Raw genomic sequence first — 70909 nt, 5'->3', positions numbered from 1 at the left:
GGATACAGTTCTGATGGTGGCAGTACTGTCACTGTCTAGCACTGGTGGGGACTGGTCCGTCACTGTATTACACTGGGGTACAGTACAGGTGGGGACGTGTCTGTCACTGTGTAACACTGGGGTACGGCACTGGTGGGGATGGATCTGTCTCTGTATAACACTGGAGTACGGTGTTGGTGGGGACGGTCCTGTCACTGTATAACACTGGAGTATAGTAGTGGTGGCAGGTATGTACCTGTATGAAAATGGGGTACAGCATTAGTTGGGACGGGCCTGTCACTGTACAACACTGGAATACAGTACTGGTGGGGACGGGTCTGTCACTGTGTAACACTGGGGTAGAGTACTGGTGGGGACAGGTCTGTCACTGTATAACACTGGGGTACAGTACTGGTGGGGACAGGTCTGTCAGTGTATAACACTGGGGTACAGTACTGGTGGGGACGGGTCTGTCACTGTATAACGCTGGGGTACAGTACTGGTGGGGACAGGTCTGTCACTGTATAACACTGGGGTACAGTACTGGTGGGGACGGGTCTGTCACTGGGGTACAGTACTGGTGGGGACAGGTCCGTCACTGTATTACACTGGGGTGCTGTACTGGTGGAGACGGGTCTGTCACTGTATAACACTGGGCTACAGCACTGGTGGGGACAGGTCTGTCACTGTATAACACTGGTGGGGACAGGTTTGTCACTGTATAACACTGGGGGACAGTTCTGGTAGGGGCAAGACTGTCACTGTATAACACTGGGGTACAGTACTGGTGGGGATGTGTCTGTCACTGTATAACACTGGGGTACTGTACTGGTGGGGACGGGTCTGTCACTGTATAACACTGGGGTACAGTACTGGTGGGGACATGTCTGTCACTGTATAACACTGGGGTACAGTACTGGTGGGGACGGGTCTGTCACTGTATAACACTGGGGTACAGTACTGGTGAGGTCAGGTCTGTCACTGCATAACACAGGTACAGAACTGGTGAGGATGCGCCTGTCACTGTATAACACTGGGGTACAGCACAGGTGGGGACGCGTCTGTCAGTGGATAACACTGGGGTACATTACTGGAGGGGAGGGGTCTGTCACTGTAAAACACTGGAGTACAGGACTGGTTGGGACAGGTCTGTCAGTGTATAACACTGGGGTACAGTACTCGGGATGGGTCTGTCACTGTATAACACTGGGGTACAGTGCTGGTGGGGGCGCGTCTGTCACTGTATAACGCTTGGGTACAGTTTTGGTGGGGACGGGCCAGTCACTGTATAACAGTGGGGTACAGTGCTGGTGGGGACGGGTCTGTCACTGTGTAACCCTTGGATACAGCACTGTTGGGGACGGGTCCGTCACTGTATAACACAGGGGTACAGTACTGCTGGGATTGGGTGTGCCGCTGTATAACGCTGGGGCACAGTACTGGAGGGGACGGGTCTGTCACTGTATAACACAGGGGTACAGCACTGGTGGGGACGGGCCTGTCACTGTACAACATTGGGGCACAGTACTGGTGGGGATGGGACTGTCACTCTAATAACACGGGGACAGTACTGGTGGGGACATGTCTGTCAGTGTATAACACTGGTTCCAGTACTCGTGGGAACGGGTCTGTCACTGCATAATGCTGGAGTATAGTACTGATGGGGAGAGGCCTGTCACTGTATAACACTGGTGTACAACCCTGCTGGGAGCAGGTCTGTCATTGTATAACACGGGGGTACAGTTCTAGTGGCAGGTCTGTCCCTGTGTAACATTGGGGTACAGCACTGGTGGGGACAGGTCTGTCACTGTGTAACACTGGTGGGGACAGGTCTGTCACTGTATAACACTGGGGGACAGTTCTGGTGGGGGCAATACTGTCACTGTATAACACTGGGGTACACTACTGGTGGGGATAGGTCTGTCTCTGCGTATAACACTGGGGTACAGTACTCGGGATGGGTCTGTCAATGAATAACACTGGGGTACAGCACTGGTAGGGAGCGGTCTGTCACTGTATAATGCTGGGGTACAGTACTGGTGGGGAAGGGTCGGTCACTGTATAACACTGGAGTACATTACTAGTGGGGATGGGTCGGTCACTGTATAACACAGGTACGGTACTGGTGGGGACGGGTCTATCACTGTATAACACGGGGACAGTACTGGTGGAGACGGGTCTGTCACTATATAACACTGGGGTACTGTACTGGTGGGGACGGGTCTGTCACTGTAAAACACTGGGGTACAGTACTGGTGGAGACGGGTCTGTCACTGTATAACACTGGGGCACAGTACTGGAGGGGACGGGTCTGTCACTGCATAACACTGGGGTACAGTACTTGTGGGGACGGGTCTGTCACTGTATAACACTCGGGTATTGTACTGGTGGGGAAGGGTCGGTCACTGTATAACACTGGGATACAGTACTGGAGGGGACGTGTCTGTCACTGTATAACACAGGGGGACAGTACTGGTGGGGACAGGTCTGTCTCTGTGTAACACGGGCACAGTACTGGTGGGTACAGGTCTGTTTCTGTGTAGCACTGGGGTACAGTACTGGTGGGGACAGGTCTGTCTCTGTGTAACACTGTCTCTGTGTAACACTGGGGTACAGTATTGGTAGGGACAGGCCTGTCGCTGTATAACACTGGGGTACAGTATTGGTGTGGACCGGTCTGTCTCTGTGTAAAACTGGGGTACGGTATTGGTAGGGACAGGTCTGTCTCTGTGTAACACTGGGGTACAGTATTGGTGTGGACAGGTCTGTCTCTGTGTAACACTGGGGTACAGTACTGGTGTGGACAGGTCTGTCTCTGTGTAACACTGGGGTACAGTATTGGTAGGGACAGGTCTGTCTCTGTGTAACACTGGGGTACAGTACTGGTGTGGACAGGTCTGTCTCTGTGTAACACTGGGGTACAGTATTGGTAGGGACAGGCCTGTCACTGTATAACCAGCGGACAGTACCGGTGGGTGTTGGTCACTGTATGACACTCGATACCGTGCTTACTCATGCTTTATTGCCACCTTCCCTGGCCATTCCTGCCACCCTCAGTTGCTTAATTAACGTTCACCCTGAGTTAGCATTGCAGGGAAGCAAGTATCACCTGCTCAACAACTTCCCATCATTTGGAATTTGTTCTGAGTTTGTCGTGGTTGTTCTTGGTTGGAGGATTTTCACCCATCATTGGGGTTTCGGGGAAATCTTCTTAAATAGAAACGCAGCGGCAAAGATCACACTAGTCTTGTTTCATCACACATCGCCTCTCTCTCGCTGCATTGAAACCACAGATTTTAAACATGGCCACACCTCCTTCAGTGCAGAGGAATGTCACCAGTTGAGTTGAGCTTGTCTCTTGACCTCGCCATTCTGTCTCATCAAGTCCGATCTGCTGGAACTCCCTTCTTTCTGAGCGTGGCGATTGATTTACCTGGCATCATTTCTTACCGTGCCTGCAGGAAGGGCTGAGCCCCAGCTCTGTGATCGCACCATGTTCCAGTATTTAGTAGGGCCCTTGGGCCGCTCTGAGGGAGCCACAAAGATCAGAATAGTTTCCACTCAAATTGTTCACACTTCTCATGGCAGTGTTGGGTTTTTGGGCTTGTTCAACACCAGCTGTTTCCCACTGCACCGAATGCAGGCTGCGCCAGAAATGAAACAGAAATGAAAGTGATTGAAATACTCAGTGGGTAGGCAGCATCTGTGGAGACAGCAACAGAGTTAATGTTTCAGGTCAGTGACCTTTCATCTGAACTCCACGCTTTACCTGCCTTCACTGTGTTTGATGGGAGGGAGCTTTACTCTGTATCTAACCCCGTGCTGTACCTGTCCTGGGAATGTTTGATGGGGATGGTGTAGAGGAAGCTTTACTCTGTATCTAACCCCGAACTGTACCTGTCCTGGGAGTGTTTGATGGGGACAGTGTAGAGGGAGCTTTACTCTGTATCTAACACCGTGCTGTACCTGTCCTGGGAGTGTTTGATGGGGACGGTGTAGAGGGAGCTTTACTCTGTATCTAACCCCGTGCTGTACCTGTCCTGGGAGTGTTTGATGGGGACAGTGTAGAGGGAGCTTTACTCTGTATCTAACCCCGTGCTGTACCTGTCCTGGGAGTGTTTGATGGGGGCAGTGTAGAGGGAGCATTACTCTGTATCTAACCCCGTGCTGTACCTGCCCTGGGAATGTTTGATGGGGACAGTGTAGAGGAAGCTTTACTCTGTATCTAACCCCGTGCTGTACTTGTCCTGGGAATGTTTGATGGGGGCAGTGTAGAGGGAGCTTTACTCTGTATCTAACCCCGTGCTGTACCTGTCCTGGGAGTGTTTGATGGGGACAGTGTAGAGGGAGCTTTACTCTGTATCTAACCCCGAGCTGTACCTGTCCTGGGAGTGTTTGATGGGGGCAGTGTAGAGGAAGCTTTACCCTGTATCTAACCCCGAGCTGTACCTGTCCTGGGAGTGTTTGATGGGGACAGTGTAGAGGGAGCTTTACTCTGTATCTAACCCCGAGCTGTACCTGTCCTGGGAGTGTTTGATGGGGGCAGTGTAGAGGGAGCTTTACTCTGTATCTAACCCCGTGTTGTACCTGCCCTGGGAGTGTTTGATGGGGGCAGTGTAGAGGGAGCTTTACTCTGTATCTAACCCCGTGCTGTACCTGTCCTGGGAGTGTCTCATCACGTGCTATCTGAGTGAGCACTGCCAATTCAGGTACCTTGTGTGAACAGCGTTCCTCAAACCAAAACCACAGAAGATTTCCCCCAAATGCTCCCAGTTTGGTATCTCTGTTTCCCCACAGTGGCCATTCTCACCCCTCTCTGAGTTACAAGTGTTTTTTGTGGAAGTTGGGTCAGTTTTTGAGCCTGCCTCAGCCCAGCAGACCTAAAAGAGCAGACAGAGTTGCATTTTCATCGTGCCTTTCACAACCTCGGCGGGGTATCCCACAGAGCTTAGCAGCCAGTGAGTGTTGTCACATCCGTCTTCACCCAAGAGAATGAGGATGAAGGTATCGAACTCGGGGAGAGAGACTGCGAGGTTCTTGAGCAATTTGATATAGGGAGTGACAAGGTATTGGAGGTGTTGGCAGGCTTAAAAGTGGACAAATCTACAGGTCCGGATGATTTATGCCCCAGACTGCTGAGGGAGGCAAGGGAGGAGATCGCAGGGGCTCTGATCCAAATTTTTAATACCTCTCTGGCCACGGGGGAGGTGCCAGAGGACTGGAGAACAGCTAATGTGGTTCTGATATTTAAGAAGGGTTGTAGAGATAAGCCAGGGAACTACAGGCCAGTGAGTGTCACGTCAGTGGTAGGGAAACTATTGGAGAAAATACTGAAGGAGAGTATCTATCTCCACTTGGAGAAGCAAGGTTTGATCAGGGATAGTCAGCATGGCTTTGCCAGAGGGAGGTCATGCCTAAAAATTTGATTGAATTTTTTGAGGAGGTGACCAGGTGTGTAGATGAAGGTGGTGCAGGTGATGTAGTCTATATGGATTTCAGCAAAGCCTTTGACATGGGAGACTTATAAAGAAGGCAAATGCACATGGGATACAGGGTAATTTGATAAGGTTGATTCAAAATTGGCTTAGTTGTAGGAGATAAGAGGGTGATGGCAGAAGGATATTTTAGTGACTGGAAGCCATTGTCCAGTGGCGTACCTCAGGGATCTGTGCTCGGTCCCCTATTATTTGTCATTTATATAAACAACATAGATGATTATGTGGGGGGTAGGATTAGTAAGTTTGCGGATGACACAAAGAATGGCCGGGTGGTTAACATTGAGATTGAGTGCCTTGGGCTACAGGAAGATTTGGACGGGATGGTCAAGTGGGCAGATCAGTGGCAGATGGAATTTAACCCTGAAAAGTGTGAGGTGATATACTTTGGAAGGAGTAATTTGACATGGAAGTATTCTATGAATGGCATGACACTAGGAAGTTCTGAGGAACAAAGGGACCTTGGCGTGTGTGTCCATCGATCTCTGAAGGCAGAGGGGCATGTTAGTGAGGTGGTGAAAAAGGCATATGGGATACTTGCCTTTATCAATCGAGGCATAGATTACAAAAGTAGGGAGGTCATGTTGGAGTTGTATAGAACCTTGGTGAGGCCACAGCTGGAGTACTGTGTGCAGTTCTGGTCGCCACATTATAGGGAGGATGTGATTGCACTGGAGGGGGTGCAGAGGAGATTCACCGGGATGTTGCCTGGGATGAAACATTTAAGTTATGAAGAGAGGTTGGGTAGACTTGGGTTGTTTTCGTTGGAGCAGAGAAGACAGAGAGGCGACCTGATCGAGGTGTACAAGATTATGAGGGGCATGGACAGGGTGGATAGGGAGCAGCTGTTCCCCTTAGTTGAAGGGTCAGTCACAAGGGGACATAAGTTCAAGGTGAGGGGCAGGAGGTTTAGGGGAGATGTGAGGAAAAACTTTCTTACCCAGAGGGTGGTGACGGTCTGGAATGCACTGCCTGGGAGGGTGGTGGAGGCGGGTTGCCTCACATCCTTTAAAAAGTACCTGGATGAGCACTTGGCTCGTCATAACTTTCAAGGCTATGGGCCAAGTGCTGGTAAATGGGATTAGGTGGGTAGGCCAAGTGTTTCTCACGTGTCGGTGCAGACTCGATGGACCGAAGGGCCCCTTCTGCGCTCTGTGATTTTACTGTCGGCCAATGTGCGCACAGTAAGATCCCACGGCAACCTGGTAAACGATGAGATTATCAGTTTTAGTCAGCATGGTGTGGGTGGGATGGGGGTTTTTTTTCCTAGTGATGCTGTGTGAAGAATAATGTTGCCCCAGGACACCAGCGAGAGCTCCCCACTCCCCCACAACCGCCCCCGCTCTCCTTCCAGTTGTGGCCATGGGATCTTTCTGCCCACCCACGGAGTCTCCAGTTTAACATCTCGTATGAGAAGCAGCACTCCAACGGTGCCACTCTCGGACTGCCAGCCTTGTACCTGCGAGGGATTATTGTACTGTACCTAGTGGGTGTGCTACAGGTGAGGGGTTATTATACTGTACACTGGTACAGGCGAGGTGTTACCGTACTGTACATGGTGTGGTGCTGGCGAGGGATTATTGTACTGTACATGGTGTGGGAAAGGTGAGAGGTTATTGTACTGTGTGCTGTGTGGTACAGGTGAGGTTATTGTACTGTACACTTGTACAGGCAAGGAGTTATTGTACTGTACGCTGTGATACAGGCGAGGGGTTATTGTACTGCAGTTGGTGTGGTACAGGCGAGGGGTTATTGTACTGTGCATAGCATGGTACAGGCGAGGAGTTATTGTGCTGTACATACTGCATGTGGTAGAATCAAAGGGTTATTGTACATACTTGGTGTGGTAGAATCTAGGGGTTATTGTGTTGTACTTACTGGGTATGGTACAGGCGGGTCGTTGTACTGTGCAGTGTGGTACTGGTGAGGATTATTGTACTGTATGTGGTGTGTTACAGGCAAGGGATTAGTTTACTGTGCGCAGTGTGGTACAGGCGAGAGGTTATTGTACTGTACACTGATACAGGCGAGGGCTAATTATACTATACACGGTGTGACACAGGTGGAGGGTAATTATACTGCACACAATGTGGTGCAGGTGAAGGGTTATTGTACTGTACACTGGTACAAGCGTGGGGTAATTGTACTGTACATGGTGTGGTACAGGTAAGGGGTTATCATCCTTGCTCGATGGTACAGGTGAGGTGTTATTGTACTGCACATGGTGTTTATAGGCTAAGGATTATTGCACTCTACACAGTGTGGTACAGGTGAGGGGTTATTGTACTGCACACTGGGTGTGGTACTGGCAAGGGTTTATTGTACTGCACACTGGGTGTGGTACAGGTGAGGGGTTTATTGTACTGTGCACTGGGTGTGGTACAGGTGAGGGTTTATTGTACTGTACACTGGGTGTGGTACAGACGCGGGGTTTTTGTACTGTGCATGGTGTGGTACAGGTGAGGGGTTATTGTACTGCACACGGGGTGTGGTACAGACGCAGGGTTTTTGTACTGTGCATGGTGTGGTACAGGTGAGGGGTTATTGTACTGCACACGGGGTGTGGTACAGGTGAGGGTTTATTGTACTGTACACTGGGTGTCGTACAGATGCGGGGTTTTTGTATTGTGCATGATGTGGTACAGGTAAGGGATTATTGTGCTGCACACTGGGTGTGGTACAGATGAGGGTTTATTGTACTGTACACTGGGTGTGGTACAGACACGGGGTTTTTGTACTGTGCCTGGTGTGGTACAGGTGAGGGGTTATTGTACTCTACACGGGGTGTGGTACAGACGAGGGTTTATTGTACCGCACACTGGGTGTGGTACAGATGAGGGTTTATTGTACTGTACACTGGATGTGGTACAGATGCGGGGTTTTTGTACTGTGCATGGTGTGGTACAGGTGAGGGGTTATTGTTATGGTGTAGCAGGTGATATGTGCCAGGTGGACCAAATTCACAAGGGAAACTTGGCCATGCTATTACAACGGTTTTGCAATTTATATTTATTACGAGAAGATTTGTGCATTGACTTCAGAAGTATTGAGTCCACTAACAACTTTAGTGATTTTAAAAATTAAATTAAAACAATTAACATAAGAAAAAAAACAATAAACACACACAAGATTATAGTTACTTGACATTATAAAAAAAATTCCAGAATTCCTAATTAACCTGACTCCCAACTACACGCGCCTTTTAAGGCAACAGTCCAAAATAGATTTTAAATTTAAATAAGCAACCCGGCAAGGTTACCACAGCACCCACTCGACAGTGGAATTCCAAAGGCTTTTAACACAACTTTAGTTACTGGACAGAGCAGACACCTGCAAAAGTGACTGGAGCCTTTTCCCCAAGGCTGCTTTACATAGTGTATCGTTGGTCACCCCCACATAGCCTTCCATCCTTCTTTAAATATATTTCTGCCTCTTTAATGTGTAAAATCCCATTGTTCGACATGTCTTCAGAAATTTACTTTTCCCATAATATAAAAATCTTTCATGTCAATATGGTCAGTACCTTTGGGAAAAATAAACATACTGCTTGGCCCTGCTTACCTTATTAATTGTAAACATCATACTATCCCATTGAAAATCAAACAACTCTCCACTTATTTTAAGGTGTGAATGAAATTTGCATTTTAACTGTGGAACCCTCATCCTCGCTTGTCCATCTCCATTTCAAAAGTCGGCTTTACACCTAACTCTCTTGATAATTTCTACCTTGCAGTCTATCTGACTCTAATTCAATTAAATCATGCCACACAGACAGAACCATCCATGCTCACACCCATAAGCCTACAATAATATTATAGAAAATATTACAGTTTCATGACATTATTGTACATGCACAGTGTGGTACAGGTGACGGGTTATTGTAGTGTACACTGGTACATGTGAGGAGTTTCTCTACTGTAAACGGGGTATGGTACAGCTGAGGGGTTAGTGTCCTATCCACAGTGTGGTACAGGCATGTTGTACTGTTCACTGGGTGTGGTAGAGATGAGGTGTTGTATGTACACGGTCTGGTACAGGCAAGGGGTTATTGCACTGTTCACTGGTACAGATGCAGGAATATTGTGTTGTATATTGGGTGTGGTATAGACAAAGGAGTTATCATACTATACACACTGGGTGTGATATAGACAAGGTGTACTGTACACTGTTACAGGTGAGGGATTATTGTGCTGTACGCTGGATGTAGTACAGGTGAGGGGCTATTGTACAGTACAGAATGTGTTACAGGTGAGGGGTTATTGTACTGTCGACAGTATGGTACAGGCGTGGGGTTATTGTACTATTCATTGGGTATGGTACAGTGGAGGGTTTATTGTATTGTATACTGCGTGTGGTACAGGCAAGGTGTTATTGTGCACTGGGTGTGATATAGGCAAGCGGTTATTGAACACTGGGTGTGATATAGGCAAGTGGTTATTGTACACTGGGTGTGATATAGGTAAGCGGTTATTGTACACTGGGTGTGATACAGGCGAGGATTTATTGTCCTGTGCACAGTGTGGTACAGGCGAGGGATTATTGTACTGTACACTGGTAAAGGCGAAGGGTTATTGGACTGTACACTGGCATAGGCGAGGGGTTGTACATTACACTGGCATAGGCAAGTGGTTTTTGTACTGTACACTGATACAGGCCAGGGGCTTTTGTACTGTACTCTGGTACAGGCGAGGGGTTTTTGTACTGTACTCTGGTACAGGCAAGGGGTTTTTGTACTGTACCCTGGTACAGGCGAGGGTGTTTGTACTGTACCCTGGTACAGGTGAGGGGTTATTGCACTGTACACTGGCATAGGCGAGGGGTTATTGCATGTTCACTGGGTATGGTACAGTGGAGGGTTTATTGTACTGTATACTGGGTGTGGTACAGGCAAGGGGTTATTGTACATTGGGTGTGGTACAGGCAAGGGGTTATTGTACACTGGCTGTGATACAGGCATGGGGCTGTTGTACGGTACACTGGGTGTGGTACAGACGAGGATTTAATGTACTGTGCACATGTTCGTGACCTTGTGCAATGCAGGAATTGTAGTGTACACTGGTACATGTGAGGACCTTCTCTACTGTAAACGGGGAATGGTACAGGTGAAGGGTTAGTGTACTGTTCACTGGGTGTGGTAGAGATGAGGTGTACTGTACACGGTGTGGTACAGGCGAGGGGTTATTGCCCTGTACACTGGTACAGGCGCAGGAATATTGTGATGCAGACGAAGGAGTTATCATACTATACATACTGGGTGTGGTACAGATGAGGTGTACTGTACACTGTTACAGGTGAGGGATTATTGTGCTGTACGCTGGATGTAGTACAGGTGTGGTGTTGTACAGTACAGAATGTGGTACAGGTGAGGGGTTATTGTACTGTCAACAGTGCGGTACAGGCGTGGGGTTATTGTATTGTTCACTGGGTATGGTACAGTGGAGGGTTTATTGTACTGTATACTGCGTGTGGTGCAGGCAAGGGGTTATTGTGCACTGGGTGTGAAATAGGCAAGCAGTTATTGTACACTGGATGTGGTACAGGTGAGGAATTATTGTATTGTACACGGTGTGTTGCAGGCGAGGGGTTATTGTACTGTACACTGGCAGAGACGAGGGGTTATTGGACTGTACACTGGTACAGGGGAAGGGTTATTGGACTGTACATTGGCATAGGCGAGGGATTGTACAGTACACTGGCATAGGTCAGGGGTTTTTGTACTGTACATTGGTACAGGCGAGGGTTTTTTGTACACTGGGTGTGGTACAGGCAAGGGGTTATTGTACAGTGGGTGTGGTACAGGCAAGGGGTTATTGTACAGTGCGTGTGGTACAGGCAAGGGGTTATTGTACACTGGGTGTGGTACAGGCATGGGACTGTTGTACGGTAAACTGGGCGTGGCACAGGCGAGGGGTTTTTGTACTGTACACTGGTACAGGCGAGGGGTTTTTGTACTGTACACTGGTATAGGCGAGGGGTTTTTGTACTGTACACTGGTACAGGCGAGGGGTTTTTGTACTGTACACAGATACAGGGGAAGGGTAATTGCATCATGCACTGGTACAGGTGAGGGGTTATTGCACTTTACACTGGTACAGGCGAGAGGTTATTGCACATACACTGTGGCGTAGGCGAGGGATTATTGTACTGTACGCTGGTACAAGTGAGAGGTTATTGTACTGTACACTGGTGCAGGTGAAGGGTTATTGCAATGTACACTGGTGCAGGCGAGGGGTTATTGTACTGTACAGTGGTGCAGGCGAGGGGTTATTGTACTGTACAGTGGTGCAGGCGAGGGGTTATTGCACTGTACACTGGTGCAGGCGAGGGGTTATTGTACTGTACATTGGTATAGGCCTGGGGTTATTGTACTGTACAAGGTGTGTACAGGTGAGGGCTTATTGTTCTGTGCACTGGGTGTGGTACAGGTGAGAGCTTATTGTGATGTGCACTGGGTGTTGTACAGGTGAGAGCTTATTGTTCTGTGCACTGGGTGTGGTACAGGTGAGAGCTTATTGTGATGTGCACTGGGTGTTGGACAGGTTTTGTTACTTGTGCTCTCGTCGTCAGTTTGCCTTTAATAACAGGCTTGCACTTCTCACTGGTCTGGTATTCATTCTTCTTGAAGTACTTTCAGAACAAACAACAGAGTTATTTTTGGAGTCACTTGGTGTTTCCTGCATTGCACAAGGTCACGAACAGACATTTCATCTCAGAGGAAGGTTGTGTGAAACATGTGACAGATCGGACTGATTACCCACATTTGGGCTTCACCACTTTGACTGTTTAATCCCTGCACTTCGTCTTGTTTAGTCCTCCGGATGTGTGTTTGCCAGCCTAACCAGTGAGATCAAAAAAAATGATTCACTTGCAAAGTATCTTGGACAAATTCCTCGAGATAAAAAGAGTTTTAAAAGTGACTTGCACTCAATTTTCTCAGCCACTGTCAGTTGAAGTAAGCCCACATCTGATCCTGATAAGATCGTTCGAACTTTTGCAAGTGAGCCTGGGCCACTCTTGGCCCAGAGTCAACGAGTCGTGGATAATGCACCCTGAAAATGGTGCTGCTGTGACCCAAATGACCTGCGCAAGCTGATCCTGTTAAGTAACTGAGCAGGCAACATGCGCAGAAAATTTAAATAGGCAGAAGACTTGAACAATACTGAGGGAGCGCTGCACTGTGCGAGGGTCAGTGCTGAGGGAGCGCCGTACTGTCGGAGGGTCAGTGCTGAGAGAGCGCCGCACTGTTGGAGGGTCAGTGCTGAGGGAGCGCTGCACTGTGCGAGGGTCAGTGCTGAGGGAGCGCCGCACTGTCGGAGGGTCAGTGCTGAGGGAGCGCTGCACTGTGGGAGGGTCAGTGCTGAGGGAGCGCCGCACTGTAGGAGGGTCAGTGCTGAGGGAGCGCCGCACTGTGGGTGGGTCAGTGCTGAGGGAGCGCCGCAGTGTCAGAGGGTCAGCGCTGAGGGAGCACCGCACTGTCGGAGGGTCAGTGCTGAGGGAGTGCCGCAGTGTCAGAGGGTCAGTGCTGAGGGAGCGCCACACTGTCGGAGGGTCAGTGCTGAGGGAGCGCCGCACTGTGGGAGGGTCAGTGCTGAGGGAGCGCCGCACTGTGGGAGGGTCAGTGCTGAGGGAGTGCCGCACTGTGGGAGGGTCAGTGCTGAGGGAGCGCTGCACTGTGGGAGTGTCAGTACTGAGGGAGTGCTGCACTGTTGGAGGGTCAGTGCTGAGGGAGTGCCGCACTGTGGGAGGGTCAGTGCTGAGGGAGCGCCGCACTGTGGGAGGGTCAGTGCTGAGGGAACGCTGCACTGTGGGAGTGTCAGTACTGAGGGAGCGCCGCCCTGTCGGAGGGTCAGTACTGATGGAGTCATCATTTTGAGGCACCCATCTGCCAGTGCTATGACACCAGTTTATAAAGGCTGAGTTATTTAAAATCCCAGAGGGAAACTTTAAACCACTGTCATAACCTATAGTTTCAATTGGTATGTTTTGAGTTGCAGCTCTAAATTCAGGAATAAGACCACCAGTTCGCGAGAGGTTTTTATATTAAACTAAATGAAACATTTATTAATTTGCAACAAATTAAACACATACACTGGCTACAAATTACTACTGTCATAGCTTTTAACAAAATCCTAAATTAATCTCCACTAAGGCAACAGCACCCACAGACTTAACCAGACACCAGGCCAAGCATTTTCACCTTGCAAATTCAAAACGAGGTCCCTTTCAATTTGGTTCTTTTGCAGACAGTCGTAGACTAACAGGCTTAGATCTTACATGCCTCTGACCTGCACACACAAACTCTTCTCAGGTCATACCTTTTGAATGCAGATTCTCATTGTACCACCAGCCCCTTTGAACTCCGCCTCTTCTAACAATAAAACCTCTTTCATAGTACCAATTTTATTAGTAATATAAACATTGCTTGGTGTCTCCTAGATAGGTGCGAGATTTCGCTCCCACTCTTGAATACTCTATTAAACAAAATGCAAATGTACCCTCTACCTCTGTTTCCATCTGAAAACTACTATACATCAAAGCACCCAGGCAAGCTGGCTTTAATCCAGTTAACACACACACAGACTAAACCTATCATTTAAAAAAAAACATTTACAATAACATCATATACATTAATATCTCTTCCTGACTGCCAGAATGGGTGGATGTAAAAGGCCTCTCAACCTTTCGAAAGAGAGTTGGCGGGGGTGGGGGGAGGGAGGGGAACCAATTCTCAACCAACTTTACGAATAGCAGATCATCGTCCCATTGTACCTGATCGGTGTGTGTGTGGGATCTTACTGTGCATATATTGGCCTTGGTCGGTTCTACATTGCATTTTCAGAAAAGATACGTCATTGGCTGTGAAGTGCTTAGCTAGTGAAAGATGCTGCAGAAATGCAGACTATTGCGAACATACGAAATAGGGGCAGGAGTAGGCCATTCAGCCCTTCGAGCCTGCTCTGCCATTCAATGAGATCATGGCTGATCTGTTTGTGTTTTGATTTCCGCATTCCCATCTAACCCCGATAACTCTTTGATTCCCTTGCCTAACAGGAATTTATCTACCTCCGCCTTAAAAATACTCAATGACCCCGCCTCCACCGCCTTCGGAGGCAGAGAGTTCCAAACTCGTACAACCCTCTGGGAGAAAAAAACTCTGTTCATCTCTGTCCTAAAAGGGCGACCCCTAATTTTAAAACAGTGACCCCCTAGCTTTGGACTCACCCAACAAGAGGAAACATCCTTTCTACGTCCACCTTGCCAAGACCATTCAGGACCTTATACACTTCCATCAAGTCACCCCTCACTCTTCTAAACTCCAGTAGAAACAAGCCCAGTCTGTCCAACCTTTCCTCATCAGACAACCCGCTCATTCCAGCTATCAGTCTCCTCTGAACTGCCTCCAACGCGTTTACATCCTTCCTTAAATAAGGAGACCAAAACTGCAAACAGCATTTGAGATGTAGCCCCGCCAATGCCTCATATAACTGAAACATAACATCCTTACTTTTATGTTCAATTCCTTTTGTAGTAACTCTTTCGAGTTATCAACAGATCGCATGTAACTCTTTCGAGTACAGTCACAGTTCTTGGTTTCCGGGAGTGGGACATGAACCCACAACCTTCTGATTCAAAGGCGAGGGTGCTATGAACTGAGCCACAGCTGACACCAGGATAGCATTCCATTAGCCTTCTTAATTACTTGCCGTCCCTGCATACTAACTTTTTGTGACTCACGCACGAGAACACCCAGATCCCTCTGCACCTGGGAATTCTGCAGTCGCTCTCCGTTTAAGTCACACTCTTCCTTTTTTTATTCTTCCTGCCAAAGTGAACAAATCCAGGTTTTCCCACATTATGGTCCATCTGCCAGACTTTTGTCAACTTATCTGCAACCTCCTTATGTCTTCTTCACATACTTTCCGACCTATCTTTGTGTCATCTGCAAATTTAGCTACCATGCCTTCGCTCTCCTCATCTAAGTCATGATGTAAATTGTAAACAGTTGAGGCCCCAGCACAGACCCTTGCGGGACTCAACTCGTCACATCCTGCCAATCAGACAAAACCCATTTATGCATACTCTCTGTTTTCTGCCAGCCAGCCGGACAATCTTCAATCCAGGCTAATATGTTACTCTCTACACCATGAGCTTTTCATTTACGCAATATCCTTTTGGTCATTGTTTTCTTAATCCTGCGAGTTCAAGATTGGTGCGTAAATTTTAAGTTTGTGCTATTAAGCTCCTCTGATCGTCCAAGTCTAAGCTGATATTCATCCTATCCCTCACCAGCTCCTGTTCGCACATTCCTCCCCTACTCTCTGGCAATCCCTCTTCAATCTAACTGTGGCGTCACCCACCTCTCCTGTGACCTCTGTCCGCCCCATAAACCTGCATCCTGAGCCTCGTCCCACCCCACACTCCCCATTTCCCCTGACTCCGTTTCTTTGTACCTCCTCCGCTTTCCTGCCATTGGTTGCTGTGCGTCTGGCTACCTCCGCCCCCCACAACGACAGTCAGCCGTTCCCTCCACCTCCATCTCTTCCCAACCTCTCTGTCAGAGCTTTTTGGCCACCTCTTCCTAATCTCTTGAAGCCTCTGTGAAGGGCCACTATCTGTTCTCCATTTTAACACAGTTGTCACCGTGACCTGCCACGGAAAGGGAGTGGTGTGGTTTCTGAGTATTGATGAAAAAAGGAGACTATTTTTGTCTCGAAGTTTTTCATCTTGCACTCATCAGGACAATTCGCAATAAAATACCAGTGCCAGGGGAAACAACCGATTTATACACTATGAGAAGAGAGTGCTGATTGGTTGGGCAGTGGTCTCTGATTGGTGGAAGCAGTGCCATGGGGAATGCACCAGTTGATGGTGACTGACAGTTAACTTCCGACCATTGTTTGACTGATGAGTGCAAGACAAAAAGCTTCGACAAGAAAAAGTCCTTTTCCCAGCAATTCTCAAGTTCTGTGCTACCAAACGACTAGGTGCTGTCGTCTTTTAAAATTCTTTAATGGGATCTGGGGCGTCGCTGGCTATGCCAGCGTCTTTATCACCCATCCTAATTGCCCCCTTGAGAAGATGGTGGGTGAGCCGCCACCTTGAACCACTGCAGTCCCGTGTGGTGTAGGTACACCCACGGCGCTGTTAGGGAGGGAGTTTCTGACCCAGCGACAGTGAAGGAACGGCCGATATATTTCCAAGTCGGGATGGTGAGTGGCTCGGAGGGGAACTTGCCGGTGGTGGGTGTTCCCCGTGTGTCTGCTGCCCTCGTCCTTCTAGGTGGTAGAGGTGGTGGGTTTGGGCGGCGCTGTCAAAGGAGCCTTGGCGAGTTGCTGCAGTGCATCTTGTAGATGGTACACACACTGCTGCCCGGGTGCCTTGTCGATAATTTGAACGAAGGGGCAAGCAATTAAGAGTAAACCAGGTTAGATTGTTCCCCCGAGGCCTGTTTCATCTCTGCCGCATCACCCTTGTGGGCTTCCTCTGTTCCTCGCACTTACATAGATACGAACCTATGAATTAGGGGCAGGAGTAGGCCACTCGGCCCCTTGAGCCTGCTCTGCCATTCAGTAAGATCATGGCTGATCTGACTGTAACCTCGACCCCACATTCCTGCCTGAGCTCCCCCCCCCCGATAACCTTTCACCCCCTTGTTAATCAAGAGCCTATCTAGCCCTGCCTTAAAAATATTCAATGACCTGACCTCCACCTCTTTCTGAGGAACAGAGTTCCAAAGATTCTCGGCTCGAGAGGAAAAAAATCTCAGATCCAGCTTAACTAGGAGACCCCTTATTTTTAAAAAGCCTCCCCTAATTCTAGCCTTTCCCACAAGGGGAAACATCTTTTCAGCATCGACCCCATTAAGCCCCCTCAGGATCTGATATGTTTCAATAAGATCACCTCTCATTCTTCTAAACTCCACCAGGCCTAGGTCCATCTTGCTCAGCCTTTCCTCATAAGGCAAACCCCCAACCCAGTCAGATGACCCTTCCCTGAGCTGCTAACCCATTTGTGTCCTTTCTGGAAAAAAGAGACCAAAAGTGTACACGGTTGGGACACTGTCTGCTCACTGCATTCTTCCCTCATGCTCTTTATCATTTCCAATTGCCCCGTCAGAGCGCCGCACTGTGCGAGGGTCAGTGCTGAGGGAGCGCCGCACTGTCGGAGGGTCAGTGCTGAGGGAGCGCCGCACTGTCGGAGGGTCAGTGCTGAGGGAGTGCCGCACTGTCGGAGGGTCAGTGCTGAGGGAGCGCCGCACTGTCGGAGGGTCAATGCCGAGGGAGCGCTGCACTGTCGGAGGGTCAGTGCTGAGGGAGCGCCGCACTGTGGGAGGGTCAGTGCTGAGGGAGCGCCGCACTGTGGGAGGGTCAGTGCTGAGGGAGCGCCGCACTGTCGGAGGGTCAGTGCTGAGGGAGTGCCGCACTGTCGGAGGGTCAGTGCTGAGGGAGCGCCGCACTGTCGGAGGGTCGGTGCTGAGGGAGCGCCGCACTGTGCGAGGGTCAGTGCTGAGGGAGCACCGCACAGTGCGAGGGTCAGTGCTGAGGGAGCGCCGCAGTGTCGGAGGGTCAGTGCTGAGGGAGTCCAGCACTGTGGGAGGGTCAGTGCTGAAGGAGTCCCGCACTGTCGGAGGGACAGTAATAATGGAGTTGCCATCTCTCCGTTGAGCCTTTTGCTTCTGGCCTTCAATATGATTAAGTCTCCCAAGGCTTTCAGAAGGAGAAGAGAGAGGCGGGGAGGCTTAGGAAGAGAATTACAGAGCTTAGGGCCCCAGGCAGCTGAAGGCACGGCCACCAATGGTGGAGCGATGGGAATTGGGGGATGCTCGAGAGGCCGGAATTGGAGGAGGGCAGAGATCTCAGAGAGTTGGAGGAGGTTACAGAGATTGGGAGGGGTGTAGGGGCTGGAGGGGGTTACAGAGATAGGGAGGGTTGTAGGGGCTGGAGGAGGTTACAGAGATAGGGAGGGTTGTAGGGGCTGGAGGAGGTTACAGAGATAGGGAGGGGTGTCGGGGCTGGAGGAGGTTACAGAGATAGGGAGGGTTGTAGGGGCTGGAGGAGGTTACAGAGATAGGGAGGGGTGTCGGGGCTGGAGGAGGTTACAGAGATAGGGAGGGTTGTAGGGGCTGGAGGAGGTTACAGAGATAGGGAGGGGTGTCGGGGCTGGAGGAGGTTACAGAGATAGGGAGGGTTGTAGGGGCTGGAGGAGGTTACAGAGATAGGGAGGGTTGTAGGGGCTGGAGGAGGTTACAGAGATAGGGAGGGGTGTCGGGGCTGGAGGAGGTTACAGAGATAGGGAGGGGTGTAGGGGCTGGAGGAGGTTACAGAGATAGGGAGGGGTGTAGGGGCTGGAGGAGGTTACAGAGATAGGGAGGGGTGTCGGGGCTGGAGGAGGTTACAGAGATAGGGAGGGTTGTAGGGTCTGGAGGAGGTTACAGAGATAGGGAGGGTTGTAGGGGCTGGAGGAGGTTACAGAGATAGGGAGGGGTGTCGGGGCTGGAGGAGGTTACAGAGATAGGGAGGGGTGTAGGGGCTGGAGGAGGTTACAGAGATAGGGAGGGGTGTAGGGGCTGGAGGAGGTTACAGAGAGCAGGAAGGGAGAAGGGGCGGAGAGGCCTTTGAACAGGAGGATGAGAATTTTTAAGCCGAGGTGTAGCCAGACCCAGGAGGCAGGTGAGCACGGTGGGCCAGGTGAGTGAACGGGACACGATTCGAGTTGAGATGCAGGCAGCGGAATCTGAACTGGTTAATATTCCGTGGCTTGGATGGGATAAAGTGCAGGGGTGTTTTTGCAATGGGGGCCAGCATTTATCTTAAAGACGGACTCTGTTATCGCACTGCCGCTGGTGGCGGCTGTCAGTGCAGTGAGTGAGCGGCCCGGGGCGCATTGAGACAACACTGCCTGACCGGCCGCCTTTCCTGTCGTTTTATTCGCAGGCGCAACGCGGCGAGCGTCTCAGCCTGAATGAAGCGGAGCTCGGCGTCCTCCCCGGCTCTGAGCAATGGCTTCGGTCTCCCCAGCCTCACCATCAGCGGAGTGCCTCCCCCCACTGCCGGCGGCCAGGAGCAGCAGCCGTACCAACGGGCACCGCAGGCGCAAAGCCCTGGCGAGATGCCCAGAGCCACGGGAACTGTCCGCGTCTACCTGCCCAACAAGCAACGCACCGTGGTAAGTCATGCCCACGTGAAGGGCGGGAGCTCGGTGAGGACTGGGTGTCTCGACCCCTGGGGGGGTGGGGGGGGTGCAGGGGTGAATCTGAGCTGCCAGTTGGCGGGCGCCTCTCGCTAGCTGGGGTTATGGCTTTCCTGCACTGTAGAGAGGGTGCAAGGATTTACCAAGGATGTTGCCAGGAATGGAGAATTTTAACTTTCTGTTTTGTGGGTTGTGGGTGTCGCTGGCCGGGCCCAGCATTCGTTGCCCATCCCTAATTGCCCCCTTGAGAAGGTGGTGGGTGAGCCGCCTTCTTGAGCCGCTGCAGTCCCCGTGTGGTGTGGGTACACCCAAGGCGCTGTTAAGGTGGGAGTTCTAGGATTTTGACCCAGCGACAGTGAAGGAACGGCCGATATATTTCCAAGTCGGGACGATGAGTGGCTCGGAGGGGTACTTGCAGGTGGTGGGTGTTCCCCATGTGTCTGCTGCCCTTGTCCTTCTAGGTGGTAGAGGTGGTGGGTTTGGGCGGCGCTGTCGAAGGAGCCTTGGCGAGTTGCTGCAGTGCATCTTGTAGCTGGCACACACACTGCTGCCCCTGTGCGTCGGTGGTGGAGGGAGTGAATGTTTGCGGATGAGGTGCCCATCGAGCGGGGCTGCTTTGACCTGGATGGTGTCGAGCTTCTTGAGTCAACAGTCTACATGGAAAGGTTGGAGAGGCCTGGATTGTTTCCTCTGGAACACAGGAGGTGAGGGGAGATTATAATGGCGGTGTATAAAATTGAGGAGCCTACATAGAGTGGATAGGAAGCAACTGTTCCCTTTGGCATGGGGTCCATAACTAAGGAGCATAGATTGAGGGTAAGTGGGGGAGGTTTAGACCGGGTTCGAGTGGGCCGGGTGGAGGGGTGTGGTGTGGTGGGGGTGTGGGGTGAAAGGGTGGCACAGGCAGCAACCCTCATTGCATCCAAGCGAACAATCGGAGAAACATTGGAAGCACTGGAACCAAGGGCTGGACCGTGGGATTAGGCTGGATGGATCCTCTTTGGGTGGCACTGATACAATGGGCCAAAGAGCCTCTTGCCATGCTGTAATTGCCCATAAAACTGCCAACTGCTTGCGAGGGGATGGGACCGAGGAGAATCTCAGTGGCTAGTGGGGGAGGGAGTCCCTCAGTCCTTGCATAATGGGGTGGTGGGGGGGCTACAGGAGGTCGTGGGGGGGTTCAGAACACCATGAAGGGAGCTGAAATAAACCGGAATTTAAAACATGGAAGCATGGAATTATGAGGGGACTTTGTGGTGCAGAGTCAGAGATGGGCAGATCAAGGACAACATGGGTCAGATATGGAATTAATGTTCCCTCCACCTTGTCCCCATCAAACACTCCCAGGACAGGTACAGCACGGGGTTAGAAACAGAGTAAAGCTCCCTCTACACTGTCCCCATCAAACACTCCCAGGACAGGTACAGCACGGGGTTAGATACAGAGTAAAGCTCCCTCTACACCGTCCCCATCAAACACTCCCAGGACAGGTACAGCACGGGGTTAGATACAGAGTAAAGCTCCCTCTACACTGTCCCCATCAAACACTCCCAGGACAGGTACAGCACGGGATTAGATACAGAGTAAAGCTCCCTCTACACTGTCCCCATCAAACACTCCCAGGACAGGTACAGCACGGGGTTAGATACAGAGTAAAGCTCCCTCTACACTGTCCCCATCAAACATTCCCAGGATAGGTACAGCACGGGATTAGATACAGAGTAAAGCTCCCTCTACACTGTCCCCATCAAATACTCCCAGGACAGGTACAGCACGGGGTTAGATACAGAGTAAAGCTCCCTCTACACTGTCCCCATCAAACACTCCCAGGACAGGTACAGCACGGGGTTAGATACAGAGTAAAGCTCCCTCTACACCGTCCCCATCAAACACTTCCAGGACAGGTACAGCACGGGGTTAGACACAGAGTAAAGCTCCCTCTACACTGTCCCCATCAAACACTCCCAGGACAGATACAGCACGGGGTTAGATACAGGGTAAGGCTCCCTCAGTACTACTTGTTGAGGGTATCATTGGGTGATGCTGTGTCTGACGTTCCAGACAGTTGCTCTCCTATTATATAATAATTACACCAGACATGTTCTGTGATTTTTCGCAGGTAAATGTGCGTGCGGGGATGACAGTGAACGACAGCTTAGACAAAGCCCTGAAAGTCCGAGGATTGTCCCAGAAATGCTGTGCGGTCTACAGATTCATTGATGGGTGAGATCTTCACAGCAGTGTTTCTGTCTGAGGGGAAAGTGTGAAGCCAGTGACTGGGGAGTATATACAGACAGCAGAGTGTTCACAGGGGGCTGTACATAGGGCTCCGTGTGGATGTACAGTGCTACTTAGAGCAGAAAGGTACACAGAGCCTGTGCACAGGGGCCAGCATGAGCTCATGGGTAAGCAGAACGCCAGTGCTAACTCTGCGAGACAGTGGGGCAGGGCAGCGTGTGTTATACAGAGGAATAGTGCAGTGTGGGGCGTGTGCTATACAGAGAGACAGCGCAGTGTGAGGCTTGTGTTCTACAGAGAGACAGTGCAGTGTGAGGTTTGTATTAAACAGAGAGACAGCGCAGTGTGAGGCTTGTGCTATACAGAGAGACAGTGCAGTGTGAGGCTTGTATTAAACAGAGAGACAGCACATTGTGAGGCTTGTGCTATACAGAGAGAGCTCAGTGTGAGGCTTGTGCTATACAGAGAGAGCGCTGTGTGAGGCTTGTATTAAACAGAGAGACAGCGCAGTGTGAGGCTTGTATTAAACAGAGAGACAGCGCAGTGTGAGGCTTGTGTTATACAGAGAGACAGCGCAGTGTGAGGCTTGTGTTATACAGAGAGACAGCGCAGTGTGAGGCTTGTGTTATACAGAGAGACAGCGCAGTGTGAGGCTTGTATTAAACAGAGAGACAGCGCAGTGTGAGGCGTGTGTTACACAGAGAGACAGCGCAGTGTGAGGCTTGTGTTATACAGAGAGACAGCGCAGTGTGAGGCTTGTGTTATACAGAGAGACAGCGCAGTGTGAGGCTTGTGCTATACAGAGAGACAGCGCAGTGTGAGGCTTGTGTTATACAGAGAGACAGCGCAGTGTGAGGTGTGTGCTATACAGAGAGACAGCACAGTGTGAGGCTTGTGTTATACAGAGAGACAGCGCAGTGTGAGGCTTGTGTTATACAGAGAGCGCAGTGTGAGGCTTGTGTTATACAGAGAGACTGCAATGTGAGGTGTGTATTATGCAGAGAGACGGCGCAGTGTGAGGCTTGTGTTATACAGGGAGAGCGCTGTGTAAGGCATGTGTTCGACAGGGAGAGCACAGTGCGAGGCGTGTGTTCTACAGGGAAAGCGCAGTGTGAGGCGTGTGTTAAGCAGGGAGAGCGCAGTGTGAGGCATGTATTATATGGGGAGAGTGCAGTGTGAGGCTTGCATTATATAGTGTGGGGATTGTGTTATACAGAGAGACAGCGTAGTGTGAGGATTGTGTTATACAGAGAGACAGCGCAGTGTGAGGATTGTGTTATACAGAGAGACAGCATAGTGTGAGGATTGTGTTATACAGAGAGACAGCATAGTGTGAGGATTGTGTTATACAGAGAGACAGCGCAGTGTGAGGATTGTGTTATACAGAGAGACAGCGCAGTGTGAGGATTGTGTTATACAGAGAGACAGCATAGTGTGGGGATTGTGTTATACAGAGAGACGGCGCAGTGTGAGGCTTGTGTTATACAGAGAGACGGCGCAGTGTGAGGCTTTTGTTATACAGAGAGACAGTGCAGTGTGAGGAGTCTATTATAGTGAGACTGTGCAGTGTGAGGCGTCTGGTAAGTAGTGGGTAAGGAATTTACTAATTTAATTGCTTATAGTTTCAGGTCTTTTTGTGGGTTACAGTTTGTATATTCTGCAGTAACGAGGATCAGGAAAGAAGGGCCTTAGAGTAATTGACTTAAAATGTTTGATTTAAAGGGATAAGTCATGGCAGGAGAGCTCAAAGCCATGGTGTGCTCCTTGTGCTCCATGTGGGAAGCCAGGGACTTTTTCCAGTGCCCGGGACCAGCATGTGTGCAGGAAGTGTGTCCAGCTGCAGCTCCTGGAAGCTCGGATTTCAGAGCTGGAACAGCGGCTGGGGACACTGTGGAGCATCCGCGAGTCTGAGAGCATCGATAGACATTTAGAGAGGTAGTCACACCACAGATGAAGGGACTTGAGGAAGGAAGGGAATGGGTGACCACCAGGCAGTCCAAGAGAAACAGGCAGGTAGTTCAGGAGTCCCCTGGGGTCCCGCTCGCAAATCGGTATTCCATTTTGGAGGCTGATGAGGGCACTGGTTCCTCCAGGGAGTGCGGACAGAGCCAAGCTTCTGGCACCATAAGCAGCCTGTCTGTACAGGAGGGGAGGAAGGGAGGAAGAGCAATAGTAATAGGGGATTCTATAGTCAGGGGAACAGATAGGCGCTACTGTGGCTGTCAGCGTGACTCCAGGATGGTGTGTTGCCTCCCTGGTGCCAGGTTCCGGGATGTCACTGAACGGCTGCAGGGCATCCTGAAGGGGGAGGGGGATAAGGCAGAAGTCATGGTACATGTTGGTACCAATGACATAGGTAAAAAGAGGGATGAGGTCTTGCATCAAGAATTCAGGGAGTTAGGCAGTAGACTAAAAAGCAAGACCCCTCAGGTTGTAATCTCTGGATTACTCCCAGTGCCACGTGCTAGCGAGCTCAGAAATAGGAGAATAGTGCAGATGAATACGTGGCTTAAGAGTTGGTGCAGGAGGGAGGGTTTTAGATTGCTGGATCACTGGGACGGTTTCTGGGGAAGGTGGGACCTGTACAAGCGGGATGGTCTACATCTGAACCAGAGCGGGACTAACATCCTTGCGGGTGGGTTTGCTCGTGCTGTTGGGAGGAGTTTAAACTAATTCGGCAGTTGGAGGGGACACAGAATGTTAGCAAATTGGGACACATCATAATATAGTAAAACAATCAAGTCAGAGGGAGTACAGCTGCAATAAGCTTCAAGGGAGTAAGGCAAGGTTGGATGGCCTCTACTTTAATGCCAGGAGTATTACAGGTAAAACGGATGAGTTAAGGGTGAGGATTGACACGTGGAATTGTGATATAGTAGCCATCACTGAGACGTGGTTGAGGGAAGGGCAGGATTGGCAGCTCAACATTCCGGGATATAGAATTTTCAGGCGAGACAGGGGAGGGGGTAAAAGAGGAGGAGGCGTTACAGGTCTGTTACTGCAGTAAGGAGAGATGATATCTTGGAGGGGGCATCGAATGAAGCTTTGTGGGTAGAGCTTAGGAATAAAAAAGGGTCAACCACATTATTAGGTGTTTATTATAGACCCCCAGATAGTCAGCGGGAAATTGAGGAGCAAATATGTGCACAATTTGTGGAGGCGTGTAAAAACAATAACAATAGGGTAATTATATTAGGTGATTTCAACTTTCCCAACATTAATTAGGATAGACATAGTGTTAAGGGTTGAGATGGAGTGGATTTCTTGAAATGTGTACAGGAGAACTTTTTAGGTCAATATGTAGAGGGTCCAACAAGGGACAGCGCATTGCTGGGCCTAATTCTGGGGAATGAAGCCGGACAGGTGGTTGAGGTGGTGGTGGGCGAGCATTTTAGTGATAGCGACCACAACATGGTACAGTTTAAGTTTGTTATGGACAAAGAAATCGACAAGTTGCAAAAAAATGTTTTGGATTGGGGGAGAGTGGATTTTAGTAAAATAAGGCAGGATCTGGCCAAGGTAGACTGGGAACAGCTACTTGTGGGGAAATCTACAGAGGAGCAGTGGGGGGTGTTCAGTAAGGAAATGGGGAGGGTACAGGCTCAACATGTTCCCTCTAGGGTGATAGGAAGGAGTAACAAGCCCAGAGAACCATGGATGACCAGAGATATTCAGGTTACGATGAGAAGGAAAAGAGAGGCTTTTAGCAGGTACAAGGGAAGCAAATCAGCGGAGGCATTAGTGGAGTACAGAAAGTGCAGGATGGAGCTTAAGAAAGCAATTAGGAGAGCAAAGAGGGGATATGAGAAAGCTCTGGCTGGTAAAAGTAGGGAAACTCCCAAGATATTCTATAAGTATATCAATGGGAAGAGGATAACCAGGGAAAGAGTAGGGCCCATAAGGGACCAAGGGGGCAATCTATGGGTGGAGCCAATGGATATCGCTAGAGTGTTGAATGAATGCTTCATGTCCGTCTTCACCCAAGAGAATGAGGATGAAGGTATCGAACTCGGGGAGAGAGCCTGTGAGGTTCTTAAGCAAATTGATAGAGGGAGTGACAAGGCATTGGAGGTGTTGACAGGCTTAAAAGTGGACAAATCTTCAGGTCCGGATGATTTGTGTCCCAGAATGCTGAGGGAGGCAAGGGAGGAGATCGCAGGCTCTGACTCAAATTTTTAATACCTCTCTGGCCACGGGGGAGGTGCCAGAGAACTGGAGAACAGCTAATGTGGTTCCGCTATTTAAGAAGGGTTATAGAGATAAGCCAGGGAACTACAGGCCAGTGATTCTCAAGTCAGTGGTAGGGAAACTATTGGAGAAATTTCTGAAGGAGAGTATCTATCTCCACTTGGAGAGGCAAGGTTTGATCAAGGATAGTCAGCATGGCTTTGTCAGAGGGAGGTCATGCCTAACAAATTTGATTGAATTTTTTGAGGAGGTGACTAGGTGTGTAGATGGGGGTAGTGCAGTTGATGTAGTTTAAATGGATTTCAGCAAAGCCTTTGACAAGGTCCCACATGGGAGACTTATAAAGAAGGCAAAGGCACATGGGATACAGGGTAATTTGATAAGGTGGATTCAAAATTGGCTTAGTTGTAGGAGGCAAAGGGTGATGACAAGGATGCTTTAGTAACTGGAAGCCAGTGTCCAGTGGCGTACCACAGGGATCTGTGCTCGGTCCCCTATTATTTGTCATTTATATAAACGACATAGATGACTATGTGGGGTGTGGGGGTGTAGGATTAGTAAGTTTGCGGATGACACAAAGATTGGCCGGGTGGTTAACAGTGAGGTTGAGTGTCTTGGGCTACAGGAAGATATGGACGGGATGGCCAAATGGGCAGATAAGTGGCAGATGGAATTTAACCCTGAAAAGTGTGAGGTGATATACTTTGGAAGGAGTAATTTGACAAGGAAGTATTCTATGAATGGCAGTAGGAAGTTCTGAGGAACAAAGGGACCTTGGTGTGTGTGTCCATAGATCTCTGAAGGCGGAGGGGCAAGTTAGTGAGGTGGTGAAAAGGCATATGGGACACTTTCCTTTATCAGTCGAGGCATAGATTACAAAAGTAGGGAGGTCATGTTGGAGTTGTATAGAACCTTGGTGAGGCCACAGCTGGAGTAGTGTGTGCAGTTCTGGTCACCACATTATAGGAAGGATGTGATTACACTGGAGGGGGTGCAGAGGAGATTCACCAGGATGTTGCCTGGGATGAAACATTTAAGTTATGAAGAGAGGTTGGGTAGACTTGGGTTGTTTTCGTTGGAGCAGAGAAGACAGAGAGGCGACCTGATCGAGGTGTACAAGATTATGAGGGGCATGGACAGGGTGGATAGGGAGCAGCTGTTCCCCTTAGTTGAAGGGTCAGTCACAAGGGGACATAAGTTCAAGGTGAGGGGCAGGAGGTTTAAGGGGGATGTGAGGAAAAACTTTCTTACCCAGAGGGTGGTGACGGTCTGGAATGCATTGCCTGGGAGGGTGGTGGAGGTGGGTTGCCTCACATCCTTTAAAAAGTACCTGGATGAGCACTTGGCACGGTATAACATTCAAGGCTATGGGCCAAGTGCTTGTAAATGGGATTAGATAGGTAGGTCAGGTGTTTCTCATGTGTCGGTGCAGACTTGATGGGCCAAATGGCTTCTTCTGCACTGTGATTCTGTTATATGACGAGACAGCGCAGTGTGTGGCTTGTGTTATACAGAGAGACAGCGCAGTGTGAGGCTTGTGTTATACAGAGAGACAGCGTAGTGTGAGGCTTGTGTTATACAGAGAGACAGCGCAGTGTGAGGCTTATGTTATACAGAGGACAGCGCAGTGTGAGGCTTATGTTATACAGAGAGACAGTGCAGTGTGAGCCTTGTGTTATACGGAGAGACAGCGCAGTGTGAGGCGTGTGTTATACAGAGAGACAGCGCAGTATGAGGCGTGTGTTATACAGAGAGACAGCGCAGTGTGAGGCGTGTGTTAAACAGAGAGACAGCGCAGTGTGAGGCGTGTGTTATACAGAGAGCACAGTGTGATGTGTGTGTTATACAGAGAGCACAGTGTGAGGTGTGTGTTGTATAGTGACACAGTGCAGTGTGGTGCATGTGTTATACAGAGATACAGCGCAGTGTGCCTTGTGTGTTATACAGAGGGACGGCGCAGTGTGAGGTGTGTGTTGCACAGTGAGACAGCGCTGTGTGAATTGTGTGTGACACAGAGAGACAGCGCAGTGTGCACTGTGTGTTTTACAGAGAGTGAGTGTTGTGCCAGAAGTGTGTTATACAGGGCGCAGTGTGAGGCTTGTGTTATACAGAGAGACAGCGCAGCGTGAGGCTTGTTTTCTACAGAGAGATGATGCAGTGTGAAACGTGTGTTACGCAGAGAGACGGCGCAGTGTAAGGCTTATGTTATACAGAGAGCGCAGTGTGAGTTGTGTGTTATATTGATAGACAGGGCAGTGTGTGTTATACAGATCAACAACGCAGTGTGAGGTGCGTGTTATACAGGGACAACGCAGTGTGCCACGTGTGTTATGCAGAGGGATGGCGCAGTGTGAGGTGTGTGTTGTACCGTGAGACAGCGCAGTGTGAACTGTGTGTTATACAGAGAAAGCGTTGTGTTAGAAGTGTGTTGTATAGAGAGAGCAGTGTGAGACGTGTGTTATACAGAGAGCGCAGTATGTGGCGTGTGTTATACAGAGAGCACAGTGTGAGGCGTGTGTTATACAGAGAGCGCAGTGTGAGGCGTGTGTTATACAGAGAGCGCAGTGTGAGGCGTGTGTTATACAGAGAGCGCAGTGTGAGGCGTGTGTTATACAGAGAGCGCAGTATGAGGCGTGTGTTATACAGAGAGCGCAGTGTGAGGCGTGTGTTATACAGAGAGCGCAGTGTGTGGCGTGTGTTATACAGAGAGCGCAGTATGCGGCGTGTGTTATACAGAGAGCGCAGTGTGAGGCGTGTGTTATACAGAGAGCGCAGTATGCGGCGTGTGTTATACAGAGAGCGCAGTATGCGGCGTATGTTATACAGAGAGCGCAGTGTGAGGTGCGCGTTATACGGAGAGACTGTGCAGTATGAGTTGTGTAATATAGTGAGGCATGTGTTTTACAGAGAGACAGCGCAGTATGAGATGTGTGTTTTACAGAGAGACAGCGCAGTGTGAGGTGTGTGTTATGCAGCGAGAGCGCAGTATGAGGTGTGTGTTTTACAGAGAGACAGCGCAGTGTGAGGCGTGTGTTATGCAGCGAGAGCGCAGTATGAGGTGTGTGTTATACAGATCAACAGTGCAGTGTGAGGTGTGTGTTGAAAGGTCCGAGGAACACTCTGGTACAACATTTCAACACTCGGAGTCCAGATGCAATGTTCAAGTGGTTCCTTTATTACACAGGCAGGGAGCAAACGCTGAGCAGTCCAGGCGCTTCTCCACCGAGCTTCAAATAAGCACAGTTACTACCAGTTACAATTTAATGGTATTAGTTAGACAAAGGCCATAGCACAATGACCCTCTGGTGGGCTGATAATTGTGTTCTTGTACAGTAATTACCGTGCAGAGATTGGGTATTTCCCTTTTGGGAGATAGCAAAGAATGTATGTTTGTTCTATACAAATGGTTTACAGGGGCTGACTGGATGTAGTTCGAGGCCATCAGACGGTGTGAAATGGCCTTCCCCATTGCTTGATCGAGTCATCCCGTGTCCCCCGCCCGTGTATGTCTCCCATTTCCTCATTGCAAATTTACAGCTGAGCCCTTTGTACAAGTTTTTAGCTTTCATGTAAGGCTGTGATTGTGTATGCTTTGGCGCCCTAGCTGCTGGTCCTGGCTAGCACTCTAAAATAAATCCAAATTTTCGGCATCTTCAGTGTTATACAGAGAGACAGCAGAGTGTGAAGTGTCTGATATACAGAGACACAGCGCAGTGTGAGGTGTGTGTTATATAGATAGAGTGCAGTGTGAGGTGTGTGTTATACAGAGACTGTGCTGTATGAGTTGTGATACATAGGCATGTGTTTTATAGATAGACAGCGCAGTGTGAGGCTTGTGTTATACAGGGCGCAGTGTGAGGCTTGTGTTATACAGAGAGCGCAGTATGAGGCGTGAGTTAGAGAGCGCAGTGTGAGGTGTGTGTTATATAGGGAGAGTGTGGTGTGTCTTGTACGGAGACAGCACGGTGTGGGGTTTGTGTTATACAGAGCGCAGTGTGAGGTGTGTGTTAAACAGACAACGCAGTGTGAGGCTTCTGTTATACAGAGGACAGCACAGTGTGAGGCTTCTGTTATACAGAGGACAGCGCAGTGTGAGGCTTCTGTTATACAGAGGACAGCGCAGTGTGAAGCGTGTGTTATGCAGAGAGAGGGCGCAGTGCGAGGTGTGTGTTATACAGAGCACAGTGCGAGGCGTGTGTTATACAGAGCACAGTGCGAGGTGTGTGTTATACAGAGCACAGTGCGAGGTGTGTGTTATACAGAGCACAGTGCGAGGTGTGTGTTATACAGAGCGCAGTGCGAGGTGTGTGTTATACAGAGCACAGTGTGAGGTGTGTGTTATACAGAGCGCAGTGCGAGGTGTGTGTTATACAGAGCGCAGTGCGAGGTGTGTGTTATACAGAGCGCAGTGCGAGGTGTGTGTTATACAGAGCGCAGTGCGAGGTGTGTGTTATACAGAGCGCAGTGTGAGGTGTGTGTTATACAGTGACAGCGCAGTGAGGCATGTGTTATATAGAGATACGGCACAGTGTGAGGTGTGTGTTGTACAGAGAGACTGAATTATGAGTTGTGTTATATAATGAGGCATGTGTTATACAGAGAGAGAGCGCAGTGTGAGGTGTCTGTTATACAGAGACAGCGCAGTGTGAGGCGTGTGTTATGCAGAGATACAGTGCAGTGTGAGGCCTGTGTTACATAGAGATGGTGCAGTGTATGGTGTGTGTTATATAGAGAAACTACAGTGTGAGGTGTGTGTTGCATAATGACACAGTGCAGTGTGCCAACTGTGTTATACAGAGGGATGGCGCAATGTGCCACGTGTGTTATACAGAGAGACAGCGTCATGTGAGGTGTGTGTTATACAGAGACGGCGCAGTGTGAGGTGTGTTAGATAGCGCAGTGTGCGCTGTGTGTTATACAGAATGCAGTGTGAGGTGTGTGTTATACAGAGACGGCACAGTGTGAGGTGTATGTTAGACAGAGCGCAATGTGTGGTGTGTGTTACACAGAGTGCAGTGTGAGGTGTGTGTTATACAGAGACAGCGCAGTGTGAGGCGTGTGTTATATAGAGATAACGGCACAGTGTGAGGTGTGTGTTATACAGAGAGACAACACAGTGTGAGGTGTGTGTTGCATCATGACACAGCGCAGTGTGCCGTGTGTGTTATACAGAGGGACGGCGCAGTGTGCCCTATGTGTTGTACAGAGAGACAGCACAGTGTGAACTGTGTGTAATACAAAGAGACAGCATCGTGTCAGAAGTGTGTTATACAGAGCGCAGTGTGAGGCGTGCGTTATACAGAGAGAAAGCGCATTGTAAGGCGTGTGTTACACAGAGAGACAGCGCAATGTGAGGAGTGTGTTATATGGAGAGAGAGCACAGTGTGAGGTGCACATTATACAGAGAGACTGTGCAATATGAGTTGGGTTATATAGTGAGGTGTGTGTTTTACAGAGAGACAGCGCAGTGTGAGGTGTGTGTTATACAGGGACTGCGCAGCGTGAGGTTTGTGCTATACAGTGAGACAGCGCAGTGTGAGATATGCGTTATACAGAGGGATGGAACAATGTGAGACGTGTTTTATACAGAGAGCACAGCGTGAGATGTGTTATACAGAGAGACAGCGCAGTGTGAGATGCGTGTTATACGGAGAGACAGCGCAGTGGGGGGTGCGTGTTATACGGAGAGACAGCGTAGTGGGAGGTGCATGTTATATGGAGAGACAGCGCAGCGGGAAGTATATGAATCACAATGGAGTCCGTGCTATCTGTGCGTTCTCCTTGTAACTGCTGACATCTGTGTATCTTCTCTCTCCCTCCAGCCACAAGAAGCTGACGGACTGGGCGACAGATATCACACCCCTGGTGGGTGAAGAGCTGATGGTCGAGGTGCTCGATGAAGTCCCCTTGTCTATGCACAACTTTGTAAGTCCTGAGCTGTAGATCATCCGATTCATCCGCAGCTCATTATCGATCATTAATCGTCCAGTTAATTGATGGCGAAGCTACTGTCCTTACCCAGCATGGGCGTGCAGGTCACCCCAGCCCCACATTGTGATTCAGGGCACTAGGGATGAGGACAAGAGTGAAGGAAAGTGGAGAACAAGTGCCCGGAGTAAGCTGCATTTTTCCATCCCGTTCGCTCACTCGGACGTCGCAAAGCGCCTCACAGCCAGTGAAGTTTGTTTGAAGTGTGCACACTGCTATAATGTAGGGAATGTAGTCCACAGCAAGATCCCACAATCCGCAAGATGATAATGACCCAGATCACCTGTTTTTTTTAATGGTGTTGATTGACGGGTAAATAATGGCACCAGACAATCTCCCACCTGCACTCCCTCCACTCTTCTTCCAAAAGTGACTTTGTATTTTTGATGTCCACATGAGAGGGCAGACAGGGTCACTCCGACAGTGCGGCGCTCCCTCAGCACTGACCCTCCCACAGTGCGGCGCTCCCTCAGCACCGACCCTCCGACAGTGCGGCGCTCCCTCAGCACCGACCCTCCGACAGTGCGGCGCTCCCTCAGCACCGACCCTCCGACATTGCGGCGCTCCCTCAGCACCGACCCTCCGACAGTGCGGCGCTCCCTCAGCACCAACCCTCCGACAGTGCGGCGCTCCCTCAGCACTGACCCTCCCACAGTGCGACGCTCCCTCAGCACTGACCCTCCCACAGTGCGGCGCTCCCTCAGCACTGACCCTCCGACAGTGCGGCACTCCCTCAGCACTGACCCTCCGACAGTGCGGCGCTCCCTCAGAACTGACCCTCCGACAGTGCGGCGCTCCCTCAGCACTGACCCTCCGACAGTGCGGCGCTCCCTCAGCACCGACCCTCCGATAGTGCGGCGCTCCCTCAGCACTGACCCTCCCACAGTGCGGCGCTCCCTCAGCACTGACCCTCCGACAGCGCGGCGCTCCCTCAGCACTGACCCTCCGACAGCGCGGCGCTCCCTCAGCACTGACCCTCTGACATGCACCAAGTGTGGGTATATAGTGCATCTTTATGTATAGTGTGTGTGTTGTGTATATGTGTGTATATATAGTATATACGTGTATGGTGCGCGTGTAAATTTGCTGTGCACACGTGCACAATATATATAGTTTATGTGTGTACATAGTGCATTTGTGTATATATAGTGCCTGCATTTGTAAATAGGCAAGGGAATCAAAAGTTATCAGGGGTAGATGGGTATGTGGAATTCGAAACACAAACAGATCAGCCATGATCTTATTAAATTGAGATCAGGCACAAGGGGCCGAGTGGCTTATTTTTCCTAATTCGTGTGTTTGTATGTATAGTATGTATGTGCATATATACAGCATGTCTGTGTACATACAGTGCGTCTTGTATACATATAGTGCATCTAGTGTGTATATGTATATACATTGCAATTGTGTGTTTATATTCAGTGCATGTGTGATATGTCATGTGTATATCTGGAGTGCACATATGTGTGTGTGTAGTGCGCATGTATATGTAATATGCATGTATATATAGTGCGTGTGTGTATATAGAGTGCATGCATGTAAATATACAGTGCATATGTGCATATATACTGTGTATGTGTAGTGTGTGTATAGTGCAAGTATGGATATAGTGTGGATATGATCCATGTGTATATAGTGCATTTGTGTGTATATAGTGCATTTGTGTGTATATGGTGTGTGTATACAGTGTGTATATGGTGTGTGTATACAGTGTGTATAAGGTGTATATGGTGTGTGTGTATATGGTGTGTGTGTATAAGGTGTATATGGTGTGTGTGTGTGTGTGTGTATACGGTGTATATAGTGTGTTTGTATATGGTGTGTGTGTATATGGTGTGTGTGTGTATGGTGGGTGTGTGTATGTGGTGTGTGTGTATATGGTGTGTAAATGGTGTGTGTATACAGTGTGTATATGGTGTGTGTATACAGTGTGTATATGGTGTGTGTATACAGTGTGTATATGGTGTGTGTATATGGTGTGTGTGTGAATACGGTGTATAAGGTGTGTGTGTATACAGTGTATATGGTGTGTGTGTGTATATGGTGTATATGGTGTGTGTGTGTATATGGTGTGTGTGTGTGTACGGTGTTTATGGTGTGGGTGTGTGTATACGGTGTGTGGATGTATACGGTGTATACGTTGTGTGTGTGTATACAGTGTATACGGTGTGTGTGTATATGATGTGTGTATGTACGGTGTATCTGGTGTGTGTGTGTGTACGGTGTATCTGGTGTGTGTGTACAGTGTATCTGGTGTGTGTACGGTGTATATGGTGTGTGTGTGCACGGTGTATCTGGTGTGTGTGTATATGATGTGTGTATGTACGGTGTATCTGGTGTGTGTGTGTACAGTGTATCTGGTGTGTGTGTGTACAGTGTATCTGGTGTGTGTGTACGGTGTATCTGGTGTGTGTGTACGGTGTATCTGGTGTGTGTGTACGGTGTATCTGGTGTGTGTGCACGGTGTATCTGGTGTGTGTACGGTGTATCTGGTGTGTGTACGGTGTATCTGGTGTGTGTGTGTGCACGGTGTATCTGGTGTGTGTGTGCACGGTGTATCTGGTGTGTGTGTGCACGGTGTATCTGGTGTGTGTGTGCACGGTGTATCTGGTGTGTGTGTGCACGGTGTATCTGGTGTGTGTGTGTACGGTGTATCTGGTGTGTGTGTACGGTGTATCTGGTGTGTGTGTACGGTGTATCTGGTGTGTGTGTACGGTGTATCTGGTGTGTGTACGGTGTATCTGGTGTGTGTGTGTGCACGGTGTATCTGGTGTGGGTGTGTGCACGGTGTATCTGGTGTGTGTGTGCACGGTGTATCTGGTGTGTGTGTGTATACGGTGTATCTGGTGTGTGTGTATACGGTGTATCTGGTGTGTGTGTGTACGGTGTATCTGGTGTGTGTGTGTACGGTGTATCTGGTGTGGGTGTGTACGGTGTATCTGGTGTGGGTGTGCACGGTGTATCTGGTGTGGGTGTGTACGGTGTATCTGGTGTGTGTGTACGGTGTATCTGGTGTGTGTGTACGGTGTATCTGGTGTGTGTGTACGGTGTATCTGGTGTGTGTACGGTGTATCTGGTGTGTGTGTGTGCACGGTGTATCTGGTGTGGGTGTGTACAGTGTATCTGGTGTGTGTGTGTACGGTGTATCTGGTGTGGGTGTGTATGGTGTATCTGGTGTGGGTGTAGTCTGTCTGTAGTGTGCACGTGCCTGTATGTGGTGCGTATATATAGTGGGCGTGCATCTATGTGTACAGTATAGCGCGTATGTTTGTGTGTGTATATAGTGTGAGTACACTCTGTCCACACTGCTGATTTGCAGTGTGACATGAGGTATCAGGGACGGGTGCTGGTGCCAGTTTGATCCAGTCCAGACCAGTGCTGGTACCAGTTTGATCCAGTCCAGACCAGTGCTGGTGCCAGTTTGATCCAGTCCAGACCAGTGCTGGTGCCAGTTTGATCCAGTCCAGACCAGTGCTGGTGCCAGTTTGATCCAGTCCAGACCAGTGCTGGTGCCAGTTTGATCCAGTCCAGACCAGTGCTGGTGCCAGTTTGATCCAGTCCAGACCAGTGCTGGTACCAGTTTGATCCAGTCCAGACCAGTGCTGGTGCCAGTTTGATCCAGTCCAGACCAGTGCTGGTGCCAGTTTGATCCAGTCCAGACCAGTGCTGGTACCAGTTTGATCCAGTCCAGCCCGGAGCGGTAGTGGGTCCGGTGGGGCCCAGCCCGGAGCGGTAGTGGGTCCGGTGGGGCCCAGCCCGGAGCGGTAGTGGGTCCGGTGGGGCCCAGCCCGGAGCGGTAGTGGGTCCGGTGGGGCCCAGCCCGGAGCGGTAGTGGGTCCGGTGGGGCCCAGCCCGGAGCGGTAGTGGGTCCGGTGGGGCCCAGCCCGGAGCGGTAGTGGGTCCGGTGGGGCCCAGCCCGGAGCGGTAGTGGGTCCGGTGGGGCCTGGAGCGGTAGTGGGTCCGGTGGGGCCCAGCCCGGAGCGGTAGTGGGTCCGGTGGGGCCTGGAGCGGTAGTGGGTCCGGTGGGGCCCAGCCCGGAGCGGTAGTGGGTCCGGTGGGGCCCAGCCCGGAGCGGTAGTGGGTCCGGTGGGGCCCAGCCCGGAGCGGTAGTGGGTCTGGTGGGGCCCAGCCCGGACCAGTGCAGTAATCCGCTGCTGGTTGTTTGCGTTCTGCAGGTTCGGAAGACGTTCTTCAACCTGGCTTTCTGCGATTTCTGCCTAAAGTTTTTGTTCCACGGCTTCCGCTGTCAGACCTGCGGGCACAAGTTCCATGAACACTGCAGCAGTAAAGTACCAACGGTGTGCCTGGACCTGGGCAAATAGTGAGTACAGAGGGATGGACAGCGGGGAGAGGCGGGAGAGAGGGAGGGTGCGGGTGAGAGAGGGAGGGTGCGGGGGAGAGAGGGAGGGTGCGGGGGAGAGAGGGAGGGTGCGGGGGAGAGAGGGAGGGTGCGGGGGAGAGAGGGAGGGTGCGGGAGGAGAGAGGGAGGGTGCGGGAGGAGAGAGGGAGGGTGCGGGAGGAGAGAGGGAGGGTGCGGGAGGAGAGAGGGAGGGTGCGGGGGAGAGAGGGAGGGAGCGGGGGAGGGAGGGAGGGTGCTGGGGAGGGAGGGTGCGGGGGGGGGAGGGAGGGTGCGGGGGAGGGAGGGAGGGTGCAGGGGGAGAGAGGGAGGGTGCAGGGGGAGAGAGGGAGGGTGTGGGGAAAGAGGGAGGGTGCGGGGGAGGGAGGGTGCGGGGGAGAGGGAGGGTGAAGGGGGAGAGGGAGGTGCGGAGGAGAGAAGGAGGGTGCGGGGGGGAGAGGGAGGGTGCGGGGAAAGAGGGAGGGTGCGGGGGAGGGAGGGTGCGGGGGAGGGAGGGAGGGTGCAGGGGGAGAGAGGGAGGGTGCAGGGGGAGAGAGGGAGGGTGCAGGGGGAGAGAGGGAGGGTGCAGGGGGAGAGAGGGAGGGTGCAGGGGGAGAGAGGGAGGGTGCAGGGGGAGAGAGGGAGGGTGTGGGGAAAGAGGGAGGGTGCAGGGGGAGAGAGGGAGGGTGTGGGAAAGAGGGAGGGTGCGGGGGAGGGAGGGTGCGGGGGAGAGGGAGGGTGCAGGGGGAGAGGGAGGTGCGGAGGAGAGAAGGAGGGTGCGGGGGGGAGAGGGAGGGTGCGGGGAAAGAGGGAGGGTGCGGGGGAGGGAGGGTGCGGGGGGAGATGGAGGGTGATGGGGGAAGGGAATGACTGGGGGAGGATCGGAGGGAGTGGAATGAGCACGGGGGGGTGGGGGATCAGAGGGGGAGGGGAGTGAGTACGGAGGGAGGGATCGGGGTGAGTGAGCACAGAGGGAGGCGTCGGCGGGGAGTGAGCACAGAGGGAGGGGTCAGTGGGGAGTGAGCACAGAGGGAGGGTTCAGTGATATGGGGGAGAGTGAGCGCAGGGGGAGGGGGCGGTGATATGGGGGAGAGTGAGGGCAGAGGGAGGGGGCGGTGATATGGGGGAGAGTGAGCGCAGGGGGAGGGGGCGGTGATATGGGGGAGAGTGAGCGCAGAGGGAGGGAGCGGTGATATGTGGGAGAGTGAGAGCAGAGGGAGGGGGCGGTGATATGCGGGAGAGTGAGAGCAGAGGGAGGGGGCGGTGATATGCGGGAGAGTGAGCGCAGAGGGAGGGGGCGGTGATATGGGGGAGAGTGAGCGCAGAGGGAGGGAGCGGTGATATGGGGGAGGGTGAGCGCAGAGGGAGGGGGCGGTGATATGGGGGAGAGTGAGCGCAGAGGGAGGGGGCGATGATATGTGGGAGAGTGAGCCCAGGGGGAGGGAGCGGTGATATGCGGGAGAGTGAGCGCAGAGGGAGGGAGCGATGATATGTGGGAGAGTGAGCCCAGGGGGAGGGAGCGGTGATATGCGGGAGAGTGAGCGCAGAGGGAGGGAGCGGTGATATGTGGGAGAGTGAGGGCAGAGGGAGGGAGCGGTGATATGTGGGAGAGTGAGGGCAGAGGGACAGAGCGGTGATATGTGGGAGAGTGAGGGCAGAGGGAGGAAGCGGTGATATGGGGGAGAGTGAGAGCAGAGGGAGGGGGCGGTGATATGTGGGAGAGTGAGCGCAGAGGGAGGGAGCGGTGATATGCGGGAGAGTGAGCGCAGAGGGAGGGGGCGGTGATATGGGGGAGAGTGAGGGGGCGGTGATATGGGGGAGAGTTAGAGCAGAGGGAGGGAGCGGTGATATGGGGGAGAGTGAGCGCAGAGGGAGGGAGCGGTGATATGGGGGAGAGTTAGAGCAGAGGGAGGGAGCGGTGATATGGGGGAGAGTGAGCGCAGAGGGAGGGAGCGGTGATATGGGGGAGAGTGAGGGCAGAGGGAGGGAGCGGTGATATGGGGGAGGGTGAGAGCAGAGGGAGGGGGTGGGGAGGGAAGTTGGAGCTTTGCGGTAACAGTGCGAGTGCTGGGCTGGGGGACCCGGTCTCCCTGGCATCATCTGATTCTTTCCTCTCGTCTCGCAGTCCAGCATCTCCTGATCTCTACGATGAGACGTCGCTGTCGCCGATGCCCTTATCCCTGACCGACCAACTGCTGACCCCTCAGTCCTCAAGGTGAGACTGTGTGTGATGTGCTGCCAAAGAGTCTCTCGCCCACACCCCCTGCCCCCCTCGGCCTTGACCCTCGGACGGTGTGGCGCTCCCTCGGTCCCGACCCTCGGACGACTCGCCGCTCCCTCGGTCCTGACCCTCGGACGGCGCGGCGCTCCCTCGGTCCCGACCCTCGGACGGCGTGGCGCTCCCTCGGTCCTGACCCTCGGACGGCGCGGCGCTCCCTCGGTCCCGACCCTCGGACGGCGCGGCGCTCCCTCGGTCCCGACCCTCGGACGGCGCGGCGCTCCCTCGGTCCTGACCCTCGGACGGCGCGGCGCTCCCTCGGTCCCGACCCTCGGACGGCGCGGCGCTCCCTCGGTCCCGACCCTCGGACGGCGCGGCGCTCCCTCGGCCCTGACCCTCGGACGGCGCGGCGCTCCCTCGGCCCTGACCCTCGGACGGCGCGGCGCTCCCTCGGTCCTGACCCTCAGACGGCGCGGCCCTCCCTCAGCACTGACACCAGTGAGAGTGTCAAACCTGGATTCCCCTGAGTATTGAATTGTGCCTTTCTGCTGCTGGGCACGATGTTGAAGTAGTTTTGCTTCGTATTGCAGGCTGGCACCACCCGCTTTCACCTTCCCAAGTCACTGCCCACCCGTTGAAGGGCAGCTGCAGAGACAACGATCGACCTCGACACCCAACGTTCATATGTCCAGCACCACAGCACCGGTCAATATGAGCATCATAGAGGTGAGGAATTCACACCCTACGCTGGTGACACACCAAAGCTTCACAAGCACCGCTCTGGATGAAATATGGGAGCTCAAGTACAAGCAGATCCCCCTGTTACTGAGCATTGGTGTTCAGGGGGGACTTTGAGATTCAGTGTTACTGAGTATTGGGGTTCAGGGGGTGGTGAGATTCTGTGTTACTGAGTATTGGGGTTCAGGGGGCGGTGAGACTCTGTGTTACTGAGTATTGGGGTTCAGGGTGGCAGTGAGATTCTGTGTTGCTAAGTATTGGGGTTCAGGGGGACAGTGAGATTCTGTGTTACTGAGTATTGGGGTTCAGGGGGCAGTGAGATTCTGTGTTACTAAGTATTGGGGTTCAGGGCGATGGTGAGATTCTGTGTTACTGAGTTTCGGGGTTCAGGGGGACAGTGAGATTCTGTGTTACTGAGTATTGGGGTTCAGGGGGCGGTGAGATTCTGTGTTACTAAGTATTGGGGTTCAGGGCGATGGTGAGATTCTGTGTTACTGAGTTTCGGGGTTCAGGGGGACAGTGAGATTCTGTGTTACTGAGTATTGGGGTTCAGGGGGTCAGTGAGATTCTGCGTTACTGAGTATTGGGGTTCAGGGGGATGGTGAGATTCTGCGTTACTGAGTATTGGGGTTCAGGGGGACAGTGAGATTCTGTGTTACTGCGTATTGGAGTTCAGGGGGATGGTGAGATTCTGTGTTACTGAGTATTGGGGTTCAGGGGGCAGTGAGGTTCTGTGTTACTGAGTTGTCTAGCTGAGGACAAGCTATATATACGAAATACCTTTGTGTCAACGTGTCTGTTCTTTCCTGACCTGTTTCGCTGTGGCTGACATTCTGACGTTCCCTTTGCAGGATGCCCTGAAGTCGCAGCCCGCTGTCGGTGAGTTTCTCCTGCGTCCCTATTCCATTCTCGGAGGTTCTCCCACAAGCTGTAGCTCTGGACTGCGCCAGATCGCAGAGGGAGCGGATAGAGAGCCGTGCAGGCCACTATGTTCCAGAATATTGGGGTCGGGCGGTGAAGGGGAGGGGGTTGGGCCGGGTGGGGGTTGGCCGGTGATGACGGAACACGCCGGGTCAAGTTGCGGGGCGGGCCGTAAAGTGGAGGGGCGGGTGTGGGAGTTGTTGTGAGTGGCGGTGGACTTGGGACTGGGGTGGGGGGGGGAGAGAGAGAGAGGGGTACCGCTGCCCCCATGTGACGCTGTGTACCCACTTTGATCCCCCCCAGGGCTCCGCAAGCAGTCGCCCAGCCCCCCGCACTCTGCCTCGCCGCACGGACCCTCTACCCCGCAGCCCAAGTCGCCCGTGACGCCGAACCGGGAGCGGAAGCTGTCTTCCTCGTCGGACGACCGCAGGAAAGTGGTGACCAGAGGGACGGGCACTCAGGTCATGGGCGGGCTGGGGTACCAGGACCCCGAGCTGTACCCAACGCTCCAGGTAGGCACCCGCCCGTTATTTATGCTGACCTTCCTTAATAACTGTAAAGAGTAATGAGCCAGGAAGTCGACGATGGCAGAGCGACGTGCAATCTGGGTGTGGGGGGCGGTGGGGGGTGAGGGGGGAGTAGAGCAGGAAGAGGCTGAATGGGTCGATTCCTGCTCCTGTCTCCTATGTCTGTGGGCTGAAGTCCAGCTTTAGTGTGCGTAATGCAGGCTAGCACAGCTCAGTGTGCGTAATGCAGGCTGGCACAGCTCAGTGTGCGTAATGCAGGCTGGCACAGCTCAGTGTGCGTAATGCAGGCTGGCACAGCTCAGTGTGCGTAATGCAGGCTGGCACAGCTCAGTGTGCGTAATGCAGGCTAGCACAGCTCAGTGTGCGTAATGCAGGCTGGCACAGCTCAGTGTGCGTAATGCAGGCTAGCACAGCTCAGTGTGCGTAATGCAGGCTAGCGCAGTTCAGTGTGTAATGCAGGCTAGTACAGCTCAGTGTGTGTAATGCAGGCTAGTACAGCTCAGTGTGTGTAATGCAGGCTAGTACAGCTCAGTGTGCGTAATGCAGGATAACGCAGCTCAGTGTGCGTAATGCAGGCTAGCACAGCTCAGTGTGCGTAATGCAAGCTGGCACAGCTCAGTGTGCGTAATGCAGGCTGGCACAGCTCAGTGTGCGTAATGCAGGCTGGCACAGCTCAGTGTGCGTAATGCAGGCTAACACAGCTCAGTGTGCGTAATGCAGGCTAACACAGCTCAGTGTGTGTAATGCAGGCTAGCACAGCTCAGAGTGCGTAATGCAGGCTAACACAGCTCAGTGTGCGTAATGCAGGCTAACGCAGCTCTGTGCGTAATGCAGGCTAGCACAGCTCAGTGTGCGAAATGCAGGCTAACGCAGCTCAGTGTGCGTAATGCAGACTAGTACAGCTCAGTGTGCGAAATGCAGGCTAACGCAGCTCAGTGTGCGTAATGCAGACTAGTACAGCTCAGTGTGTGTAATGCAGGCTAGCACAGCTCAGTGTGCGTAATGCAGGCTAGCGCAGCTCAGTGTGCGTAATGCAGGCTAGTACAGCTCAGTGTGCGTAATGCAGGCTAACGCAGCTCAGTGTGCGTAATGCAGGCTAACGCAGCTCAGTGTGCGTAATGCAGGCTAACGCAGCTCAGTGTGCATAATGCAGGCTAACGCAGCTCAGTGTGCGTAATGCAGGCTAACGCAGCTCAGTGTGCGTAATGCAGGCTAGTACAGCTCAGTGTGCGTAATGCAAGCTAACGCAGCTCAGTGTGTGTAATGCAGGCTAGCACAGCTCAGTGTGCGTAATGCAGGCTAGTACAGCTCAGTGTGTGTAATGCAGGCTAGCACAGCTCAGTGTGCGTAATGCAGGCTAACGCAGCTCAGTGTGCGTAATGCAGGCTAGCACAGCTCAGTGTGCGTAATGCAAGCTAGTACAGCTCAGTGTACATAATGCAGGCTAGTACAGCTCAGTGTGCATAATGCAGGCTAACGTAGCTCAGTGTGTGTAATGCAGGCTAGCGCAGCTCAGTGTGCGTAATGCAGGCTAACGCAGCTCAGTGTGTGTAATGCAGGCTAGCACAGCTCAGTGTGCGTAATGCAGGCTAACGCAGCTCAGTGTGCGTAATGCAGGCTAGCACAGCTCAGTGTGCGTAATGCAAGCTAGTGCAGCTCAGTGTGCATAATGCAGGCTAGTACAGCTCAGTGTGCGTAATGCAGGCTAACGTAGCTCAGTGTGTGTAATGCAGGCTAGTACAGCTCAGTGTGTGTAATGCAGGCTAGCGCAGCTCAGTGTGCGTAATGCAGGCTAGCGCAGCTCAGTGTGCATAATGCAGGCTAACGCAGCTCAGTGTGCGTAATGCAGGCTAGCACAGCTCAGTGTGCGTAATGCAGGCTAGCGCAGCTCAGTGTGCGTAATGCAGGCTAGTACAGCTCAGTGTGCATAATGCAGGCTAGTACAGCTCAGTGTGCGTAATGCAGGCTAGTACAGCTCAGTGTGCGTAATGCAGGCTAGCGCAGCTCAGTGTGCGTAATGCAGGCTAGCACAGCTCAGGGTGCGCTGTGTAGGTTAACACGGCTCAGGGTGCGCTGTGTAGGTTAACACAGCTCAGGTTGCGCTGTGTAGGCGGGTTCAGCTCAGTGTGCGCTGTGTAGGTTAACACGGCTCAGGGTGCGCTGTGTAGGTTAACACAGCTCAGGGTGCGCTGTGTAGGTTAACACAGCTCAGGGTGCGCTGTGTAGGCGGGCACAGCTCAGTGTGCGCTGTGTAGGTTAACACGGCTCAGGGTGCACTGTGTAGGCAGGCACAGCTCAGGGTGCGCTGTGTAGGCGGGCACAGCTCAGTGTGCGCTGTGTAGGCGGGCACAGCTCAGTGTGCGCTGTGTAGGCTAACACAGCTCAGGGTGCGCTGTGTAGGCTAACACAGCTCAGGGTGCGCTGTGTAGGCTAACACAGCTCAGGGTGCGCTGTGTAGGCTAACACAGCTCAGGGTGTGCCGTGTAGGCTAACACAGCTCAGGGTGCGCTGTGTAGGCGGGCACAGCTCAGTGTGCGCTGTGTAGGTTAACACGGCTCAGGGTGCGCTGTGTAGGCTAACACAGCTCAGGGTGCGCTGTGTAGGTTAACACGGCTCAGGGTGCGCTGTGTAGGCTAACACGGCTCAGGGTGCGCTGTGTAGGTTAACACAGCTCAGGGTGCGCTGTGTAGGCTAACACGGCTCAGGGTGCGCTGTGTAGGCTAACACGGCTCAGGGTGCGCTGTGTAGGCTAACACGGCTCAGGGTGCGCTGTGTAGGCGGGCACAGCCCAGGGTGAGTCACGTGGGCAGATTGCCCCCGGGTGTGCCACGCAGGCTTAACGCGGCAACTCTGTGTAGAAAGTGAACGGGTGGGAGTGCTTCGCCATTAAGCAGAGGTCATCTGTTGATTTGGGCAGAGTGATCAACTCTTCCGCAGGGAGAGATTAACTCGGTTTGCTCGGTTTTCAAGCGAATGCGGCCACACCGAGATTCCAGCATCTACTGGGAAATCCACAGGAGTGAGATAAACGTCCTGAAGAGGATCGGAGCTGGTTCATTCGGCACTGTGTACAAAGCAAAGTGGCACGGTAAGCATGGGGAACAGTGACGGTACAGCAACATAGTTAGCACAGCTCGCTGTCTCTCTCTCTCTCACTCTCGCTCTGTCCCGCTCTCGCTCTGTCCCGCTCTCGCTCTCCCCCTCTCTCTCCCCCGCCCACACTCTGTGTCCCTGTCTCTCTCTCTCGCCATTCTCCCTGTCTCCTGTCTGTCTGTCTCTGTGTCTCTCTCCACTGATTCCTGTGTATGTGTGTGTGTCTCTCTCTCCACTCTGTCCCTTGTGCATTCTGTCTCTCTTTCTTTCTCCCCCTCTCTTTCTCTCTCTCTCTTTCTCTCTCTCCATCTCTCTCTCTCACTCTCATGTCTCTGTCTCTCTCATGTCTCTGTCTCTGTCTCTCTCATGTCTCTGTCTCTTTCTCTCTGTCTCTCTCTCTCTGTCTCTCTCTCTCTCCCCCTCTCCGTCTCTCTCTCCCTCTCCGTCTCTCTCTCCCTCTCCGTCTCTCTCTCCCTCTCCGTCTCTCTCCCCCTCTCCGTCTCTCTCCCCCTCTCCGTCTCTCTCCCCCTCTCCGTCTCTCTCCCCCTCTCCGTCTCTCTCCCCCTCTCCGTCTCTCTCTCCCTCTCCGTCTCTCTCTCCCTCTCCGTCTCTCTCTCCCTCTCCGTCTCTCTCTCCCTCTCCGTCTCTCTCTCTCCCTCTCCGTCTCTCTCTCCCTCTCCGTCTCTCTCTCCCTCTCCGTCTCTCTCTCCCTCTCTGTCTCTCTCCCTCTCTGACGTTTCTCTTTCTACCTCTCTCACAGGTGACGTAGCGATTAAGATTCTGAAAGTGACTTACCCGACTCCAGAGCAGCTCCAGGCGTTCAAGAACGAAGTGCAGGTTCTCAGGTGAGACACTCACCGCGGCCCAAGCCCAGGCGGTGGAGCCAGGATTGAAACCAGCAGCGAAAAGCCCCTTGGCCAGGTTCAGTAACCCCTCTGCCCCGGCATAGCACCTCATAGTTTGGGAAGCGTTGCCGCTGGTGGTCACCAAGCGAGAACACTGTCAGTGCCGTCCTGGATAGTGTTTATCCACAGGGTTTGGGCAGAGCGGGGGCTGACCAGAAGACTCTTAAGCAATTGAGTGTGAAAGAAAGAGAGAGAGAGAGAGAGAGAGGGGAGGGGGAAATGGTGAGGTGGGGGAGAGCGTGTCGCAGGGGTTTTGAGAGGGTCGTAGGCAGAGAGGGAGAGAGAATAAACGAGGAGAAAGACTTGCAGAGAGGAAGAGAGACAGGGTGAGTGAGTCAGGGGAAGTGAAATAAGATTCTGGGGGGGTGGTGGTGGTGCTTGACAGGGTTGATGCTGAGAGGATGTTTCCCCCACCCCTCGGGCGGGGTGCGGGGGGGGTGGGAAAGGGGAATCTGGATGTTGGGGGGAAGGGGGCACTGTTTCAGGATAAGGGGTCTCCCGTTTTAGATGGAGATGAGGAAGGTTTTCTTCCCAGAGGTTCATTAGCCTGAGTGAGGTTGCGGGGAGGCGGGGAATGGAGAGTCGGGTGGGGGGGTGAGGAGTACGGTGTTTCTGAGGTTTGTGTGTATCTGCTCTGGGTGGGGGTGAGTGGGGGTTACACCTCCTGAGGTTTGTGTGTATCTGCTCTGGGCGGGGTGGGGGTTGGGGTTTATACCTCCTGAGGTTTGTGTGTATCTGCTCTGGGCGGGGGGTGGGATTTATACCTCCTGAGGTTTGTGTGTATCTGCTCTGGGCGGGGGGTGGGATTTATACCTCCTGAGGTTTGTGTGTATCTGCTCTGGGCGGGGGGTGGGAATTATACCTCCTGAGGTTTTTGTGTATCTGCTCTGGGCAGGGGGTGGGGTTTATACCTCCTGAGGTTTGTGTGTATCTGCTCTGGGTGTGGGGTTACACCTCCTGAGGTTTGCGTGTATCTGCTCTGGGTGTGGGGTTACACCTCCTGAGGTTTGCGTGTATCTGCTCTGGGCGGGGGGGTTACTCCTCCTGAGGTTTGTGTATATCTGCTCTGGGCGGGGGAGGGGTTACACCTCCTGAGGTTTGTGTGTATCTGCTCTGGGCAGGGGGTAGGGTTTATACCTCCTGAGGTTTGTGTATATCTGCTCTGGGCCGGGGGTGGGGTTACACCTCCTGAGGTTTGTGTGTATCTGCTCTGGGTGCTGGGGGGAGGGGGGTTGGTTATACCTCCTGAGGTTTGTGGGGCTCACCCTGCTTTGATGAACCAATCTCTCTGTCTCCCTCCCTACAGGAAAACGAGACACGTCAACATCTTGCTCTTCATGGGTTTCTTGACAAAGCCACAAATGGCCATCGTCACTCAGTGGTGTGAGAGCAGCAGCCTTTACCGCCATCTCCACGTCCTAGAAACCAAATTCGACACCTTCCAGCTCATTGACATCGCTCGACAAACAGCCCAAGGAATGGAGTGAGTAACCAATCAGATCGGGGAATGGATGAGTAACCAATCAGAATGGAGAATGGTGTGAGTAACCGATCAGATCAGGGAATGGAGTGAGTAACCAATCAGATCAGGGAATGGAGTGAGTAACCAATCAGATCAGGGAATGGAGTGAGTAACCAATCAGATGAGGGAATGGAGTGAGTAACCAATCAGATCAGGGAATGGAGTGAGTAACCAATCAGATGAGGGAATAGAGTGTGTAACCAATCAGATCGGGGAATGGAGTGAGTAACCAATCAGATCGGGGAATCAGAATCACAGAGCGCAGAAGAGGCTCTTCGGCCCATCGAGTCTACACTGACACGTGAGAAACACCTGACCTACCCACCTAATCCCATTTACCAGCACTTGGCCCATAGCCTTGAATGTTTATGACGAGCCAAGTGCTCATCCAGGTACTTTTTAAATGATGTGAGGTAACCCGCCTCCACCACCCTCCCAGGCAGCGCATTCCAGACCGTCACCACCCTCTGGGTAAAAAGGTTTTTCCTCACATCCCCCCTAAACCTCCTGCCCCTCACCTTGAACTTGTGTCCCCTTGTGACTGACCCTTCAACTAAGGGGGAACAGCTGCTCCCTATCCACCTTGTCCATGCCCCTCATAATCTTGTACACCTCGATCAGGTCGCCCCTCAGTCTTCTCTGCTCCAGCGAAAACAACTCAAGTCTACCCAACCTCTCTTCATAACTTAAATGTTTCATCCCAGGCAACATCCTGGTGAATCTCCTCTGCACCCCCTCCAGTGCAATCACATCCTTCCTATAATGTGGCGACCAGAACTGCACACAGTACTCCAGCTGTGGCCTCACCAAGGTTCTATACAACTCCAACGTGATCTCCATCCAATCAGAATGGGTAACCAATCAGATCGGGGAATGGAGTTACTAACCAATCAGGTTGGGGAACGCGGTGAGTAGCCAATCAATTACTTGACATTCAATGGCATTACCATCACAGAATCCCCCACTATCAGCATCCTTGGGGTTACCATTGACCAGAAACTGAACTGGACCCAGCCAGATAAATACTGTGGCTACAAGAGCAGGTCAGAGGCTGGGAATCCTGCGGAGAGTAACTCACCTCCTGACTCCCCCAAAGCCTGTCCACCATCGACAAGGCACAAGTCAGGAGTGTGGTGGGACACTCCCCACTTGCCTGGATGAGCGCAGCTCCCACAACACTTAAGAAGCTCGACACCATCCAGGACAAAGCAGCCCCGCTTGATCGGTACCCCATCCACAAACATTCATTCCCTCCACCACCGACGCGGCAGCAGTGTGTGTACCATCTACAAGATGCACTGCAGCAACTCGCCAAGGCTCCTTCGACAGCGCCGCCCAAACCCACCACCTCTACCACCTAGAAGGACAAGGGCAGCAGACACATGGGGAACACCACCGCCTGGAAATGCCCCTCCGAGCCACTCACCATCCTGACTTGGAAATATATCGGCCGTTCCTTCACTGTCGCTGGATCAAAATCCTGCAACTCCCTCCCTAACAGCGCCGTGAGTGTACCTACACCACACGGGGACTGCAGCGGTTCAAGAAGGCGGCTCACCCCCACCTTCTCAAGGGGCAACTCGGGATGGGCAATAAATGCTGGGCCCAGCCAGTGAAACCCACATCCCCGTGAATGAATAAAACAAAAGCAATCAGCACCCTGCATGAATAACTGCTGCATTTATGTAGTGCCTTTATCAGAGTTAAAACAGAAATGTAAATCAGACAGAATTTGACCCCCGAGCCACACGTGGAGATATTAGGGACAGGTGACCTAAAGCTCGATCTAAGAGGTCGGTGTTTAAGGAGCATCTTAAAGGAAGAGAGAGAGATTTAGGGAGGGATTTCCAGAGCTCAGGGCCCCAGGCAGCTGAAGGCACGGCTGCCAATGGTGGAGTGATGGGAATCGATGGGGTGCTCAAGAGACGGAGTTAGAGATCTTAGACGGCTGTAGGAGGTTACAAAGATAGGGAGAGTTGTAGGGGCTGGAGGAGGTTACAGGGATAGGGAGGGTTGTCGGGGCTGGAGGAGGTTACAGAGATAGGAGGGTTGTAGGGGCTGGAGGAGGTTACAGAGGTAAGGGAGGGTTGTAGGGGCTGGAGGAGGTTACAGAGATAGGGAGGGTTGTAGGGGCTGGAGGAGGTTCCAGAGATAGGGAGGGTTGTAGGGTCTGGAGGAGGTTCCAGAGATAGGGACCGGGTGAGTAACCAATCAGTGTCGGGGATGGACAAAATAACCTGAAGGCAGCAGCTCAGTGGGTGAGGATATAACCAGTCGATGGGTGACGGGGGTGGGGTGGGGAGTAGGGCAGTGATTTCTGGGGTGGGTGGGTGCGGGGGAGCGAGTGGATATAAACTGAGGTGCAGATTTCCCACTGGGACCCCAGTGGGCTGGTTGGAACTCTTACCTCTCCATACTGACACATGGAACAGCAGTGGCGTTGGGCAGTAAGTGAGACATGCACACTGCCCACGTGCACAGACACACGCGTACAAACCCCGGCCTTTACTCAATGTTGCAAAGAGGGAGGCCGTAACTCCACAAGAAACGCGACATGGGGGCAGCGATGTGAACTCCCCAGCGCCAGCCTCCAACACTCTTTTCCCCTTTAATTTTGTCCCCTTGTCTTCCAGTTATCTTCACGCCAAGAATATCATCCACAGGGATTTGAAATCCAACAGTATCCTTGCAACACTCTGTGCGGGGGAAGAGTGGGTTGGTCCTTCACTCTCTCTGTGCTGTTCTCGTCTGAACCACTGTCTGGGAGGTTTCTGACATCGGGCCCCAGCAAGCAGGTGTCGGTGAGGTCTGCTACCCAGCCTCGGTCCCTGTCACCTGGAGTAGCCAGCAGGAGGCGAGTGTGCGCTTTCGCTCCTGAGCCCTCGCTCAGCTGGTGGGCCCTCGACCCCACTGCTCCGCCCTGTGCTGGCGGCACTGGGACTGGATCTTTCCACCTCCCACCTACCCCCGTAGGCAGAGGCGAGGCTACTCGGGGTGTAGGGAGGGGAAAGGAGGTGAGGGAATGATCACTGCGGGGCCTGGGGTCAGCGCTGTTGGGGGGGTGAGGGGTTAGCGCTGTGGGGGGGTGAGGGGTCAGCGCTGTGGGGGGGGTGAGGGGTCAGCGCTGTGGGTGGGGTGAGGGGTCAGCGCTGTGGGTGGGGTGAGAGGTCAGCGCTGTGGGTGGGGTGAGGGGTCAGCGCTGTGGGGGGGTGAGGGGTCAGCACTGTGGGTGGGGTGAGGGGTCAGCGCTGTGGGTGGGTGAGGGGTCAGCGCTGTGGGGGGTGTGAAGGGTCAGCGCTGTGGGGGGGTGAGGGGTCAGCGCTGTGGGGGGTGTGAAGGGTCAGCGCTGTGGGGGGGTGAGGGGTCAGCGCTGTGGTGGGTGAGGGGTCAGCGCTGTCGGGTGGGTGAGGGGTCAGCGCTGTCGGGGAGGTGAGGGGTCAGCGCTGTGGGGGGTGTGAAGGGTCAGCGCTGTGGGGGGTGAGGGGTCAGCGCTGTGGTGGGTGAGGGGTCAGCGCTGTCGGGGGGGTGAGGGGTCAGCGCTGTCGGGGGGGTGAGGGGTCAGCGCTGTGGGGGGAATGAGGGGTCAGCGCTGTGGGTGGGTGAGGGGTCAGCACTGTGGGGGGGGGGTGAGGGGTCAGCGCTGTGGGTGGGTGAGGGGTCAGCGCTGTGGGGGGAGTGAGGGGTCAGCGCTGTGGGGGGAGTGAGGGGTCAGCGCTGTGGGGGGGGGTGAGGGGTCAGCGCTGTGGGTGGGTGAGGGGTCAGCGCTGTGGGGGGAGTGAGGGGTCAGCGCTGTGGGTGGGTGAGGGGTCAGCGCTGTGGGGGGAGTGAGGGGTCAGCGCTGTGGGTGGGTGAGGGGTCAGCGCTGTGGGGGGAGTGAGGGGTCAGCGCTGTGGGGGGAGTGAGGGGTCAGCGCTGTGGGTGGGTGAGGGGTCAGCGCTGTGAGGGGAGTGAGGGGTCAGCGCTGTGGGGTGGGTGAGGGGTCAGCGCTGTGGGGTGGGTGAGGGGTCAGCGCTGTGAGGGGAGTGAGGGGTCAGCGCTGTGGGGTGGGTGAGGGGTCAGCGCTGTGGGGGGAGTGAGGGGTCAGCGCTGTGGGTGGGTGAGGGGTCAGCGCTGTGGGGGGAGTGAGGGGTCAGCGCTGTGGGGGGAGTGAGGGGTCAGCGCTGTGGGGGGAGTGAGGGGTCAGCGCTGTGGGGGGAGTGAGGGGTCAGCGCTGTGGGGGGAGTGAGGGGTCAGCGCTGTGGGGGGAGTGAGGGGTCAGCGCTGTGGGGGGAGTGAGGGGTCAGCGCTGTGGGGGGAGTGAGGGGTCAGCGCTGTGGGGGGAGTGAGGGGTCAGCGCTGTGGGGGGTGGGGTGAGGGGTCAGCGCTGTGGGGGGAGTGAGGGGTCAGCGCTGTGGGGGGTGACACAGCTTGTGACCGGGGAACCTCTGCTTCGCTCTTGAGAGGGAAGAGTCGAAAGGTTTCCCTTGACAGGTGTCCTTCAGATATCTTCTTGCATGAGGGGCTGACAGTGAAGATTGGGGACTTCGGGCTGGCAACAGTGAAGTCGCGATGGAGCGGCTCCCAACAGGTGGAGCAGCCGAGTGGCTCGATCCTGTGGATGGTGAGTACAGTCTGTTCCCTGGTCAGGGTACTCCCCCCAGTGCCGGGCCAGGATTACCCCCGCCCCAACCAGTGCCAGGTCAGGGTTACCCCTCCCCCGCCACCCGTGCCAGGCCGTTAACCCAGTTAGTACAGGACTGGGTAGCAATATCACAGTAGATGATTTTTATGTCTGTGTGTGTGCGTGCGTCTGTGTGCGTGCCTTTGTCTGTGCAGTTGTGTGCTTATGGTTTTGTGTGTGTCTGATTGTGTGTGTGTGTGCCTGTGTCTGGTTGTGTCTGTGTCCAGTTGTGCTTGTGTCCCCGTATCTGTTTGTGCCCCCGGTTGTGTGTGCGCGCGCCCATGTCTGTGTCCGGTTGTGTGTGCGTGCCTGTGTGTGTATGTATGCACGCACGCCCGTGTGTGTGTGTGTATGCACGCCCGTGTCTGTGTCCGGTTGTGTGTGTATGCGCACCCGTGTCTGTGTCCAGTTGTGTGTGTGCGCGCGCCTGTGTGTGTGTGTGTGTGTATGCGCACACGTGTCTGTGTCCGGTTGTGTGTGTGTGCGCGCCTGTGAGTGTGTGTGTGTGTATGCGCACCCGTGTCTGTGTCCGGTTGTGTGTGTGTGCACGCCTGTGTGTGTGTGTGTGTGTATGCGCACCCGTGTCTGTGTCCGGTTGTGTGTGTGTGTGTATGCGCACCCGTGTCTGTGTCCGGTTGTGTGCCCGCGCCTGTGTTTCTGACTCTCACACAGATCCCAGCCCAATCCTTGTTGTTTTTCATTGATTGCTCTTTCGTCTGTTATTTCCCAGGCTCCGGAGGTGATCCGGATGCAGGATAATAATCCCTACAGCTTCCAATCCGATGTTTATGCCTATGGAATTGTTCTTTACGAGATCATGACGGGGACACTGCCATATTCACACATCAACAACCGGGACCAGGTATGGCTGTGGACATACAGCAATAGGGCTGGATAAAGAGTCTATCGACCGCGGGGGAGCTTGGGCTAATGAGGGTGACAGACTAGGAACCAGGGAGGTCAGTCATTGATGAGGGAGTTCATCAGTGAGTGACAGACCAGGGAGGGAGAGAGAGTCAGTGATGGAGCTGGAACCAGGGAACAGGGTCAGTGACAGACAGGGAACTGGGGGAAGAGGGTTAATGACGGACAGGAGAACCGGGGAAGAGGGTCAGCGACAAACAGGGGAACGGGGGAAGGGGGTCAGCGACGGACAGGGGAACGGGGGAAGACGGTCAGCGACGGACAGGAAAACCGGGGATGAGGGTCAGCGACAGACAGGGGAACGGAGGAGGAGGGTCAGCGACGAAAGGGGGAAGGGGGTCAGTGACGGACAGGGGAACGGGGGAAGAGGGTCAGCGACGGACAGGGGAACGGGGGAAGAGGGTCAGTGACGGACAGGGGAAGGGGGGAAGAGGGTCAGCGACGGACAGGGGAACGGGGGAAGGGGGTCAGTGACGGACGGGGGAAGAGGGTCAGCAATGGACAGGGGAACGGGGGAAGAGGGTCAGCGACGAACAGGGGAACGGGGAAGAGGGTCAGTGACGGACGGGGGAAGAGGGTCAGCGACGAACAGGGGAACGGGGGAAGAGAGTCAGCGACGGACAGGGGAACGGGGGAAGAGGGTCAGCGACGGACAGGGGAACAGGGGAAGAGGGTCAGCGACGGACAGGGGAACGGGGGAAGAGGGTCAGCGACGGACGGGGGACAAAGGTCAACGACGGATACTGCTGTAATTTACCAACATGCACACAGCAAGACCCCATAAACAACAATGACAATGCCTAGATAAGCCGGTTTTTTGGGATGTTGATTGAGGGATAAATATTGACAGGATTCCAGGGAGAACTGTTCTGGTCCCCTTTGAAATAGTTCCATTCACCCAAGCAGAAAGCTGGGGGACCTCTGTTTGAGGTCTCATCCAAAAGACGGCATCCCCGACAGTGCGGCGCTCCCTCAGCACTGACCCTCCGACAGTGCGGCGCTCCCTCAGCTCTGACCCTCCGACAGTGCGGCGCTCCCTCAGCACTGACCCTCCGACAGTGCGGCACTCCCTCAGCACCGACCCTCCGACAGTGCGGCGCTCCCTCAGCACTAACTCTCCCACAGTGCGGCGCTCCCTCAGCACTGACCTCCCACAGTGCGGCGCTCCCTCAGCACCGACCCTCCGACAGTGCGGCGCTCCCTCAGCACCGACCCTCCGACAGTGCGGCGCTCCCGCAGCACTGACCCTCCGACAGTGCGGCGCTCCCTCAGCACTGACCCTCCGACAGTGCGGCGCTCCCTCAGCACAGACCCTCCGACAGTGCGGCGCTCCCTCAGCACTGACCCTCCGACAGTGCGGCTCTCCCTCAACACTGACCCTCCGACAGTGCGGCACTCCCTCAGCACTGACCCTCCGACAGTGCGGCGCTCCCTCAGTGTGGCGCTCCCTCAGCGCTGACCCTCCGACAGTGCGGCGCTCCCTCAGCACTGACCCTCCGACAGCGCCGCGCTCCCTCAGCTCTGACCCTCCAACAGTGCGGCGCTCCCTCAGCACTGCACTGGAGTGTTAGCCTCAGTTTTTCTGCTCAAGTGTCTGGATTTGGACTTGAACCCTCAACCTTCAGACTCAGCTCCCGATGCTGTTGCCAACTGAGCTGGAGAGGGTGGCCTGGATGACCAGGTTCGTGACTCAGGAGCGAGGACTCAAAATCACGACCCTCTGGCTCAGAGGCGGGAGTAAGACCCACTGAGCCAAGACCGTGCCAGTGGAGGGAAGCCAGCGATGGATCGGGAACCTGGGGAAAAATTTCCACAGCAACCCAGGGAGCAGGGAGGAGAGCTAGTGAAAGGCCTGATGCCGGAGGATCAGACTAGGCGATGGAGCAGGAGCTGGGGAGGAACCCCGCCTTGGACCGGACTCGCAGGGAGACGAGTAGGTGTCGGAGCAGGAATCGGGGAAGGAGAGCCGGTGACGGACCAGGAATCATGGAGCAAGAGTCAAGTGATGGGGCGGGAGCATGGGGAAGGAGTTGGAGCGGGAGCGTGGGGAAAGAATCACTGACAGGACAGGAACTGGGGTGGGGAATGGGTGACGGACCAGGAATCGGGGAAGGGGGTCAGTGACGGAAGGGGAGCCGGGGACGGGAGCAGTTGGCGGACCAGAAATTGGGCGGCAAGAGTCAAAAATGTGCGGAGTGCATTGACTGTGGGGAGTGGAGGAAGCTGACAGGAAGCCAGTGGCAAGGGTATGAGAGATGAGCAGGTATTGATTCTGTGCCTCTGCCCAGATCATCTTCATGGTGGGACGTGGATACCTCACCCCCGACCTCAGCAAGGTGTACAGAAACTGCCCGAAGGCTATGAAGCGGCTGATTGTGGACTGTATAAAAGTGAAACGCGATGAGCGGCCTCTGTTTATCCAGGTGAGTGTTCACTCCCCTCCCCAGTGGTGGAGAGACAGAATCATCTTCAAATCATTTTGTCGGGATGGGGGCGCCACTGGCAAGGCCAGCATTTCTTGCCCGTCCCTAGTTGCCCTCGAGCGCCTTGTCCAGCCATTTCAGAGGGGCCAGTTAAGAGTCAACCACATGGCTGTGGACCTGGAGTCACATGTAGGCCAGACCGGGTAAGGAAGGCAGATTTCCCTCCCTAAAGGGGAGATTAGTGAGCCAATTTACCACAATCGATGATGGTCAACATCGCTGAGACTAGCCTTCAATTCCAGATCTATTAATTGAATTTAAATTCCACCAACTGCTCGTGGGGGGATTTGAACCCTTGTCCCCAGAGCATTAGCCTGGGGCCTCTGGATTACTCGTCCAGTGACGTTACCACACGACACCAGCTTCCCCAAGTGGTGGGAGGGTGGGGGGGCCGGTGGTCGGATGACAGTTCTGTACAGCGGAGGTGAAACATGCCTGGGCTTTCCTGTTGATTCAGTGTAACCCCATTCCCAGGCTAAGTGAGTGGGCAAAAGGTTGGCAGATGGAAAAATGATGCGACAAAAATGTGAGGTTTGGCAGGAAGAATAGAGAAGATGGAGAGAAACTGCAGAGGGATCTGGGTGTCCTGGTGCATGAATCAGAAGAAGTTAGTACGCAGATGCAGCAAGTGATTGGGACGGCAAATGGAAAGTTGTCCTTTATTGAGAGGGGGATGGAGTATAAAAGTGGGGAAGTCTTGCTACAACTGGACAGCGCGTTGGTGAGGCCTCTCCTGGGGCACTGTGGACAGTTCTGGTCCCCTTACTTCAGGAGGGACAGACTCGCATTGGAAGCCGTTCAGAGAAGGTTCACTCGGCCGATTCCTGGGACGAAGGGGGTTTGTCTGATGAGGAAAGGTTGAGCAGGTTGGGCCTCTACCCCATTGGAGTTTAGAAGAATGAGAGGTGATCTTATTGAAACATATCAGATTCTGAGGGGAGGGGATTTGACAGGGTGGATGCTGAGAGGATGTTACCCCTTCCCCCTCGTGGGAGGGAATCTAGAACGAGGGGGAGGGGGGCACAGTTTCAGAATGAGGGGTCTCCCATTGAAGATTGAAGACGGGGATGAGGTGGAATTTCTTCTCTCAGAGGGTGGTCAGTCTGTGGAATTCTCTCCCCCCGCCCCAGAGAGCAGCGGGGGCCAGGTCACTGAATATATTCAAGGCCGAGTGAGACAGATTTCTGATCGACGAGGGAATCGAGGGTTATGGGCGGGAGGGGCAGGAAAGTGGAGTTGAGACCACAATCAGATCAGCTACGATCTTATGGAATGGAGCTGAATGGCTGTCGATCCACAGTTGAACGAGTCCACCGATCACGTCTGTCAGGTGATCACCAGTCATGCCCCCACCTCAGGTTTTCTGGTGCTGTAGAGAGTGGGGTGCGCACAGTGGGGCGTCGGGGGTGGGGGGTGAGGGGAGGCGGGAGTTGGGGTATTCAGTGTCGGCTCCCCAGAAGCTGAGGTCATGCCGTTGGAGTGAGGTGAAGTAGGATGGGAGGAGGCCCGTGTGGAGCATAAATCATAGAATCTCACAGCGCAGAAGAGGCCCTTCGGCCCATTGAGTCTGCACCAACACGTGAGAAACGCCTGACCTACCTACCGAATCCCATTTACCAGCACTTGGCCCATAGCCTTGAATGTTATAACGCGCCAAGTGCTCATCCAGGTACTTTTTAAAGGGTGTGAGGCAACCTGCCTCCACCACCCTCCCAGGCAGTGCATTCCAGACCGTCACCACCCTCTGGGTAAAAAGGTTTTTCCTCACATCCCCCCTAAACCTCCTGCCCCTCACCTTGAACTTATGTCCCCTTGTGACTGACCCTTCGACTAAGGGGAACAGCTGATCCCTATCCACCCTGTCCATGCCCCATATAATCTTGTACATCTCAATCAGGTCACCCCTCAGTCTTCTCTGCTCCAACGAAAACAACCCAAGTCTACCCAACCTCTCTTCATAACTTAAATGTTTCATCCCAGGCAACATCCTGGTGAATCTCCTCTGCACCCCCTCCAGTGCAATCACATCCTTCCTATAATGTGGCGACTAGAACTGCACACAGTACTCCAGCTGTGGCCTCACCAAGGTTCTACACAACTCCAACATGACCTCCCTACTTTTGTAATCTGTGCCTCAATTGATAAGGGCAAGTGTCCCATATGCCTTTTTCACCACCCCACTAACATGCCCCTCCGCCTTCAGAGATCTATGGACACACACGGCAAGGTCCCTTTGTTCCTCAGAACTTCCTAGTGTCATGCCGTTCTTTGAATACTTTCTTGTCAAATTATTCCTTCCAAAGTGTATCACCTCACACTTTTCAGGGTTAAATTCCATCTACCACTTATCTGCCCATTTGACCATCCCGTCTAGATCTTCCTGTAGCCCAAGGCACTCAACCTCACTGTTAACCACCCGGCCAATCTTTGTGTCATCCGCAAACTTACTAATTCTACCCCCAAAGACTCATTTATGTCATTTATATAAATGACAAATAATAGGGCACCCAGCACAGATCCCTGTGGTACGTCACTGGACACTGGCTTCTAGTCACTAAAACATCCTTCAGTCATCACCCTCTGTCTCCTACAACTAAGCCAATTTTGAATCCACCTTATCAAAGTACCCTGTATCCCATGTGCCTTTGCCTTCTTTATAAGCCTCCCATGTGGGACCTTGTCAAAGGCTTTGCTGAAATCCATATAAACTACATCAACCGCACGACCCTCATCTACACACCTGATCACCTCCTCAAAAAATTCAATCAAATTTGTTAGGCATGACTTCCCTCTGACAAAGCCATGCTGACTATCCCTGATCAAACCTTGCCTCCAAGTGCAGATAGATACTCCCCTTCAGAAATTTCTCCAATCATTTCTCAACCATTGACGTGACACTCACTGGCCTGTAGTTCCCTGGCTTATCTCTACAACGCTTCTTAAATAGCGGAACCACATTAGCTGTTCTCCAGTCCTCTGGCACCTCCCCTGTGGCCAGAGAGGAATTAAAAATTTGTGTCAGAGCCCCTGCGATCTCCTCCCTTACCTCCCTCAGCAGTCTGGGACACAAACCATAAATGCTGGTAGAGTGTCGCTGGGCAGAATGGCCTACTTCAGGGCTGTGGGTTCCCTGTAATGGGTAGGCGGGTGGAGGCGGGTGAGGAGCTGACCAGACTCATGATGCCCAGCTACCACCTGATGGGCATCAGTTTCAGCCAGTCACCTGACGCAGGTGAGCATCGGCTTGCAGCAGCAGCAGCGCCCAGAGGTTTGGACACCTTCAAGTTTTGATATTTAATATGTTATGTCTGTTGGCACCAGCATTATAAAGCCCTGTGGCCACATTTATAATGCCCACTGCCTATGTAAACATGTCGACATGTCACACTGTACTGCCACCCTCCCACCAGTGGGGGCACTGCAGCAATTCCCAGCTCCTCAGGCTGCGCAGGAGGGAAAAAGGGCCCCCCAGCCAATCCAGTTTCCCTGCTTGCCACGTCACAAGGACCTTTGCTGTTTAATCATAAGCAACATTAAATCAGAGCATCATAAGGGCAAATTGCAGGTTTATATTGGGGAACGGGCGCATATTACGAGCGCTGTGTCCGGTGGGGGAGGCGGTAGCGTAGTGGTAATGTCGCTGGACTAATCATCCAGAGTCCCAAGCTCATGCTGTGGGGAAACGGGTTCAAAGCACACCACGGCTGCTGGTGGGGTTTAAATTCAATTCATAAATCTGTAATTGAAGGCTCAGACTCAGTGATGGTGACCATGATGACCGTCGTTAATTGTTGTCAAAGCCCATCTGGTTCACTAATGCCCTTTAGGGAAGGAAATCTGCCATTACCCAGTCTGGCCTACATGTGCTTGACTCTTAACTGCCCACTGAAATGGGCACTCGGAGACGCACAGTTCAAGGGCCAGTTAGGGATGGGCAATAAATGCTGAATAAAGAAAGATTACCCTGCATCCTCGAAAGTCCTGCTCCAAAAGCATGACGGCTTTGATTTCTATAACTTCTTTAACGGGATCGAACATCCCCGAGGCGCTTCGAGGGAGCATTATAAAACAAAGTATGACCCCCCCCACCCCAACCCCAACTCCACCACCACAGCCTCACACGGAGATATTGGGGACAGGTGACCAAAAGCTCGGTCAAAGAGGTCAGTTTTAAGGAGCGTCTTCAAGGAGGAGAGAGGGAGAGACAGTGAGCGAGGCCGGAGGGAGTGAGGGGCAGAGAGGTGTTTAGGGAGGGAATTCCAGAGCTTAGGGGACCGCCAGTGGTGGAGCGATGGGAATCGGTGGGGGGAAAGAGCAAGAGGCCGGAATTGGAGGAGCGCAGAGATCTCGGAGGGTTGTAGGAGGCGACAGAGTTGGGAGGGCTGTAGGGGCTGGAGGAGGTTACAGAGATAGGGAGGGTTGTAGGGGACTGGAGGAGGTTACAGGGATAGGGAGGGTTGTAGGGGCTGGAGGAGGTTACAGATATAGGGAGGGTTGTAGGGGCTGGAGGAGGTTACAGAGATAGGGAGGGGTGTAGGGGCTGGAGGAGGTTACAGAGATAGGGAGGGTTGTAGGGGCTGGAGGAGGTGACAGAGATAGGGAGGGGTGTAGGGGCTGGAGGAGGTTACAGATATAGGGAGGGTTGTAGGGGCTGGAGGAGGTTACAGAGATAGGGAGGGTTGTAGGGGCTGGAGGAGGTTACAGAGATAGCGGAGGGTTGGGGCTGGAGGAGGTTACAGAGATAGGGAGGGGTGGGGCTGGAGGAGGTGACAGAGATAGGGAGGGGTGTAGGGGCTGGAGGAGGTTACAGAGATAGGGAGGGGTGTAGGGGCTGGAGGAGGTTACAGAGAGAGGGAGGGGTGTAGGGGTTGGAGGAGGTTACAGAGATAGGGAGGGTTGGGGCTGGAGGAGGTTACAGAGATAGCGGAGTTGTTGGGGCTGCAGGAGGTGACAGAGATAGGGAGGGGTGTAGGGGCTGGAGGAGGTTACAGAGATAGGGAGGGTTGTAGGGGCTGGAGGAGGTTACAGAGATAGGGAGGGTTGTAGGGGGCTGGAGGAGGTTACAGAGATAGGGAGGGTTGTAGGGGCTGGAGGGGGTTACAGGGATAGGGAGGGTTGTAGGGGTTGGAGGAGGTGACAGAGATAGGGAGGGATGTAGGGGCTGGAGGGGGTTACAGAGATAGGGAGGGGTGTAGGGGCTGGAGGGGGTTACAGAGATAGGGAGGGGGTGTCGGGGCTGGAGGAGGTTACAGAGATAGGGAGGGGTGTAGGGGCTGGAGGAGGTTACAGAGATAGGGAGGGTTGTAGGGGCTGGAGGAGGTTACAGAGATAGGGAGGGTTGTAGGGGGCTGGAGGAGGTTACAGAGATAGGGAGGGGTGTAGGATTTGGAGGAGGTGACAGAGATAGGGAGGGTTTAAAATGAAGGTGTTGCCAGACCGGGAGGTAGTGTGGGTCAGCGAGCACGGGGGTGACGGGTAAACGGGACTCGGTGCGAGTTCGGACATGGGTGGCGACAGCAGAGTTTTGGATGAGCGGATGTTTCCGGAGGGTAGAATGTGGGAGAACAGCCAGGAGAGCGTTGGAATAGTCACATCCGGAGGGCACAAAAGCAGCCGCTGAGCTGAGGTGCGGGTGAAGGAGGGCAGCGTTATGGAGGTGGAAATCGCTAGTCACCTGTGATCTTCACTCCCCATGTGGAAAACCATGGTGTCTGGTGTTGCAGAGAATTACATCACAGGCACAGCACTGAAACGGGCCATTCGGCCCCTCTGCTCCGTGCTGGTGTTTCTGCCCCCACACCCAGCCTCCTCCCACCCTCCCTACTCCATTTCTCCCCCCCCACCCTCCCAATATCCTTCTATTCCCTTTCCCCCCCTCGTGTGTTTATCCAGCTCCTTAAACACATCGACACGATTCACCTCCACCCCCTCCCTGTGGGAGCGAGTTCCACATTCTCCCCGCTCTCCGGGTAAAGACGTTTCTCCTGAATTCCCTCCCCCCACGATCGGATTTATTAGGGACTGTCTTATATTGATGGCCCCCCCGCTAGTTCTGGTCTCCCCCCGTCCCCCACAAGTGGAAACATCTTCTCTACGTCGACCCTATCGAAACCCCCTCCGTCATTTTAAAGAGCTCGATCGGGTCACCCCCCCCACCCTCAGTCTCTTTTCCAGAGTAAAGAGCCCCGGCCGGTTCAACCTTTCCCAATAGTTATAATCTCTCCGTTCTGGGGTCATCCTCGTCAATCTTTTTCACACCTTCTCCAGTGTCTCCACATCCTTTTTATAATACGGAGACCGGAACTGTGCTCGGTATTCCGAGTGGGATACGGAGACCGGAACTGTGAGCGGTATTCCAAGTGGGATACGGACTCCGGAAATGTGCACGGTATTGCAAGTGGGATACGGACTCCGGAATTGTGCACGGTATTCCAAGTGGGATACGGAGACCGGAACTGTGCACGGTATTCCAAGTGGGATATGGAGTCCAGTACTGTGCACGGTATTCCAAGCGGGATATGGAGTCCGGGACTGTGCACGGTATTCCAAGCGGGATACGGAGTCCGGGACAGCGCTCGGTATTCCGAGCGGGATAGGGAGTCCGGGACTGTGCACGGTATTCCGAGTGGGATACGGAGTCCGGGACTGTGCCCGGTATTCCGAGCGGGATACAGAGTCCGGGACTGTGCACGGTATTCCGAGCGGGATACGGAGTCCGGGACTGTGCACGGTATTCCGAGCGGGATACGGAGTCCGGGACTGTGCGCGGTATTCCGAGCGGGATACGGAGTCCGGGACTGTGCACGGTATTCCGAGCGGGATACGGAGTCCGGGACTGTGCACGGTATTCCGACTGTGGCCTAACCAAGGCTACGTCCAGGATCTGGTTTAAAAAGGATGTCTCCTGCTCGTTGTCTTTGTCTTTTACTCCTTATGGATGAACATTGAACCCTAATCATTTTGCCTCTTGAATTTCACCCCCTCCCCCCCCGGCCTCCCCATCCCTGCAGATTCTGGCTTCTATCGAGATGCTGCAGCACGCCCTGCCAAAGATTGAGCGGAGCGCCTCGGAGCCCTCGCTGCACCGGGCCGTACAGGCGGAGGACGTCAACCCCTTCGTCCTGACCACGTCGCGCCTCGTGCCTGTTTAAGAGCTGAACCGCTCACCACCACCACCCCCCTCCACCCCCCCACCCCCCCCCCCCCCCCACCCCCAACCCTGCCAGCGCCTTGAGCGGGGCTGGGGGGTGCGGGGGGCAGGAGGGGTGGGCGCGGGAACCGCTCTCCACGTGCGGCGCACACTCACCCGAGAAGCTGACGTCTTTCGCTTTGAGAAAGCTCCGCCTTCGAACCTCACTCGTGTAAATTTTCTGATCAGTGACAATGACTGTGGGAAGCAGGAGATTATCGCTTTGTGTCGGACTGCTGGGCTGCATGCAGGGCGCCTCGAGAGCGATCTTTTATAGATTATTTTTTATTTCATTTACGTTTCCTTCCACTCCGGCAAAGCAGCGTCGATCTCTTCGCGAGGCTGTCAGGTACCTCTCTCAGGCTGGGAATGCTTCAAACACTGTAGCTGGCGACGTGGTGCAAAAGGGGGAGTGCAGGGACACTGGCGGGGTGGGGGAGGGGGGGTGGTGTGGTGGAAGATGCAGTAAACACCAAGGTTACCCCCAGGGTCTCCTGAAATTGGAGCCTGCGTAAGCTCGACATCTCCGGGAGGTGGGGCCCAGGTCAGTCCTGGGATTCCCCTGAAATTAGGGACCAGATAAAGTTCGGATCTCCAGTAAGTGGGGCCCAGGTACCCCTGGTGAGCGCGGGCACTCCTTGGGACCGCCCTCTGCCAATCTCCGTGTGCCATGTTTGCTGAAAGTGCTAAATCTCACTGGAGGCTGGGAACCTGTGCCCACCACCAGCCCCCCCACAGTCGGAGACTGGTGTTCTCTACAACCCCTCCCCCCACACACACAGTCGGAGACTAGGACTACTACACCCCGCCCCACCCCCTACAGTCGGAGACTGGGGATCTCTTAAACCACCCCCCCACAGTCAGGGACCAGTGTTCTGTACACCCCACTCCCACCCACCCACAGTCGGAGACTGGGAGCTCTCTCCCGCCCCCCACACAGTCGGAGACTGGGAGCTCTCTCTCCCGCCCCCCACACAGTCGGAGACTGGGAGCTCTCTCTCCCGCCCCCCACACAGTCGGAGACTGGGAGCTCTCTCTCCCGCCCCCCACACAGTCGGAGACTGGGAGCTCTCTCCCCCCCACACAGTCGGAGACTGGGAGCTCTCTCCCCCCCACACAGTCGGAGACTGGGAGCTCTCTCCCCCGCACACAGTCGGAGACTGGGAGCTCTCTCTCTTCCCCCCCCCCACACAGTCGGAGACTGGGAGCTCTCTCTCTCCCCCCCCCCCACACAGTCGGAGACTGGGAGCTCTCTCCCGCCCCCCACACAGTCGGAGACTGGGAGCTCTCTCCCCCGCACACAGTCGGAGACTGGGAGCTCTCTCCCCCGCACACAGTCGGAGACTGGGAGCTCTCTCCCCCGCACACAGTCGGAGACTGGGAGCTCTCTCTCTCCCCTCCCCCACACAGTCGGAGACTGGGAGCTCTCTCTCTCTCCCCCCCCACACAGTCGGAGACTGGGAGCTCTCTCCCCCCCCCCCACACAGTCGGAGACTGGGAGCTCTCTCTCTCCCCCCCCACACAGTCGGAGACTGGGAGCTCTCTCCCCCCCCCCCACACAGTCGGAGACTGGGAGCTCTCTCTCTCCCCCCCCACACAGTCGGAGACTGGGAGCTCTCTCCCGCCCCCCACACAGTCGGAGACTGGGAGCTCTCTCTCCCCCGCACACAGTCGGAGACTGGGAGCTCTCTCTCTCCCCCCCCACACAGTCGGAGACTGGGAGCTCTCTCCCCCCCCCCCACACAGTCGGAGACTGGGAGCTCTCTCTCTCCCCCCACACAGTCGGAGACTGGGAGCTCACTCCCCCCTGACACAGTCGGAGACTGGGAGCTCTCTCTCCCCCCCCCCCCACACAGTCGGAGACTGGGAGCCCTCTCTCCCCCACACAGTCGGAGACTGGGAGCTCTCTCTCCCTCCCCCACACAGTCGGAGACTGGGAGCCCTCTCTCCCCCACACAGTCGGAGACTGGGAGCTCTCTCTCTCCCGCCCCCCACACAGTCGGAGACTGGGAGCTCTCTCTCTCCCTCCCCCACACAGTCGGAGACTGGGAGCTCTCTCTCCCCCCCCCCACACAGTCGGAGACTGGGAGCCCTCTCTCCCCCACACAGTCGGAGACTGGGAGCCCTCTCTCCCCCACACAGTCGGAGACTGGGAGCTCTCTCTCTCCTCCCCCCCCCCACACAGTCGGAGACTGGGAGCCCTCCCCCCACCTCAGCACCGGTGTTTCTGTTGCAGCAGGCTCTTACTCCTGAAGGGACCATTGCAAATTCTTCTTTTTTTAATCATGGGTCAGTTTGGATACCAGGTTTCTCATTCCTAAATTTCTGGAATAAAGAGTTATTTTAAAGTTAATCTTTGAAGCTACCCAGCGTTCCTACATGTCTGTTTTCCTGCCTCCTCCCACCTCATTGACTGCTGGCAGACTAACCAGCAAGGACCTGCTGCTGCCCTGGTCATTTTCAGTTAACAAACACTTCAAGCCTTGACTGTCACTGACAAACACTCTCAGGACTGGTACAGCACGGGGTTAGATACAGAGAAAAGCTCCGTCTACACCGTCCCCATCAAACACTCCCAGGACAGGTACAGCACGGGGTTAGATACAGAGTAAAGCTCCCTCTACACCGTCCTCATCTAACATTCCCAGGGCAGGTACAGCACGGGGTTAGATACAGAGTAAAGCTCCCTCTACACCGTCCCCATCAAACACTCCCAGGACAGGTACAGCACGGGGTTAGATACAGAGTAAAGCTCCCTCTACACTGTCCCCATCAAACACTCCCAGGACAGGTACAGCACGGGGTTAGATACAGAGTAAAGCTCCCTCTACACTGTCCCCATCAAACACTCCCAGGACAGGTACAGCACGGGGTTAGATACAGAGTAAAGCTCCCTCTACACTGTCCCCATCAAACACTCCCAGGACAGGTACAGCACGGGGTTAGATACAGAGTAAAGCTCCCTCTACACTGTCCCCATCAAACACTCCCAGGACAGGTACAGCACGGGGTTAGATACAGAGTAAAGCTCCCTCTACACTGTCCCCATCAAACACTCCCAGGACAGGTACAGCACGGGGTTAGATACAGAGTAAAGCTCCCTCTACACTCCCCATCAAACACTCCCAGGAGAGGGACAGCACGGGATTAGATACCAAAAGCTCCCATTCCCATTCCAACTCCTGCAGGTTTAACGCTGCCTGGACTTTACATTGTCAGAACTCGGTGTCCTTATCCTTCACTTCCTGATGTTTATGACCACATGTTTCTGCTGGTGCTGAAGACCCCAATGGGCCAAATGGTGGCCTCCCACACAGAAACAATTCTGTGACAGCCCCCTACCTGTAAAGAATTGTCTCACATCGACATCAACAACTTGCATTCGGATAGCACCTTAAGGTCGTGAGACACCGCAAGAGGAATGTAAATCAAACCCAAATCCGCCCCTCAGCTTTCTCAGGAGATATTTGGACAGGTGACTGGAAGCTCAGTCCAAGAGGTAGGTTTAAAGGAGATTCTTAAAAGGAGGAGAGAGGGAGGGCGGGGGGTGGGGAGAGGTTTAGAGAGGGAATTCCAGAGCTCAGGGCCCCCAGGCAGCTGATGGCACGGCTGGCAAAGGGGGCGTGGGGAGGACGTGCAAGAGGCCCAAGACCTCAGAGGGGTCACAGCTGGTCTGCACGACCTGAAGGCGAGCGACTTTGGACAGGAGGAGACGAGTGACCGACTGTAACCTCCGCCTCTTAACGGCTCGGCGTTGCCGGGCAGTGGGAATGCCGCCGGGTTAACCGCTCTCCTTCGCCAGGCCAGACACGTGACGAGTTAAAAGACTCGCCCTCCGGAGGGCAGGAGATTCCACAGTCGGACCATCCCGTTCGAGCCCGAGCATCTCCCCTTCTGTTGCGGCCTCCGCTTTGACCGCCCCCACCCCCCGTGTCAGCTGGCTCTGGGGGCCACCAACCGGAACTCGGGGGCTGCTGCATTCCCAACTCGGTAGATCAGGAGCTCAAGCCCCACCCCCTGGCAAAGTTGCACAATTGAAACTGGCCCTTGGCGAGCCCACCCTGTACAATGGGGGGGGTTAAAACTCCTTCAAATCGAAGTTCCCTTGCATCAGCCTCTGACCCTCTTCCTCAAGCAGCGCTGGGCCCGTTGGCGATAAGGATCCAGCATTTCAGTTAATTGTGTGGGGCATGTGGAACATTCCTTGTTCCAGCCCTACTCAGGCCCCCAACCACAACTCTTTTTCTCGGTACATCAATGAAGCTTCATGCTCTCGTCTGGACCTGGAAAAATTTATCAATTTTGCTTCCAATTTCCACCCCTCTCTCACCATCACATGGTCCATCTCTGACACTTCCCTTCCTTTCCTTGGCCTCTCTGTCGCCATTTCTGGTGATTGACTGTCCACCAATATTCATTACAAGCCTACCAACTCCCACAGCTACCTCGACTACAGCTCCACACACCCCGCTTCCTGTAAGGATTTCATTCCATTCTCTCAATTCCTTCACCTCCGTCACATCTGTTCTGATGATGCCACCTTCCAGAATGATGCTTCTGACATGTCTTCCTCCTTCCTTATCTGAGGGACCCCCCCACCAGCACAACCACTGTGGTTGACAGGGCCCTCAACCCTGAACGACCCATCTCCTGCACCTCTGCACTCACCCCCTCCCTCCCAGAACCATGATAGGTCCCCCTTGTCCTCACTTTTCACCCTACCAGCCTCTGCATTCAAAGGATCATCCTCCGCCAACTCCAGCATGATGCTACCGCCAAACACATAATCCCCACCCCCTCCCCCTCCCCAGTCAACATTCCATAAGGACCGCTCTCTCCAAGATGCCTTGGTCCACTCCTCCATCACCCCAACTCTTCATCCCCTTCCCACGGCACCTTCCCATGCAATCGCAGAAGATGCTTCCCCTGCCCCTTGAGCTCCTCCTTCCTCACCGTCCAAGGCCCCAACACTCCTTTCAGTTGAAGCAGCACTTCACTTGCACATCCCAGTGCAGTCTCCTCCACGTTGGGGAGACTAAACACAGACAGAGTGACCACTTGGTGGAACACCTTCGCTCAGTCCCCAAGCATGACCCCGACTTTCTGGCCGCTTGCCATTTCAACACTCCACCCTGCTCTCATGCCCACATGTCCGTCCTTGGCCTGCTGCAATGTTCCAGTGAAGCTCAACGCAAACTGGAGGAACAGCACCTCATCTTCTGACTAGACACTTAACAGCCTTCCGGACTTAACAATTGAGTTCAACAACTTCAGACCATGAACTCTCCCTTCCATCTTTATCCCTTTTTTAATCAATTTTTAAATTTTTGTTTTTCTATTATTTTTTATTTATTTATTATTTTATCCTCCCCCCTTCTCATAGGACCATCTTTCGCTTGTTTCGATGCTGTGCTTTCACAGAGCGCTGACCCTCGTTCTGCTATTCACACCTTCTGCTTTCTTACCTTAATGCCACTATCAGCATCTCCTTTAGTCTTTACCATGAACACTCCCTTTGTCTTCTAGACCATGACATCTTTGTCCATCTCGCCTGAGCTCCCATCTACCCCCAACCTTCTATCTTGCTCCACTGGCTCCACCCCCTCTTAACAACAGGATCAAACCCATCACACTTCTACCTCTCTTTAGCTCTGAAGAAGAGTCATATGAACTCAAAACGTCAACTCTGTTTCTCACTCCACATACGCTGCCCAATCTGCTGAGATTTTCCAGCATTTTCTGTTTTTATTTCAGTTTTCCAGCATCTGCAGTATTTTGCTTTCACGTTAATGTGGGTACGAGGGGTAGGTTGGCTAACTAGATTAAAGGATATGGCAGTGGATAGGCAGTGGTAAGCATTTAAAGAATTAATTCATAAGAAATCTACATCCCTTTGAGAAATAAAAGCCCTGCAGGTAAAAAGACGTTAAGGATAGTACTAAAGGACGAGGCTTATAATATTGCCAAATATAGTGGTAGGCCTGGTGGAGTGAGTTTAGAATTCAACAAAGAATGAGCCAAGTAACTGAGAAAGAGAAAATAAATAAACTAGCCAGAAACGTATTGTAAAAGCTTCTAGGGAAATGTAAGAAGGAGAGTAGCTAAAGTAAACCTGGGTTCCTTAGAAGCAGAGATAGGGAGAAATTATTATCGTAATAAGGAAATGGCATAGATACTAAACAGTTTCTATTTTTACAGTATAAGATGCAAAAGACATTCTGAAATATCGGGAAACTAAGGGACTAATGTGATTAAGGAACTTGAGAGATTAATTTCTCCAATACTGTTTTTCTAACATTAATAGGACTAAATGCAATTAAGTCTCCTGGACCTAGTAGCGTCATTCTTGAGTTCTAAGAGAAGCAATTACAGAGATAGTGGATGCTTTGGTCCTGATCTTCCAGAATTTCCCTTGATTCTGGAATAGTCCCTGTGGATTTTGTGGTTACAACATAATCTTGCTCCGACGGAAGTGAAGGAGAGAGAAAACCAACTACTGTAGGGTCAGTCGGACATCAGTAGCGGGGAAAAATGCTGGAATCTATTATTGAGGATGCGATAACTAGAAGATGTGTAGCAACAACACAGAGTTATGAAAATGAGATTAACCTTGGTAACTGGCAGTGTGATTAAGGGGGAACCAGTGAATTTGGTGTATTTAGATTCCCAAAAAAGCTTTCAACAAGGTGCCACGTGAGAGTTATTGCATAAAATTAAGGCTCTGGAGATTGAGGAGCATTTGCCGCCCCCTCAGTCTACTCTCCATCATCAGTAAAGTAATGGAAGGGGTCATCGACAGTGCTATCAGGCGGCACTTGCTTAGGAATAACCTGCTCACTGATGCCCAGTTTGGGTTCCGCCAGGATCACTCAGCTCCTGACCTTATTACAGCCTTGGTTCAAGCATAGACAAAAGAGCTGAACTCCCGAGGTGAGGTGAGAGTGACTGCCCTTTGACATCAAGGCAGCATTTGACCAAGTGTGGCATCAAGGAGCCCGAGCAAAACTGGAGTCAATGGGAATCGGTGGCGGGGGGGAAACTCTCTGCTGGTTGGAGTCATACCGAGCACAAAGGAAGATGGTTGTGGTTGTTGGAGGTCAGACATCTCAGTTCCAAGACATCACTGCAGGAGTTCCTCAGGGTAGCGTCCTCGGCCCAACCATCTTCAGTTGCTTCATAAGTGACTTTCCTTCCATCATAAGGTCAGAAGTGGGGATGTTCGCTGATGATTGCACAATGTTCAGCACCATTCGCGACTCCTCAGATACTGAAGCAGTCCATGTCCAAATGCAGCAAGACCTGGACAATATCCTGACAAGTGGCAAGTAACATTTTCACCACACAAGTGCCAGGCAATGACCATCTCCAACAAGAGAGAATCTAACCATCGCCCCTTGACATTCAATGACATTACCATCACTGAATCCCCCACTATCAACATCCTGGGGTGGCACCATGGACCAGAAACCGAACTGGACCAGCCATATAAATACTGTGGCTACAAGAGCAAGTCAGAGGCTGGGAATCCTGCGGAGAGTAACTCACCTCCTGACTCCCCAAAGCCTGTCCACCATATGCAAGGCACAAGTCAGGAGTGTGATGGAATACTCTCCACTTGCCTGGATGAGTGCAGCTCCCACAACACTCAAGAAGCTCGACACCTTCCAGGACAAAACAGCCCACTTGATTGACACCCCATCTGCAAACATTCACTCCCTCTACTACTGACACTCAGTAGCTACAATGTGTGCCATCTACAAGATGCACTGTTGGAATTCACCAAGGCTCCTTAGGCAGCAGCTTCCAAACCCATGACCACTACCATCTAGAAGGATGAGGGCAGCAGATAGATGGGAATACCACCACCTGGATGTTCCCCTCCAAGTCACTCACCATCCTGACTTGGAAGTAGTATCGCCGTTCCTTCATTGTCGCCGGGTCAAAATCCTGGAACTCCCTTCCTAACAGCACTGTGGGTGTACCTACACCACATGGACTGCAGCGGCTCAAGAAGGCAGCTCACCACCACTTTCTCAAGGGCAACTAGGGATGGGCAATTATTCCTGGACCAGCCTGCAAAGCCCACATCCCATGAATGAATAAAAAATAAATTAGGATGGATTGAGGGTTGACTGACAACAGGAGCAAACATATCATTTTCAAACGGCCAGACTGTAACCAGTGAGTACCACAAAGATCAGTGCTTGGCCTCATTACAATTATGCTTGTAATTATAATTCTAAAATACAATTCCTATCAATGATTTCGGTAAAGGGGCAAGGTAATGTACCCAAGTTTGCTGATGATACACCGTTAGGAGGGAAAGTAAGCTGTGAGGAAGATACAAAGGGACTGCAAAGCAATGGGGAAAAGGTTAAGTGAGTGGGCAAGAACATAGCAGATGAAGTATAATGTAAGGAAGTGTGAAGTTATCCACTTTGGTCAGAAAGATAGAAAAGCAGAGTATTTTTTAAATGGTGAGAGGACCGGGTGGGAGGGATCTGGGTGCCCTTGGAAGTGAATCACAGAAAAGTTAACATGAATGAATCCTTACTACAATTCTGTGGAGCCTTCGGGAGACCCCACACCTTAGAGTAAAGTGCGCAGTTTTGTTTCTAACCTGAGGATATACTTTTTTTAAAAATTTGTTCATGGGATGTGGGCATTCCCAATTTAACAGTCAGCCATATTGCTGTGGGCCTGGGAGTCACATGTAGGCCAGACCAGGAAAGGATGGCAGATTTCCTTCCCTAATGGGGGTTAGTGAAGCAGATGGATTTTTACGACAATTGGCAATGGTTTCCCGGTCATCACTAGACTTTTAATTCCAGATTTTTTATTAGATTCAAATTCCACCACCTGCCATTACTGGTCTGGTGACAATATCACTAGGACCACCACCGTCTCCCCCTAGTTACCCTGGAGAGAGGGAAAGAAGGTTCACTGGGATGAGGGCAACGTGGATAGGCTGGGCCTACGTTCGCTGGAGTTTGGAAGAGCGAGAGGTGATTTCAGTGAAACATATGGATTTTTCTTTGAGGGGGCTTGACAAGGATGGATGCAGAGAGGTCATTTCCCCTGACTGGGGGAATCCAGAACATGGGGTAAGGGGTCGATTGTTGTAATTCCCTTCCCACACAGAGCTGTGGATACTCAGTCACTGAGTCTATTTGAGACTGAGATCGATAGGAGTTTGGACATTGAGGAAATCAAGGGGCATGGGGAAAGGGTGGGCAAGTCAGGTAGAAGGATCAGCCATGATCTCCTTGAACAGTGGACCAGGGTTGTAGGCCCAAATGGTCTCCTCCAGCTCCT

At 53.1% G+C, this 70909-nt stretch overlaps 1 protein-coding gene across 1 annotated transcript; it reads left to right on the top strand.

Annotated features, from left to right (window-relative positions):
* The first annotated feature begins 19412 nt into the window (after nucleotides 1-19412).
* Nucleotides 19413-61602, top strand: LOC144676258 (serine/threonine-protein kinase A-Raf-like). Its single transcript, XM_078536737.1, has 16 exons — nucleotides 19413-19640; nucleotides 21784-21887; nucleotides 31913-32015; nucleotides 36254-36399; nucleotides 38540-38629; nucleotides 39223-39358; nucleotides 40222-40249; nucleotides 40595-40803; nucleotides 43789-43906; nucleotides 44672-44756; nucleotides 46123-46299; nucleotides 48972-49018; nucleotides 50820-50938; nucleotides 51729-51860; nucleotides 54211-54345; nucleotides 61416-61602. The coding sequence occupies exons 1-16, from the start codon at nucleotides 19437-19439 to the stop codon at nucleotides 61554-61556; spliced, it is 1974 nt and encodes a 657-aa protein (XP_078392863.1). The 5' UTR covers nucleotides 19413-19436; the 3' UTR covers nucleotides 61557-61602.
* The last annotated feature ends 9307 nt before the right edge of the window (nucleotides 61603-70909 follow it).

The sequence above is a fragment of the Cetorhinus maximus genome, unplaced genomic scaffold, assembly GCF_964194155.1.
Source record: "Cetorhinus maximus unplaced genomic scaffold, sCetMax3.hap1.1 HAP1_SCAFFOLD_1463, whole genome shotgun sequence".
NCBI classification, from domain to species: Eukaryota; Metazoa; Chordata; class Chondrichthyes; order Lamniformes; family Cetorhinidae; genus Cetorhinus; species Cetorhinus maximus.
The sequence above is the reverse complement of the archived record's forward strand: the minus strand, read 5'-3'. Positions and strand labels throughout refer to the sequence as shown.

Coding starts and splice junctions, on each gene's coding strand:
- LOC144676258 (XM_078536737.1), top strand. CDS start 19,437: ATGAAGCGGAGCTCGGCGTCCTCCCCGGCTCTGAGCAATGGCTTCGGT. Junction 39,359..40,221: donor TCAATATGAGCATCATAGAG/GTGAGGAATTCA, acceptor TTCCCTTTGCAG/GATGCCCTGAAGTCGCAGCC. Junction 40,804..43,788: donor AGCTGTACCCAACGCTCCAG/GTAGGCACCCGC, acceptor TCGGTTTTCAAG/CGAATGCGGCCACACCGAGA.